Source organism: Chlorocebus sabaeus, chromosome 10, assembly GCF_047675955.1.
Source record: "Chlorocebus sabaeus isolate Y175 chromosome 10, mChlSab1.0.hap1, whole genome shotgun sequence".
NCBI classification, from domain to species: domain Eukaryota; kingdom Metazoa; phylum Chordata; class Mammalia; order Primates; family Cercopithecidae; genus Chlorocebus; species Chlorocebus sabaeus.
Genome location: NC_132913.1, coordinates 102,742,234 through 102,809,175, shown reverse-complemented (window position 1 = coordinate 102,809,175; position 66,942 = coordinate 102,742,234). Strand labels below are relative to the sequence as shown.

Here is a 66,942-nt window from a genome sequence, read left to right as displayed (position 1 = left end):
AAAACTAGTAAATATTAATCAGACTTTAAAAAAGAAATATCGTTTTAAAGTTTTACATTGCCTTGCTACACTTGATTTGTAATAAAATGTATTATGTTTTATATTGTTTTCAGCTCTAATAACCTAAGTGAATTATGCAAATAAGTCTGTATAATAATATCGCTATACACCTGTAGGGCACCCTTTCTATGGCGGTGAATAAAGAAATGATCAGGGGGAAATTACAAGTATAGGAAATGACTTTTCTATTTAATTATATTTCCATTGAAACTTCTATTCCATTTCTAGTGGTATGAAACTCATTAAAGTGATTAAGAAACATCACATCAGCACATTTAAGTGCTGAAATTGCTTCCTATTTAGTAAGTTCCCATTACTGTGGTAGGGAATGTGGCAGGTTACAATTAAAAAATCCCATTTTCAAAGGAGACAATTCAACTATTAAGAAAAGAAAAAAAAAAGACCACTGTTGGGACTTCCCATGTTTGGAAACATTTAAAGATTACCATTAAGGCTGATAAAGCAGAAGAAACACAAAGATGACCTTGCAGAAACTAAAACTTTTTTTTTTTTTTTTTTTGAGACGGAGTCTGGCTCTGTCACCCAGGCTGGAGTGCAGTGGCCGGATCTCTGCTCACCGCAAGCTCCTCCTCCCGGGTTTACGCCATTCTCCTGCCTCAGCCTCCGGAGTAGCTGGGACTACAGGCGCCCGCCACCTCGCCTGGCTAGTTTTTTGTACTTTTTAGTAGAGACGGGGTTTCACCGTGTTAGCCAGGATGGTCTCGATCTCCTGACCTCGTGATCCGCCCGTCTCGGCCTCCCAAAGTGCTGGGATTACAGGCTTGAGCCACCGCGCCCGGCCAAACTAAAACTTTTTTCAAGAATATATGGCACTTATACTTGAAATGCACATTGTTTTCATTATCACATTGTTTTACTCCATATCCTCATTAAAGATTCCATTTGAATTGCAAATAGAAACCTATATAAATTACAAATGAAGAAAATATGTAATAAAAGAGCAAGAGAAACGGGGCTTCAGCTGAAAGTCCCAAATGGGAAATACCTTTTTTAACATTCCTCAGTAGAGTCAGGTATGAGATATTAAAGCGTGTTTTACATTTCCTTGAATTCCATTTTACTTACTCTTTAGAAACATACAGGTTTTAACAATCTCAGGAGCCAAATTTATCTCTAAAATAGCTCGTGTGGGGCCCCCAAAGCACTGAAATTAGCATTGGTTGAAGCCGTACAAGGCAGCCAGCCCCGAGTGATGGACTGGGGTTGGCGTCAACTGCCCTGAAGCTACCCACCACAGCAGGCTCCCTTAGGCAAAAATTCGTCAAAGGCCAAGAAGTCTCCCACTGAGCCCTTTGCAACTTGGTACTTTGTAAATGGCCATTTCATTCTAGAATGAAGCACTGCCTTTGCCAGAATGCTGGACAGGACTTTACAATGAAACCTGTCTCTCTCTGTAATTCAGCTTCAGATGTAAGATGCTGAGCCAAGTGCTGGAAAGCTATTTTTGACTCAAAAATATACGGCAATGGTGGAGGAACTGGAACCCTCATTCATTGCTGGTGGAAATGTAAAACGGTGTGGCTGCTGTGGGAAACAGCCTGGCAGCTCTTCAAAATGTTAAACAGTCACCATACGACTTCACAGTTCCATTCCTAGACATATACTCAAGAGAACAGAAAACATATGTTCACACAAAACTTGCACACAGATGTTCATAGCAGCATCATTCATAATAGCCAAAACATGGAAACAATCCAATGTCCATCGATCAACAAAATGTGGTATATCCATATAATGAAAGAATTGACCATGAAAGGAATGTTCATGCTACAACATAAACCTTCAAAATATTATGCTAAGTTGAAGCCAGACACAAAAGAGCACATATTGTGTGATCCCATTTATGCAAAATGTCCAGAATAGGCAAATCTATAGAAACAAAAGGTAGATTTCTGGTTGCCAGGGGCTGGGGCAAAGGGGAAATGGACAGTGATGGCTAAGACTTACCTTTTGGAGTGATGAAAACTTTATGAAACAGATAATGGTGATTGTTGCACAATTTTGTGAATATACTGAAAACCGCTGAACAATACACTTTGAAATGGTTAAGATGGTGAATTTTACGTTATGTAAATCTTAAGAAATGCCACTTTAGTTGTAGAAAATCTAATTTTGCTCCTTCATGAGGAAGAGATGTGGGGTAAGAGTAGATGAAGGTTGAAGCAACTCAGAAACTTTGTGGCTACCAATTTGGAAACTGAAACAAACTTATCCATAAATAGACCTATTATTTTTCATAGTAATTTCCATAGGTTATCTTCCACTAGTTCCTATGCTTCCATATACACAAAAGCTTTATGAGAAGAATAATTAGCATCTTTTTGAAACAGTATTTATCATGACTCAGGTGGTATTTTAAGTGCCCACAATATTTTATCTCATTTGCTCTTTAGAGCAACTCTAAGAGGTCAGTATTATTCTCATCTCATTCCACAAATAGAAATTGAGGGAAAGGCAAAGTGAATTACTAAATATCACATAGCTTGTAAGTAGCAGAAGTGGGACTCGAACCTGATAGACTATGTGCTTTTAGCCAGAAGCTGCTCAGCCTTTTGGAGGAGTGAATCCATCCCCATTTTACAGAAGAATCAAACTCCAAGATGGTTAAGCTATGTGCCCAAGATTGCCCACCTACTGACTGGCAAAACAAAGCAGTGATTGTCCTAAAAGGCACAAAGACAATTTCCTTGAGGGAAAGATGGAGTCGTGATCAAGGACAGGAATGTGGGGGCCTTCTAGCAAAATCTCCTTCTTGACCTGGTTGGTGGTGACACAGGTGTTTGCTTAAAAATTATACTTTAAATGGTACAAGTTTCATGTACTTTTCTATATGCATACTTCATTACAATTTCTTTTAAAGATAAATTTGTGCCTGGCACAGTGCTTGGCAAAAATAAGGTATAAAAATGTCCAAGAATGGAAGGCACTGCGAGCTTAAAGGCCTGCAGGGTTCTGTGCTCTGAGGAAGGGACATAGGCTGGGCTTTATTTAGAAAGGTGACCTGGAGAGAAGCAGGTGTCAAAGGGCAAGGCAATGGGAGGAAGAGTAGAGGATCCCTTTCATGGACTGTTTTTTCCCTATGCCCAGGGAATCCCCCAATAGAAATACACTTGGTATTGGTCAGGGCATTGCTACATCATGGATCTTCTGTCCTTCAGTACCATGGAAACAACAGACATAAGATCATTATGCATTTCACTTAAACACCAGTGAAACTCCAGTCCTGACGTTTCAAATGATTGAATTGTACTAGACACATGTTAATGGGGTTCCAGCTCCAGACCCTCCCAAAGTGCTCAACTTCTTTGGTTACTGGTTACGTCCACCAACATTAACTTGAGTACATATAAAGGAAAACACCACTTCACAGAGCAAAATATGAGGAACCCAGGCGTGAGCTTGTGTGTGAGGGGTGGCACTTTCGCTTAAGGCAGGACACCGCTTTTTTTCGCAAAACGCAGGGAAGTGAGACAGTAAAATGAGAAAGAAGCTGTTGACAGCCCTAAACTGAGTCATTTTCTAGAGTGAAGAATGGTTGTTTTTGCTGCTTGGGTGCTCCTCCCCAGGGTTCTTTCAAACCTGTCCTTCCTGAACCCCTTGGGGCTGGCGAGGAGTGCATCAGTTGGTCTGTCTCAAGCACACGCTGCAGGGTTGCCAGTGTTAGAGAAAATGAGCTCACAGGCCAACATATCACAACACTTGAGTAAACAGATTTTAAAAGAACAGTAACATACTAGATTACAGATTCTAACAGAAGTAGAAATAGTCAAAGCTAGAAAGATGATACCAACAATTGGAAAAGAAAACCAGAAATATTTGAAGTGAAAAATATAACTCCTGAAATAAAGAGATCAATAGACAGGACACACAGCAGAATGGATACACTGTAAGAATTCATGAGTAAATTAGAAGACCAGACTAAAGAAATCTGGAGGGACGAATAAAAGAAAATGAAATATAAAATATAAAAGAAAGGCTAAGAGATATAGAATTGCTTAGAAATACTAACATTTGGATAAAACACCACAGAGAGAAGAAATGGGAGAGGATATATTAGCACAAATAACAGGAATAAGTTTCCTAGAATGAAAAACCCAGAGTGCCAACAAAGGGAAATACGAGTAACACCCACACCTAGACACATTATAGAAGCTTGAAAATACCCAGGAAAAAAAGTTTCCTGAGAAAGCATGGTGGCTCACACCTGTAATCCCAGCACTTTGGGAGGCTGAGGCAGGTAAATCACCTGAAGTCAGGAGTTCAAGACCGGTATGGGCAACACGGTGAAACCCCCATCTCCACTAAAAACACAAAAATTGGCTGGTGTGGTGGTGCACACCCGTGGTCCCAGCTATTCGAGAGGCTGAGGCATGAAAACTGCTTCAACCACGGAGGCAGAGGCTGTGGTGAGTGGAGATCACGCCACTGCACTCCAGCCTGCCGTGGTCAACAGCGAACGACTCTGTCTCAAAAAAAAAGTTTCCTGAGAAGGAACAAAAACCAGATTGACATCAGATTTTAAATACAACAATGAATGCAAGAAAAAACCGAACAGTGTTTTTAAAGTATTACAGAATTTAAAACCGAGAATTGTAAGCATAGCCAAAATGAATTCAAATATACAAGCATGATAAAAATATCCTTAGTTGGCCGGGTGCAGTGGCTCATGCCTATAATCCCAGCACTTTGGAAGGCCAAGGCAGGCAGATCACCTGAGGTCAGGAGTTCGAGACCAGCCTGGCTAACATTGTGAAACCCCATCTCTACTAAAAGTACAAAAATTAGCTGGGTGTGGTGGCGTGCACCTATAATCCCAGCTTCTCGAGAGGTTGGTGCAGGAGAATCGATTGAACCTGGGAGGTGGAGGTTGCACTGAGCCAAGAGCACACCATTGCACTCCACCCTGGGCCACATGACTGAAAATCTGTCTCAAAAAAAAACAAAAAAAAAAACAAAAAAAAAACCATAGACATATAAGGTCTCGGAAGCTTCACCACACAGACACTGCACACAGTTAACACAAGAGGAGAAACTGTAGGCACTGCAATAGATACACGAAGTGAAGGTAAATAGACACCTTAGTCTGGTTTTTAAAAAAAAGGCTAAGTGAAAATGTAACCTCAAGTCCAGGAATCAACAGGAGTTTGGAATGGGGTGGGGTAGGGGTGATGGGGGAGAAAAAAGGAATTAAAAGGGGGTCAAACTTTATAGGATAGTAAAAATAGGCCTCAAATATTATCAATAATTGAATACAAATGGGCTGAGTGCAAAGGGAAAGGCTGACAAAATGCATTAAAGAAAACTCAAAACCAAAATCAATAATAACCTTAAACATGTGTCCATGTTTTTAGCCTCAAATATGTATGAAGTGAACATTTATAAATCTGCAGGAAGAAATTGGAAAACTCATCCTCATGGAGGGAAGTTTCAAAACCTCTAAATTCTCAATAAATCAAACCAAAAAAATTTACGTTAACTACAGTTATCAATGTGTAACAAAGGAGCAGAGGCACAAAGTAAACGACATCACAGGAATGCAATGGCACAGTACAGTATGTGGGAAACTACAGGATCAAAAATCTTCAGTCAATCGACTGTAAGAAAAAAATCTAAAAAGGAGAAACCAGTTGTTGAAGACACTTGAGATATGCCAATCAAATGCAATGGATGTACCAGGCTTGGGTAGCACAATCAAAAAACTGAAGAAAAAAAAAAATTAGCCATTGGGTGAAATCTAAAGGTGATTGGGTATTTAATATTCAAAACGACTTATCCTTTTAGTACAACACTTGAATGTGGTTATATACTTTTTAAAATAGGCTTTTTATTTTGTAAGAGTTTAATGTATTGTTTAATTTTTCTTGAGACGGAGTCTTGCTCTGTCGCCCAGGCTGAAGTGCAGTGGAGCGATCTCATCTCACTGCAAGTTCCGCCTCCCGGGTTCACAATTCTGCCTCAGCCTCGCAAGTAGCTGGGACTACAGGCGTGTGCCACCACACCTGGCTAATTTTTGTATTTCCTTTTTTCTTTTTCTTTGAGACGAAGTCTCCCTCTGTCATCCAGGCTGGAGTGCAGTGGCGCCATCTCAGCTCACTATTGCAAGCTCCGCCTCCCGGGTTCACGCCATTCTCCTGCCTCAGCCTCCCGAGTAGCTGGGACTACAGGCGCCCGCCACCACGCCTGGCTAATTTTTTTGTATTTTTTAGTAGAGATAGAGTGTCACCATGTTAGCCAGGATGGTCTCGATCTCCTGACCTAGTGATCCGCCCACCTCGGCCTCCCAAAGTGCTGGGACCACAGGCGTGAGCCACCGCGCCTGGCCAATTTTTGTATCCTTAGTAGAAACGGGGTTTCACTATGTTGGCCAGGATGGTCTTGAACTCCTGACCTCAGGTGATCCGCCAACCTTGGCGTCCCAAAGTGCTGGGATTACAGGCGTGAGCCACCACGCCCAGCCTATTTTCTAAGTTTTACGTTTACAGAAAAAATTGTGAGGATACATCACACCTAATTTCCCCTTTTATTAGTATTTCACATTAGCATGGTACATTTATTACAATGAGTGAACCAATATTGATACATATTAACTAACCACTTTAGGTTTTCTTAGTTTTTACCTAATGTCCTTTTTCTGCTCCAGGATGCTATCCAGGACACCACACTGTATTTAGTCATCACGTCTCCTTAGGCCCTTCTAAGCATGACAATTTCTCATGCTTCTCTTCTTTTTGATGATCTTGACAGTAGGAAGGTATTTTGTCAAGTCCTTCAGCTAGGTTATATCTGATGTTTTTCTCATGATTAAGCTGAGAGTACAGGGTCTTGGAAAGAAGACCAAAAAGGTAAAGTGCCATTCTCCCATTTTGAGGTATTTCCTAGCAACATGACATTATCGATGTTGACCTTGATCATCTGGCTAAGAAAGTGTCAGTTTTCTCCACTGTAGTTACTATTTTATTCCCATTTCTATACTCTCCTCTTTGCAAGCAAGTCACTGTGTACAGGCCACACTTAAGGACTGGGAGTTATGCCCATCTTAAAGGTGGAGTGTTGATGTAAATTACTTAGAATTCTTCTGCATGGGAGTTGTATGTTCTCCATTTATTCATTCTTCATTTATGTGAAGAATACTACAAACACGAGCCACCACGTCCAGCTAATTAAAATTTTCTTTTTTATTTTTAGAGATGAGGATGTTGCTATGTTGCCCAAGCTGGTCTTGAATTCCTGGCCTCAAGCGATCCTCCCAAAGTGCTAGGATTATAGACAGGAGACACAGTGCCCAGCCTGTTCCCATGATCATACCCTTAATGTTAACCTTTGGTCAAGCCAAAGAACCATGAAAAAGACAATGCACACTTAATTTATAAGCCAAAATCTGTATTAGCTATTTACTGCTACATAATTACCCCAGAACTTTGTGGCTTACGACAGTATGCATCTCTCTGTATCTCTGGGTCAGGAATTCAAGAGCTCTTTTGGGCAGTGCTGGCCCAGGTCTCTGAAGAGGTTGAAGCCAGATGTTGCCTGGGACTGGAGCTGGAGTATCCACCTCTGAGGTGGCTCACTCATATGGCTGGCAGCAACTTGTAAGCAAGATGGCTTCTCTCCTTGTGGAGGACTGCTTAAATATACAACGTGGCCTTGGCTTATCCCAGAGGAACTAATCCAAAAAACCAAGGTTGAAGTTGCAATGCATTAGGACCTAGCCTCAAAAGTTGTATTTTTTCTGCAGTGTTTTACTGATCACACAAGTCAGCCTTGTTTCAATGTGGGCAGGTACTATGCAGGGGCTGGAAGACTAGCTGATGCAGAAATAAATTAGAAACATGACCATTAAGAAAAAAACTTCAGACATTTTTATTTAGCAAGGTGGGGGGTAGGTTAACGACTTGGGAAGAGGGTAGGACTCATCAGTCAAGGTGAACAATGGCAAAGGGTTTTAGTTGAACACAGGTGCAATGCACGGGAATGGTCAGAAGCACACAGGCAGGACACACAGATGCATGGGGCTGTCCTGACGAAGGAAGGCACTGCCCTCCCACTGTGCCCACTGCAGTGATAAGCCTGTAATTGGAATATTGGGTACAATTTCTGAGCACTGAACATTGACGACATTTTTATGTAGCTCCAGAGAGTGAATCTACGGCTGCTGAAATTCTGGGAAACATTTCACTTAGCACCAAGAAAAAGATGCATTAGATTATCCATACAGGGTGTCAGCAAGACTCACTAATCCCCTCTAAGGTTCCAGTTCACAGGTGCCAATCTGCTGTTTGTTTGAAAAGTAGACAACCAAGCTTCTCAGAAGTGTGATTAAAAATAAATGGCATGAGGGCCGGGCGCAGTGGCTCATGCCTGTAATCCCAGCACTTTGGGAGGCCGAGGCAGGTGGATCACAAGGTCAGGAGTTCGAGATCAGCCTAACCAACATGGTGAAACCCTGTCTCTACTAAAAATACAAAAATTAGCCAGGCAAGGCAGTGCATGCCTGTAATCCTAGTTACTTGGGAGGCTAAGGCAGAAGAATCACTTGAACCAGTGAGCTGAGATCACGTCACTGACTAGCCTGGGCAACAGAGCGAGACTCCATCTAAAAAAAATACATTAAAAAAAAAAAAAAACCGGCATGAGAAGACTCCCCTAGGAGGAAATATGGAGCTTTAAGACACTTGTGCCATGTCCTCTGGCTGCTCAGTTCGTTTGGTTCCCGTGAATGTTTATGTTTCACACAGGCAGTGCTGTGGGACGGGCTGAGCTCCGGCAGGCGGGGGTGCTCTGGAATTCCTCATTTACGTGTCATGTGTCAGTTGAAAGAGCCTGTATCTTTAACATAAAACACAACTACCAAAAACTATGGATCCAGTGATTAAGAGGTGCTGTTTTATTTTTTTAAAAAGTTATTCTCATAAAGTTTGAGGCGTGACTGTTCACCTACACATAAGCAAGCCAAAAAGCAGCGTGTGGTAAAATCAGTGGTGGAAGAGCCGAAGGTTCGTATGAGCGAGGATGATTCCCAGTTCGTCGCAGGCTTCAATCACAACTTTGTCAGCAGCAGAACCAGCGGGAGCCGCAATGTACGCCACACCACTCTGGGGGAATTGATTTTCAAAACGCAACTTTATGCAAAAACCTGCAAAACTCAAAATCCCCCTCTAAAAAGCATATGCTAACAAAGATCCACTCAAACAGGCAGAATAACCACAGGATTTGGGTTCTCCATCCACCCAATGGAGAAGTCAAATGGTTCTCTGAATATTACTGATCTGTATCACTTTACCACACCTTAAAAAAAATCAAAAGCAGGATTTCTGAAACAGTTTCTACATAATGCTCAACTCTAGGCAAATGCACCCAATTCCATACTTACCCTTTTAGCTCTGTCTACATTATCTCTGAAAGGGAAGAAGGCATCAGAGCTGATAGAAACTTCAGTCAGTTTCTCAACCCATTCCTTCTTCTCTGCCTCAGTGAGTAACTCAGGGACTTCCTCAAACAATGCCTTCCACTTGATCAAATCTTCATCCTATGTGGAGAGAGAGAAAGGAAGCAGCTTAGTCTGACATTGTCTTTAGTCCCATCTGGTGCAAAGCAGCAATGCCAGAAAGCACCTGGGCATTTTTCCTAGGATTTCTTTTTATTATTATTATTTATTTATTTATTTATGTATTTATTTTAGACGGAGTCTTGCACTGTCACCAGGCTGGAGTGCAATGGCACGATCTCAGCTCCCTGCAACCTCTACCTCCCAGGTTCAAGCAATTCTCCTGCCTCAGCCTCCCAAATACCTGGCACTACAAGAGCATACCACCACACCCAGCTAATTTTTGTATTTGTGTAGACAGAGTTTCACCACGTTGGCCAGGAGGGTCTCAATCTCTTGACCTTGTGACCCGCCCACCTTGGCCTCCCAAAGTGCTGGGATTACAGGCATGAGCCACCGCGCCCAGTCAGAACTTCTTAACTGTAAATAATGACCATTATTTACATAGAAGTTCACATATCTAGAATCTCTCTGATGCTTTTAGAAACATTTTCATTAAGGAAAAAAAGTGATTCTAAGTTTACCAAATAAAGATAATACCATTTTACTTTCTAAATCAGTTTATTCCAAGTATATATATAATTTTTCTATTTTTGGCTAAGCTACTTACATAAAAATACACTGTTTTAAAAATCTCTAATTTAAATTTACTTCGTATCTACTACTTTATGTCTATTAATTAGACTACTGTCTAATTTAGATCTACTGCTTTGATAGTACTGTAGCAAAGAAGGCAAATAAAAAATTGTATTCCAAGGGTTTTCAGTTTTCAAATAAAACCCCTCCATATCCAATCTAGGAAACAGATGAGGATGAATGTTCTATAACTATGTTTATACAAAAATTATTTTAAATCTAAAATCAGTTGTAGACAAAACACAATTCATATTTGCTATGGTTTGTGTGTGTGTATCTCCTCCAAAATTCATGTTGAAACTTAATCCTCAATGCAACAGTATTAAAAAGTAAGGCCTTTAGAAGGTTATTAGGCGATGAGAGTGGGGCCCTCATGAATGGATTATGGACTTACAAAAGGGCTTCAGAGGAAGTTTGCCCCTTCTGTGAAGTAAGGACACGGTGTCTGTCCTCTCCAGAGAGGGCTGTGCCATCTTGGAAGCAGAGGGTAGGCCTCCCCAGACTCTCAGCCCACCAGTACCTTGATCTGGGACTTCACAGCCTCCAGAACTATGAAAAATAAATATCTATGGTTTATAAGTTACCCAGCCTGCAGTATTGTGTCACAGCAGCACAAACAGACTAAGACAGTTAATCACATTTTACAAGGTGCTTCTATCTTGGGTGATGTTTTAGCTTTGATGTACTTTTACTCTTGTTCACTTCCAGGACTCTTCCAGGACTAGTAGCAGGGGTTGACTGATAATATCAAACAGAAAAATCCAAGTATCAAAGTTAAAAAAAAAAAAAGATATTTTAAGTACTTCAGTTAAATTCTGCAGCCTCATTCTTCAATGACACTTATGTTGATTCCTGCTCCTGAATAAAAAACTGAGGGTAGTCAATTGGCTCTTCAGAAGACCATCTACTATTTGATTAGCAGGCTTCTGTTTTCCATCCAGCATTTTGTTAGGCACGCAATATGTCCAGAAACTAGGCTAGATCTTTTCTTCTGGCAGGCTGCCTACCTAACGTTTGCGATTGTCATGTTCCCACATACCTTCTTCAAACAGAAGAACATGAAATGTAACAAAATATATCAAGTTATTAATGGCACATGTAGAAAATGTGGTGGGAGAAGACTCTACAGTTACCTGCCGTCAAGCAATTTGTATTTAATATTGAATATAGACCCGTCAGACAGCAAGCACCATGCCTGACACGATGGCAGACACCTCGACATAGGTGAAAAACAAACAGTCCTTGTCATCAAAAGCTTATAAACAACAGGGGAAGTACAATATACAAACCTATACCAAGGCGGTAACTTAAAAAGACAGAGGTCTGTGGCTTCAGAAAGGGGTCAAAAACAATGAAGAAAGTTACATGAGACAGAAGAAAATGAGAAATGTGTAAGAAGTTTCAATGCTCAATTTTAGACAACATAGAATTTCAAGGAAAGTATCTTTTTCTCTGTGTAGTGATGAAGCTAAAATCTGTTACACATAAAGGGGTGAACTGAATATTAATACAGCCCAGAACCCAATGACAAGTCTTTCACCTCGCCAATGGTTCCAGTCACATATTGATCGATGGCATTGGAGATTTCTGCTCTCTTCACTCCTGTTTTAAACTTCATCGAAAGCACTTGTGGATGGTGTCTAAGCCACCAATAGTTTGCCTTATCTCCTGCAAGTCGAGTGCAGTGTATACGAGACTGCTGTCCTGCTCCAATGCCAATAACCTGAGGAACACAGACAGTAAAGTGAACACCTCTTCCAACAACACTTTCTTCTCAAAAGGATCTTTTGTGCACATTCTCTAAAACCTATTTATTAGTTTTGTGGAGGAACATATCAGGCCAAGAGAAATATAAATAATTTTTAAGTCATTTAAAGGGGAGGGAATAAGAGGTTTATAACTACTATTTATAGCTCTTCAGTGATATGTGACATGACTATTAATATTCTACAATTCAATAAAATTGATGGCTTGAGGCCAAAAAAAAAAAGAGTTAAAATTAATGACTAATGCTGGGCACACTGGCTCATGCCTGTAATCCCAGCACTTTGGGAGGCCAGGACAGAAGGATCGCTTGAGCCCAGGAGACCAGCCTGGGCAAGATGGCAACATCTCATCTCTATAAAAAATAAAAATAAAAAAATAGCTGGGTGTGGTGGCGCACACCTGTAGTCCCAGCTACTCAGGAGGCTAAAGTGGGAGGATCACTTGAGCCCAGGAGTCCAAGGCTACAGTGAGCTATGATCATGTCACTGTACTCTGGCCTGGGCAATGGAGCAAGACCTTGTCTCTATAATTAACTAATAAATAAAACCAATGACCACAAAAATAACTATGGTTATTTGAAAGTCTTTGCCCCAGTGTATAAATTACAGTTAAAATATCAACTCTCAGAAATTGAGATAAGGATCTGACGCAGGTAGCTAAAAGTAGAAACAATTCCACCAGGTACAAATGTTCTTCCTTCCTTCCTCTATTTCTATGGGTTGAATTCTAAGCACCAAGGACTTAAATGCACAGGTGTGTTTTCTGGTTTTAGTTCCTACAGTGAACAGCCCCTCAGCTGTCTGCCCAACAGTCCATCTCTTTCTGAGCACAGCTGCTGGCAACCCTGCCCACAGCTACAAGAGAACAAAAGAGACCACAAACACCTGTGCAGCCGCCTCCACCTGGACATCAGGAAAGAAGGACTCACTCTACATGGACTTACAAAACTTCCTAGAACCTGACGTCAGTAGACACAATGTCTGAGGAGTTTGTTACTACAGAGATTGGCAATCTTGGGTCTTCCAGGCCATAGGCTAATTCATATCCATCTGCCTCCCCATCACGTGTGGGCCAAATAATTTAACAAATGCCAAAGAGATAAGCTCAGGACACCGTGTGAAGAAAAGGCTAGCAGAGACCTCAGAGATGAATCAGTTCAATCTTGTATTTTGAGGCTTGGGACACTAGGAAAGAAGTTCAATATCTTGCTTAACATTACACAGTGAGAACTGTTCAGTATTTTATTGCAGCGGCGGTCACATACTGTGAAATTTGTGAAAACTGGTCAAACTGTACATTTAAAAAGGTGAATTCTACTGTAGACAAATTATGCCTCAATAAACGTGATTTTTTAAAGATCAGGTTAACTCCGAGTCTAGCAGTCTTTCTACTCAGCAGATTCTTGATAAGACAATGTAAAAAATAATGTGAAAATACCCTGCAGGCTGCAAAAATATAGGCTGGCAGGTGGCAGTACCATAACTTACCTCCTCTTCCCTGGAAATACTACCAATGGGGGAAAAGAAGAGTAGATAATCCAGTTTTGTAACAGCTATTAGAGTCTCACTAATCCAAAATGTGCCAACCTACTCCAGGCAAGAAGCGGCACAACTAATTTGAGTACCTAGTTCCAAGTACCTGGTGCCAAAGATATTTTCTGATCATCATTAGTTTTAACAGCCCACCAGGGCACTGAGGAAAACACTGACAAACCCAAAAGAGAAACACTTGGCAAGTATTCCCTTTTAGGCTGTCCAATATCTAAGGCAGACGGATGCTTAAATATAATTTCGTAAAACAACAGTCCCCTGAAGGCAAGTCCAACAGCCCATTTACCTGCCCATTCTTGGCGTAGCACACGGAGTTAGACTGAGTGTACTTGACAGCAATGGTGGCTACGATGAGGTCTCGGACGGCTGACTCTGGCAACTGAAACACATACACAATGGTAAATCGCATGGGGCCTTTTAAACTCATTTAATTTTAAGCTTCTTTTTTTAAATGCTATTTTTTGTGTTTTTTTGGAATCAGAATCTCACTCTGTTTCCCAGACACAATGGGACATCTCCAACGGCACTATCTCGGCTCACTGCAACCTCCACCTCCCGGGTTCGAGAGATTCTCACACTTAAATTACAGATGCACACTACCATGACTGGCTAATTTTTGTATTTTTAGTAGAGATGGGGTTTCACCATGTTGGCCAGGCCGGTCTCGAACTCCTGAGCTCAAGTCATCCACTTGCCTCGGCCTCCCAGAGAGCCAGGATTACAACAGGCGTGAGCCACCACGCCTGGCCAACTTTAAGCTTCGTAGTCCTATTTAATATAAAAGACCTACGACATAGTTATACCTCTCAAATGACAGAGGGAAATTAACTGTTCCTGCTACACACTACCATGATTTACTTAAATATTTAACACATTTGTGGTGGAACTTAGCACAATGCATCCATAGAAACAAACTAATGTTATTTTGCAGCAATTGTGGATTCAATCTTTTTATATCACACGAGGTAAGAACTACCATACCCATTCCAAAACTGACAAACAATATTTTCTTGACCAGAGCACTTTTAACAATCTGGAGACATGGTAAAATTTATGTTCAGAACCAATGCAGAGAATTGTTTCGTAGACATCACAAATCATTATGATGCACACGGACAGCCAAGACTGTTTGGAAAAATCAAATTAGGATCATTTTCTCTTTTGTTTAGAAAACTTAAGTAGAAACTGTTCAAAAACCATTAGGAGTTACCGAACCAAACAGAACAACAAGAGTAACACCCAAAAATATCACTATCTTTAGTATAAAGCACGAATACAAATGGAAAAGAAGGATGATAGTCCACCTCTGTATGCTTAGTGGACAGAGAATATTCGCTGCAGCCAATGGATAAGTTGATAAATTTGACTTCAGTAAAATTAAGAACTTTTACTCTGTAAGATTCCTCGTTAAAGCAGATGAAAAGACAAGCTACAGACTAGGAGAAAATTATTAACAAACCTCATATCCAACAACAAACTAGCCCCTAAAACACAAAAACACTTAAAAAACTCAGTAACAGGCCAGGCGCAGTGGCTCACGCCTGTAATCCTAGCACTTCGGGAGGCCAAGGCAGGTGGACCACCTGAGGTCAGGAGTTCCAGGCCAGCCTGGCCAACATGGTAAAACCCTGTCTCTACCAAAAATATAAAAATTAGCCAGGTGGGGTGGCGCATTCCTGTAATCACAGCTACTCAGGAGGCTGAGGTAGGAGAATCACTTGAACCTGGGAGGTGGAGGCTGCAGTGAAACAAGATTGTGCCACTGTACTCCAGTCTAGGTGACTGAGCGAGACTTCATCTCAAAACAAAACAAAACAACTCAGTTAAGTCAAAAATTTAATTAGAAAATGAGCAAAAGACATAGAGACATTTCACCAAAAAGGATACACAGGTAGCAAATAAGTACACAAAAAAATGTTCAATATCACGAGCCATTACGCAAATTAAAATCAGTGAGATATTGATACACACGTATCAGAATGTCTTTAAAAAACAAAACAAAACAAAAGGTGGCAATACCAAAAGCTAGTAAGGATGCAGAGACACTGGATCACTCATCCACTGCTGGGGGGAATACAAAATGGTACAAGCCACTCTAGCAAACAATTCAGCAGTTTCTTAGTAAACATGCAACTACCATACCACAAAGCAATTAACAACCCTGGGCATTTATCAAAGAGAAATAAAAACTATGTTTAGGCTGGGCACAGTGGCTCACGCCTGTAATCCCAACACTTTGGGAGGCCAAGGCAGGTGGATCACCTGAGTTAGGAGTTCAAGACCAGCCTGAACAACATGGTGAAACCCCGTCTTTATTGAAAATACAAAGATTAGCCAGGTGTGGTGGTGCATGCCTGTAATCCCAGCTACTTGGGAGGCTGAGGCAGGAGAATCGCTTGAACCAGGGAGGCGGAGATTGCAGTGAGCCAAGATCATGCCATTGCACTCCAGCCTGGGCAACAGAGTTAGAACCTGTTTCCCCAAAAAACAAAAACAAAAACAAAACCTTATGTTCACAAACAAAAAAAACTGTGTATGAATGCACGATGAATGAAAATTATAAAAAGGAAAAACAGATTTGTGGTTGCCCAAGGGTAAGGAGGGGGTGGAAGCAGTATCAAGTGAGCCTGGCTACAGAAGAACATGAGGGATCACTGCAGTGTTGGAAATGTCCTGTATCTTTATGTTTTTTAATTTTTTTTTATGTTTTGAGACGGAGTCTCGCTCTATCGCCCAGGTTGGAGTACAGTGATGTGATCTGGGCTCACTGCAAGCTCCGCCTCCTGGGCTCACACCATTCTTCCGCCTCAGCCTTCCAAGTAGCTGGGACTATAGGTGCCCGCCACCAGGCCGGCTAATCTTTTGTATTTTTAGTAGAGACGGGGTTTCCCTATCCATGTTAGCCAGGATGGTCTCGGTCTCCCAAAGTGTGGGGATTACAGATGTGAGCCACCGCACCCAGCCAGAAAGTGTCCTGTATCTTCAACTGTTATCAATGTCAATGGCATGGTTGTGGAATTGTACTGTGGTGTGACAAATGCTAGCATTAGGAGAAATAGGGTAACGGTTACCTGGGAACTCTTACAACTGCATGTGAACCTATAACTTTCACCTCAAAATTGAAAGTTGAATTTAAAAAAGCTTTTAGGATTTCTTAAGAATTTACTCTAAGGTATTATTATGGTTGCATATCTTTTATCTTTATCTGCTATTTGAGTCACTAACTATAAATCTGATTCCTTTGGTTCCCAGAAAACTTATTAGCAAAAGCCAGCTTCATAGATGTCTAGACCTCCAAAGATAATCTTGGTGATGTAGTTTGGCTGTGTCCCCACCTAAATGTCACCCTGAATTATAATATCCCCACGTGTCCACAGGTGGGACTAGGTGGAGGTAACTGGATCATGGAGGTAGTTTCCCCCGTGCAGTTCTCGTGATAATGAGTGAGTCTCATGAGATCTGACAGTAAGCGTATGGCATTTCTCTTGCTTCCCCTCATTCCCTCTCCTGCCGCCCTGTGAAGAGGTGCCTTCTGCCATGATTGTACAATACCTGAGGCCTCCCCAACCGTGTGGAACTGTGAGTCAATTAAACCTCTTTTCTTTATAAATTACCCAGTCTCAGGAATTTCTTCACAGCAGCGTGATAAAAACTAATATACTTGACATCCTGGGTTGGGATCAAGGAATACGAGAAATGCCAGTGGACTGGGAGTAAGGGAATCCAGTCTTAGAAACATGCTACGAATAGTTAAAACAATTAAAGCACTATTCAAGAAAAATGGGAGAAGAGGAAACAATTCAAACATGTTCAGTATTAATAAACATTCTGTCCACCTGTCTGGTTCTCTCAGGACTGAAATGGTTCCAGACTAATAATTCTGAGGCTGGAATGTTAACAAAAATCCACTTAAAAAGACAGGGGTAAAATAGAAAGGAGAATAAAGCTATCATTCTCTCATCCTTAAGTTTCCAAATTTCTACTAAGAATTCATATGAAGCAAGGAGAGAGTTTAGATAAACGATTAAGATCACACCCACCACCCTTGTAAAAAAAATATCCAGAGGCACAAAACCTATCAAGATCGCTAAATTATTAATGAATCCAATATCTACAAACCTTAGGAAAAAAGACTCTCAATAGGTAGGCACAATTCTCAACATGGTACCATGGAATCTAGGTCAATATCCATTCGGTATTTTTCAAAGTACATGAACCAACCAGAGTGGATTCCAAAGGGCTGAAAGATATTTCTATGTATGCCTACATGTTTCTTTACATCAGGACACCATTAATTGTCAAAGACAGAAATAAAAGAATAGACATTAAATCAACAAAGAAAAAAAGATGTGTTAATCATTGTATGCTTATCAACAGACAGAACTCTCTGGATAAAGATTTTAAGGCTCATTTCCAGCAATTCTACTGAAAAGGCCTCAGGAGTCAGACCTGGGAGCAAGCCCCCCATCTTCTTCGGTTACAGCAAATAGCTTGCTAAGAGACCAATCCTCTTTTAGTAACAAACAAAAAAGCTGGGCAGAGAGGACAGACAGCAAGTACTAACAGGCAAAGATCACAGAGAAAATGGAAGCAGGAAGAAATGGGCCTGACAGTCTGCCTTTCTCCTCAAGGTATTTTCCAAGTGGCATGCAATAAACTGAAAGGTAAATTGGCTGAGCACAACTTTTGGCAGTCTTAGAGGACTAAGGGACAAAAGCCGAGTTCAGCGTACAGCAGTAGATATTTAGAGAGCAGGAGTGAACCATAAACAGACCAGTCCTCACAAAGACTGAAGGCTAAATTCCTATCAGCTCAACAATTCCTCACAGAATGAAGATATCTCCTACACCTTATCTGCCCAACCGAAGCACAAGTCAACACTGAAGAAAAAAATAACACCATCCAGCCCTCCAAATATCGCTACAGTTTTTTCATACCCAGTGCCTAGCACTCAATAAAAAAATTCCAGGCTATCAGCCAGACAGACCAAAGAGCAATGGAATGATTCCTTCAAAGTACTGAAAAACAAGCACAGCCTACTTTAGACCTAGGAAAAACATCCTTTGAACTTAAGGCCCAGTTAAGATACTCCAGAAAATAAATGTCAGCTTGTCCATTCTTTATTGTACAACTCTGGGCAAATTTCTTAACTGTCCTCTATGGTACAATTTTGTGATCTTCATAACAGACACAATGGTAGTCAGCCCTAAAGAGTGATCTAAGTGTTAAATGAGATAATATATCCAAAACACAAAAATCACCATTATTATCCTAGGAACATGTACCTACTACAAGATAACAAAGAGCACAAGTCCAAAAACTTGTCTATATAAAAACATTGATCATAGCACTGAAAATGTAAGCAATCTAATTATCCATCATAAGATCCACGTTGCAGTGAGCTATGATCGCACCACTGCACTCCAGCCTGGGCAACGGAGTGAGACCCAGTCTCTTAAAACAAAAATAATAAAAGTAAAAATAAGAAAAACATCCATCATAGTACATCTACACACGGACTGATTGCCATATGGACTTTCAGATAAAGATATGAATACTTATGCATTTATTTTTGAGACAGGGTATTGTTCTGTCACCCAGACTGGAGTGCAGTGGCACAAACACGGCTCACTGCAGCCTCAATCTCCCAGGCTCATTCAATCCTCCCACCTCAGCCTCTCGAGTAGCTGGGCCTATGGGTGCAGATACCACGCCAGGCTAATTTTTGTACTTTTTCTAGAGACAGGGTTTCACCACATTGGCTAGGCTGGTCTTGAACTCCTGAGTTCAAGAGATCTGCCCCTTGGCCTACCAAAGTGTTGGGATTACAGATGTCAGCTACCGCACCCAGCATCTGTATTTATTGATACAAAAACACATTTGTAGCCTAATCTAGTACATGGAAAAAAGGCAAGTTATAGGAGACAGATTATGGAACACATGATCCCATTTATGTACGATTGAAGCTACATAGCTCTCTATGTACATATGCACAGAAGCATCTAACATGGCCTTTGATTCATTTCTTAAACTCCAAAGCTTATTTGATGACTCAAAGATGAGGCAGCTGTGTGCATATAAACCAGTTCTAAATCCAGATCTTAATAAATGTAAAGCTCATAAGTATTGAAAATAGACCAACTGAAGTTACTAGCAGTCAGTTCAGATACTTCCCAACTTACATCTTTATTCTTGGTAACAACATTGCTAAATAATGACTTGTCGACGACACCATTATTTCTCTTCTGGCTTAAATGAAGACCGAAGAGAGTTCGAACTTCATTTTCATCTGGTTTGTAAGACTGATCCATCTAAAATACAAATTGTAAAAGTTAAAGGTGATCTATTCACTTCCCCGAAATTTTTCATTTACTTTATGTACAAAAGATTTCATTATAAGTAAAGTTACATGCATGTTTCTAATTTTGTTACACATTTTTCTAATTTTCTAATTTTTCTCACACACCAAATGATGTGTTAAATCGTTCTGACATGATACAGTACAACAGCCAGGCACTAATATTTTTCTCCAAAGTCTTTTTTTTTTTTTTTTTTTTTTGAGACGGAGTCTTTGCTCTGTCGCCCAGGCTGGAGTGCAGTGGCACGAACTCGGCTCACTACAAGCTCCGCCTCCCGGGTTTACGCCATTCTCCTGCCTCAGCCTCCCGAGTAGCTGGGACTACAGGCGCCCGCCACTTCGCCTGGCTAGTTTTTTGTATTTTTTAGTAGAGACGGGGTTTCACCGTGTTAGCCAGGATGGTCTCGATCTCCTGACCTCGTGATCCGCCCATCTCGGCCTCCCAAAGTGCTGGGATTACAGGCTTGAGCCACCGCGCCCGGCCTCCAAAGTCTTTTATAGGTTTTACTACCCAATAGCATTTTATAGATTTTACAACCTATATACAACATGTTAAAAACCAATGATTCCAGTGAGTGTGTTTTTGGCTAAGTTACTATGTGTATGGTTCTTTTGGAAGGTCGGCAGATAAAACAGATGTGCTAATTAAATAAGCCGTGACACAAACATTAAATTCTAATTTTCCTTTCTAAAAATCTGTTACAAAATACCCAGTTAACCCATGAATTAAAAGCTAAAAGTGAGAAAACAGGATTTGTAACCTGGGTCTTTGTTATTTGGAAGGAATCTGTATGATTTACTGTCATCTTCCTCTCCCAAATTTTGAACCAAAAAAACATTGAGGTATGTGGAACAATATGTGTAACACTACTCTCTCCCTGGATTTTTTTTTTAAACTTGACACTATTTCTTCTTTATTGTTTGGATGATCTTTGATTTAGAAAGCACTGACATCTATAATTTATAAGCAAGACCCATATTAGTTCTGCTTAATCTACATTTTCTTGAATTCTAAAATGTTCCTTTGTATTATGCATTACAAAATTTCTAAAGTTGATATGCTCTCCTATTAACTGATGCTAGGAGAAACTTATCATAAATCAGGTAGAGGGATAAGTTGTCTCATGCTTATAATCATGTGTCCAATATGCAAACTAAGCCAAATTCTCAAATAAGTAAAATAGCAATGAAGTCCTCATATTCCTTTGACACTCTCCAACATGGTACTATCAGGTGTTAAAGAGATCAAGACAATGACTCAGGTTTTGGAAAATATTTTCCATGATGCTACAAGAAAATGCTAATGCTTGTTAAGTACATAATACTCTTAGTAACAATAACAACAAAAAAACTTGATTAAGAAACTGGGGGCCAGGTGCGATGGCTCACGCCTGTAATCCCAACACTTTGGGAGACCGAGGCAGGTGGATCCCTTGAGGTCAGGAGTTCGAGACCAGCCTGACCAACATGGTGAAACCCAGTCTCTACTAAAAATACAAAAATCAGCCAGGCCTGGTAGTGCATGCCTGTAGTCCCAGGTACTCAGGAGGCTGAGGCAGGAGAATTGCTTGAACCCAGGAGGCAGAGGTTGCAGTGAGCTAAGATCGCGCCACTGCACTCTAGCCTGGGCAACAGACTGTCAAGAGGCTAAAAAAAAAATACGTATCTTGAACGTAGTATTTTCTTCTTTCCTTGAATAGCTGACATGGAATCTATGGTGAACTATAAAATTATTGGTATCTTACAATCAAAGGAATATACTTAATAACTTCCCTTATATGGAATTAGGATTCCACAGAGTTCTGATATCAAATACTACGTGAAAAGTAGCATTAGGAATTTTTACTTTAAATTGAAATAACTCTTCGCTTTATCAATGCATAATCTTAGACCAAGAGTTAGTTTTCCCAATACAGAAGAGCTCAGAAAAATCAGTTAAAAAAAAAAAACAAAAAACAACACCTCAACAGCTTGGTAGAAAAATCAAAGAATATGAAAAGACAGTTCATAAAAAGAATAAAAACATTCAAACATAAAAGGTGCTTATACCACACACAATATTAAAACTACATTGAGATGCAATTTTCTAATTGCAGAGACTTTTTAAAAGTATAAAACCACAATGCTGGCAAAAGTGTTGGGAAACAGGCATCCTTATGTATTTCAGTTAGGACAATGAATTTGCCTACAACATCTGAAAGGGGCAGTATCAATCAGGCTTATCAATACACATATAGCTTGTTTTAAAGCCTTAATTTCAGTCTTAGGACTTTTCTAGGTCATTCACTGCGGGGGTATTTGTAGTAGCTAAAGATTGGTGACTGTCTAGGTAAGTTAAAATACACAGATACAGGACAAACTTCCAAGAAGGTGAAGCAGGGTGCACTTGTGTAGAAGAAATGCACATGCAAACATTTGCTGAATATACAGACTATTTCAGGAAAGATAAGCAAGAAATTCAAAATATTAGTTATTTTTTCAAAAGGTAACAGAAGGATGGACAGACTTTCCATTAAAGATTGTTATTATTAGTAGTATTTTAGAGACATGATCTTACTACACTACCAAGGCTGGAGTGCAGTCGTTATTCACACGCATCACGGTAACACAATACAGCCTCCAATTCCTGGCCTCAAGCCATCCTCCCACACCAGCCTCTCAAGTGGCTGAAACTACAGGAATGAGCCATTTCAACCAGCAAAAAGTTAAAATTGAGGGTAAGAAAGCTACCCTCATCTCAAATCCCCAAGTTAATAGTATTTTTTTTAAATGCAGGATTAGGGGAAAAGGATAATAAGGATAAACTAGAAGGGTATGCGTATAAAGGAAAGATTAAACAAGGGGGGAAGAGACACAGAATAAAAGTGCAAATTATTGCTTCAAACATGAATTGCACTCACCTGAAGGACACAGTAATTTCCATTTTTCTTTTTGGAAAGTATTGTCACAGCTTCTTCATCATATCCTGGGGCAATTATACCATCAGATACCTGCAAAAATATTAAATTTTAATTTCTATTTTTAAAAATCAGAGAACACCTCTTAAAAAAATCTAGCAGCAATTATCAATCTTAAATAATGTGGCAGCATATTCTGGTTTCTGCCTCCAACAGACAATGCTAATGCTATACTTGAAAAAGATAAATCTATGTTAGAATACAGCTTTCTGCATCGCAGATCCTTTCTGTCCTTTCCAAGTTTTTGTTCGTTTCAGTTTAAACTAAGAAAATATGAGTGATGTGCTCTAACACATGTACCTCAGGAGGAAATATTTCTTCAGGGAGTGTTTTGAATGAACAAGAGCACATTCTAGTCCTGACTCTTTTAGTACATGGTTAAATGACCTCTTCCGGCAGGGGTTTTCCTTAACAGCAAGACCAGATTAAATCAGAGATTTAACATGACGAAAGGTACAAACGCCATAGCCCTCCTGGAACCGTAACTCAGGGATGGCAGTAGCCATGGAAAGAATCCTAGAGCAACAAAATACTGCCAAGCCACATGCTCTTTCAGCCTTCACTTCTGACTATTTTTTTCCTTTTCTGAGCTATTCAACCTTTTTTTCTCTTCTTCCTGTCTTCCTACCACCACCAGTACCCCCACCTGTCTGGAATACCTGTTTGGTATTCAACTGATGGAGTAAGTTTATTAATGTAGTTTCTATTTTTTTCCCATGGTACAATAAGATTCATTATCGCATCACCACCTAAGATTACAACTTCTGCTCTTCAGAAACAATAACTTTGGCATGAAGACAACGAAAGAATTTAAAATAAATATATAAGTTAAAAACATTATTGTAACAGCCAAATGTCCATTTGAAACAACAATTCACTACATTTCAAAATTAACAATTTAAGATTCATGTTCTATTTAAAATATGAACATTAAATGATAAACTTAACTAATTTAAAGATATTATAAATATAAATATTATAGTATGGTTTCAGTGAACAATATGAACAAATAAAGCGTTATTCAATTACACACAGATTAAGATACATGAATATCCACTAACTTCTCTGGAAATAATTTTTGCAGTTGGTACATCACAAACATCGGACAATGCAACAAAATCACCAAATGAGGACATCCTATCAGCCCCTGTAAATAAAATTAAAATGAGGTATTTATCACAAAGTATCCTGACATAGAAAAATAAAATTCTCCACTGTCATAGAAAATTCATTTCTCTAAAGCTAACTTTACTGTTTACATAAGATTTTAACAGATCAATAAGTCATTTAACTGAAGTAACCAGTAAGAAAGTATTCTTTAATTTTACCCTCTAGAGTGACACTCAGAAAACTTTTTCTGTGAAGGACCAGTTAATATATATACTATATTCACAGAAACAGGTGGCAGGTTGGATTCAGCTGAAGTTGCTGACCGCTGCTGTAGATGATAAACTATGATAACAGTTTCTCAAGAACTTTCACAAATATTAAAGTAATATTCACAGGTTATTAAATTCAACAAGTAAATGTCTCTGATAAAACATGACTCTAACCAAATTTAGTAAAGTTAGAAGAGCCATACATCATGCCTGTAACCCCAGCACTTTGGGAGGCTGAGGCAGGTAAATCACCTGAGGTCAGGGGCTCGAGACCAGCCTGGCCAACATGGTGAAATCACGTCTCTACTAAAAATACAAAAAAATTAGCCAGGCGTGGTGGCATGCACCTGTAATCCCAGCTACTCGGGATGCTGAGGCAGGAGAATTGCTTGAACCCAGGAGGCGGAGGTTGCAGCGAGCCAAGATCGTGCCACTGCACTCCAGCCTGGGAAACAGAGCAAGAATCGGTCTCAAAAAAAAAAAAATAGCTTTTTATAATTTCAATTTTGGTCACATATTAAACAATAACAAACACATTCGATAGCCTAAATTAGCAAAATTACATTCACCAAATTCCAATTGTGTTTCCATTTATTATATTAAAATACTAACATACTTCTATAAACAAATGTCTTTTGAGACACTCATATAATCACTCTTAAATATTAGTAAAACATTGGAAATCCTATAATGAAAGGGTATTTTACTTTAATCAAACTATATTACATAAAATAACTACATATTTATATAGAGATAGAAGTCCTTAATTTCATCTATATATTACATAGAATATCTATATATTTTTTCTTTATTCTATCCTTTTTATTCTATTCGGGATAAAACATTGCTTTTTCTTTCTCCTCCAAATCAAAAAGCCCTATGAGTCTGACCTCTTGCTCTTGCATATGCTGTTGAGATGGGTGTGAGGGTTTTATAGAGATCATAGACCATGCAGACTTTGGCCTCATCTTCACTCAGTGGAATTCCAACAGCAGCACCTGGTTAGAAAATAGTAAAATCATAAACCAAGAAAGCTAAAGTTACTACCTGTCAACTCCTAAATCAAGACATTTTTCTTAACATCCAGTCTATACAGCATATTTTCTAGTGCCTGTGCTAAATTAAACAGAAATTTATTTAGCCAGATAATTAAACACTAAAAATATGGTGGTGGGAGCACTGTGAGGGAAATCTCCTCTCTGCCCTCCGAAACCACAGAGCCACTGAAGCCTGACAGTACCCAGCGTGTAGGTGAAGCTGGTTTACTTCATTACTGTCTCTTTCTCTGTTCTGCTTGATCTCACTTTGATATCACACATCATTTATTTCTTCCCCACTTGCATCGCTTTAACACCCAATAAACATCTGGGAACAAATCATGTGCTGGACTGTCAGCAAGATGTGGTGTACAGACAACTCGATTGCAGAAATAATGATTTAAACACAGAAGCAAAGTATCTCATGCAATGACTATAAGAAGTTTCAGATAAACAGTCCTAAGAACTTCCTCTTTATGTTTACTCCATTACATTTTCAAAGATGTGGGAAAAGACTTAGTCTACTGCATTAGGACATTTCACTTTTATTTTCTAAACTTTTATGGTTCCACCCCGCAAATTCCTGCCTCATTTTCCTATCTGACAATATTACACAATTCTCTGTGTGTGTGTGTTTATCAGATTTTAGATTGTTACATTGATACTGTTATCAACAGATGACTTTCAGATTTCATAGAATGTCTATATTCACATTAGAACTTGTTAATATTCAAAAAAAATTAAGAAGAAATGCCTTTCAAACAATTCTGGAACGTTCCAGAGCGCAGAGCTTTACCTGCTGGACTGACGTGTTTGAAAGAGGCAGCGGCTGGAATACCTAATGCCTCCTTGAGTTCCTTCACCAGTTGCCAGGCATTCAAAGCATCGCACAAGTTTATAAATCCAGGGGCTCCATTTAGAACTGAATGTAAAAATATACATGCACATTACTAAGTAGGATCAGTGAGGTCAGATGTATGCACACTTATCAAAAAATAACATGACTAAACAAACGTTTTAAGTATAATTAAAAGCCAAAGAGATATACACAAACATAAAATCTTGATGATAGAGAACAAAGCAACTGAGCCTGAGCCCATCTTTAAAAAAAAAAAATGCATATGTACATGAACACACACACACACACACACACACACACACACACACACACACACGACTGGAGGACCAGAACCAGCCAGTCTAGAAATAAATACACAATAGAGATTTAGGGATGGGAGAAACTATGACAAGACTAGTGATCAGTCAGGAATTCATGTAAATACAGAACTAAGATTAAACAATTGAGGTAATTACAGAGACGGTACAAAATTTAAGTCATAAACCCTATAGATTTAAGAAATTATATTACAAGCTAAAGCAACAGCTGTGGGTGGAAGAAGAAGAGAATAAATAATGTGGTTTTTTTCCTTCTTTGATGGCAAACTCAGCAGACTCTGCCTAAAGCGGAACTGTAGTTAAAAGGAGACTGCAACTTCAGAGTTTTCCATTACCTAGTGTCTTACCATTGGCAGATTTTTTTAGGAGCTAGTATCTCCTGTGAATAAACATAAGAAGCTCAGCACACAGAAAGAAATGGTGGGCCAGCACTAATTAAAAACAAAAATGAACCGGGTACAATGGCTCATGCCTATAACCCCAGCACTTTGGGAGGCCGAGATGGGCGGATCACGAGGTCAGGAGTTTGAGACCAGCCTGGCCAACATGGTGAAACCCCGTCTCTACTAAAAATACAAAAATTAGCTGGGTGTGGTGGCAGGCGCCTGTAATCCCAGCAACTCGGGAGGCTGAGGCAGGAGAATCGCTTGAACCTGGGAGGCAGAGGTTGTAGTGAGCCGAGATCACGCTATTGCACTCCAGCTTGGGCAACAAGAGCAAGACTCCGTCTCAAAAAAAAAAAAAAAAAAAGTATAATTTCATGTCCTTCATGGGTTAAGATAGTTTTTAAAGACCTTGCCAAGTATTTACTAGTTTTTAAAGACCCTGCCAAACGTTTACTGAATGCCTACTACGATGTTAAGCACTGCTCCAGGTATTCAGGATACATCAGTGAAAAAAAACCGTCCCTGCAACCCTCTTAAAAAAAAAAGTCACTGTCCCTACGGAGCTTACTGGGAGGCAAATAAAAAACCGGCAATAAATAGTATACAATAAAAGAAAATATTAGGTATTTATCAAAATGAGTTGAAAACTTGCACACAAACAATTATAGCAATTTTGTTCATAAACTACCAAAACTGTCCTTTTTAGTAGTTTGGAAGTTTTCAATACATCCATGGATAAAATGTGGTGCATTCATACACAATGAAATATTACTCAGCATTAAGCTACCAAGCCACAAAAAGACACGGAAGAAACTTAATGCATGTTGTTCAGTGAAAGTGTCTAAAGGGCTCCATACTGTATGATCCCAACTATTTGACATTCTGGAAGTGGGTACAGAGTCAGTAAAAACAGCTGGGCATGGTGGCGCATGCCTGTAATCCCAGCACCTTAAGAGGCCGAGGCAGGAGGATTGCTTGAGTCCCAGGAGATCAAAACTAGCTCAGACAACATAGCAAGACTCCATTCAAAAAAAAAAAAAAAAGAAAAGAGGAAAAGATGACAGTGGTTGCAAAGGGTTGGGGAGAAGGGAAAGAGGGGATGAGGAGGAGCACAAGGGAGTTTTAGGGCATTGAAACGATAGTGCGTGATACTGTAATGGGGGATGCATACCACTATGCATTTTTCCAAATACATAGAATGTACAACACAAAGAACGAATGTTAAACTATGAATCTTACTTAATAATGATGAAATCAAAATCAGTTCATCAAATGTAACAAATGAACCACACTAATGCATGATGTCAATAGGAGAACCTATGGGGAAGAGGGGTATATGGAAATTCCCTATAATCACTGTGTATTTTTTCTGTAAACCTGTTAACTACTCTAAAAAAGAAAGCCCATTTAAAAAAAACTTGAAAAAATAATTCCCCCAACCAAAAATCAAGTCAAATAAAATCACTGTCCTCATGAAATTTATGGGAGAGGCACAGAAGAAACAAACTGGGCAATAAATAGTAAACAATAAAAGTAAAATATCCCCTAAGACATACAACACGCATAATAAAACAAAACACCGTATGAATGACTACCCCATCTCCCTCCCACTCATCATAGATGGTTTAGGATAAGGTTGGTAAGTGGGAGAAAACTTTTGGTTTCTGAAACATCTCATAGTTAAGAGTATCTGGATGGGTGTGGTGGCTCATGCCTGTAATCCCAACACTTTGGGAGGCCAAGGTGGGAGGATCACCTGAGGTTGGGAGTTTTAGACTGGCCTGGCCAACACGGTGAAACCCCGTCTCTACTAAAAATACACAAATTAGCTAGGCGTGGTGGTACATGCCTGTAATCCCAACTACTCAGGAGGCTGAGGCAGAATCGCTTGAACCTGGGAGGCAGAGTTTGTGGTGAGCCAAGATCACGCCACCGCACTCCAGCCTGGGCAACAGAACAAGACTCTGCCTCAAAATAAAAAAGAGTACCTGGTTCCCCTTCAAATATCAAATTTTCAAAGACATTAATAACTGAAATAGAAAGTGCAACAGAGAAATGATGAAAGTTGCTTAATCTAGTAAATAGCTGAAATAAATAGGAATCTTCGTGTTTCCAAACATAAGCAAACCAGTCATTAAAATCTCAGACACATACACACACTCATACAACCCCATCTTTGTTCTTGCTTCAATTTTGTTTTAGATACAAACACAACTGTACACTTTGTAATAACATCGCTGCCAAATACTCAAACCATATGAAAAGGCAAAACCGCCTTTTCTGTTGTGGAAAGAAGTCCATGTTGGGGAGAAACCCTGGGAATCTCACACAAGAAACGCTTATTTATGTGTCCAGGGCCACCTCTGCCATGTTTACCACAAATAATACTTAAAACTTCAAAAGAAACACACACACAGTCTAAGGAACAATGAAGGCTTTTATATAGTCCAGTGAAAACGCTTTGGAAAATGAAAAGTGTAAGAACTGACAGTACATAGGGATTTTTTTTTTTTGCCTTAGAATCTTAATGGAGAATATAAACTATAAGCAGGAAATAGCTCAGATATAACAGCAGACAAATCGGTTTCAAGAAGTCCTAGAAGGAAAAATTTGTGCAAAATATCAGGTTTCTAATTGTTCATTCAGTAAACATTTAGGGAATGTGCCAAGCAGTCTTCTAAACCCTGGGGATTCAGCAACAAACAAAAACAGATGCAGCTTCTGCTCTCAGAAGCTGACATCCTGGCCGGGCGCTGTGGCTCATGCCTGTAATCCCAGCACTTTGGGAGGCCGAGGCAGGCAGATCACCTGAGGTCAGGAGCTCAGGAGCAGCTGGCCAACATGGTGAAACCCTATCTCTACTAAAATACAAAAATAGCCGGTTATGGAGACAGGCGCCTGTATTCCCAGCTATTCGGGAGGCTAAGGCAGGAGAATCATTTGAACCTGGGAGGCGGAGTTTGCGGTAGGCCAAGACAGCACCACTGAGTTCCAGTCTGGGCAAAAAGAGTGAAACTTCATCTCAAAAAAAAAAAAAAAAAAAGAAGCTGCCATCCTAATGGGGAAAGACAACTAGAATGGAATAAACAGAAACACGTGCAGCAAAACAGGGTAACGGGATGAAAGCATCATGGGCGGCTACTTTGGTCTAAGTGGTCAGGGAAGGCTTCTCTGAGGAGGTGAGGACTGAATAACAAGAAACCAGGATCGTGAAGGGCAGAGGGAAGAATTCTGGGTGAAGGGGACAAGGAGCCAGAGGCACTGGAGTGGAAGGAGCTGGGCCCACTGGAGGCACAGGGCAGAGGGGCTAGGAGCCAGGGCAGGGAGAGCTGCAGAGGGGGCAGATACATGGCAGGCAGGCAGCACAGGGTTTGTGGGGCAGGGCAAGGTGCTTAAGAAAAAAGCCAAGGAATGGTTTTCAGTAGGGTCTCACATCATCCGATTTCCATTTTTAAAAGATTACTGTGCTGGGAAGCGCAGAAGGGCCAAGAGAGAAAACAAATTACTTAGATTACTTCAGTCTAGGGGACTTCACAGGTGTCTATGGGGACTTGGGAAGTGTTAGTGTCAAAATGTATCTGAGGCCAGGTGTGGTGGCTCACGCCTGTAATCCTAGCACTCTGGGAGGCTGAGGCGGGCAGATAACTTGAGGTCAGGAGTCTGAGACCAGCCTGGCCAACATGGTGAAACCCTGTCTCTACTAAAAATAGAAAAACTAGCCAGGCATGGTGGTGCGCACCTGTAATCCCAGCTACTCAGGAGGCTGAGGCAGGAGTATCGCTTGAACCAGAGATTGCGCCACTGCACTCCAGCCTGGGTGATAGAGCGAGACTCCGTCATCTTAATTTAAAAAAAAAAAAAAAAAAATCTATCTGAGGCAAAACAATAGAACGCGGCAAATATGAAGACTATTTCAGATTCTCCTCCCACCTGGCACGCTGCTCCCCTCCCCATCGCTCTCTCAGCTGCTGACAGAGAAAGGAAGCCCAGGCTGCATCCCCCCAGCAAATGCTGACCGCCCCAGGCAGGAAGGAGGCTGCCCTTGCTCTCAGCCAAGGACAGCTACCCCAGCAGTGCTTGGGATTCCAAGGCCTCCATGCCTGGGACTCTCACCTCTGTCCCTGCCCCCACTCTCCCTTGTACCAGAGCAGGACAGGCTCTCACAGCCCACCTTTGGAACAGAACAGACCACAAATTTAAAAACTCTCTCTAAACTCTACAAACCCATGGGAAGTCCTACTTTCTCTGTTCAAAGAAACCTCTTTAACGTTGTTAGTTCTTAACATCACATTTCTCTCCTTTGGCCTACTTCAATTGGGCTTCTAGCTCCAACATTCCAAGGAAACTGCTTCTTACCACATTTGGAAAACAAACAGTCCCTTTTCTGTTCTCAAATGCACAACTGCTCGGTGCCAGACCATCAACACATTTAGGTCTCCAAAACAATTCAAATTCCTGAGAACTTGATGGTTTATGTTACTTCATCAAATATTGGGTCCTTCCTGGAGGAGAGGCTGTATCCTAATGCCAGAGCAGAAGTCAGCAGCCAGTATTGCAGCTGTCCCTCTCCGCAAATGGCTCCTTGGAAGCAAACCTGCCAGTGGTCATCAGGCTCCTTACATACCCAGCACCAACCCCCAGGACTGGCTCACCACAAAGCAGACCTTGGAGAATAGTCAGACTTCTTCCAGAGGCTGCAATTTCTTCAGTAATGTCTGGTGAAACCTAAAGGGCTTAGAAAACTTGCTCCTCAAGAGTCAGCAACAGGAATTTCACAAGTTTTCTTCTGCTGGTTCCTCCACAGTATACCTACCAAGCTTTTACCCCAAAGCTCATTCTTGACCCTTTTCTCTATAAAATCCAGGCCATCCCATCCTGTCTCCTGTCTTCAAAAACATCTACCTGGCGGAGACACTCCAATCTCCATCTCCCCCATGACACCTTTTCAGAACGCCAGACTACTCCACTTCTGTGCTCTTCGGTCCAAATGGCGTCTCCAACCAGATGGTTATCAGATGGCTACAAGAGGCATTATGGAATGTATCATCTTCTGAATGTGAACCACATCAGATGCAATACAGAGAAACACACACTCTCCAGACACAGCAAACCATGCCACAGAACGCTCAGGCTTTACCTGTGATGGGAAGCTTGGGCTTCAATGTGTACAGCTGGGCAGGGGTCTGATGAGGGTTCATTCCATAGCGCAAGGGCATCTGAGATATGCCTTTGCTGTACTGTCTCCTGAAATAATCTGAAATTGCTTCATCATATTGTGCCGTATGAGTGAATGCCTACAAAAAGCGTAAGTTTTGTGAGACACTAGCAGCACTTTCCAAAGCGGGGACAAGATGGTTTTCTAGGTCCACGGCAAAGATCTCCTTACCATTCAATGCTATGTGGTGGCTGCACGATATGATGACACCATGAATGACACCAAAGCAATGAATGGCCCAACAAATTACCCCTTTCCAAATCTCTTTCAATCTTTTTTTTTGAGACAAAGTCTCACTCTGCCACCCAGGCTAGAGTGCAGTGGTGTGATCTCGGCTCACTGCAACTTCCGCCTCCTGGGTTCAAGCGATTCAACTGCCTCAGTCTCCCGAGTAGTTGGGATTACAGGCATACACCACCACACCCAGCTAATCTTTGTATTTTTAGTAGAGACGGGGTTTCACCACATTGGCCAGGCTGGTCTCGAACTCCTGATCTCAGGTGATCTGCCAGCCTCGGCCTCCCAAAGTGCTGGGATTACAGGTGTGAACCACTGCACCGGCCCTCTTTCAATCTTTGTGACAGAATACCTCTGTAATAGCTGGTCTCTCAATTTTTAACAAAAGGACAGCAACCCGACGCAGAGCTTTGGTAGGCGATGCAATCTACCAAGAATCGAATACTGACTGGTCTGGCAAACGCTGCGCTCCATGGATATAACTCACAATATCATGAAAGTGCATCCCACCTTCAAAGCTAACTGTCGTCTAGTCTCCAAGGAGGTGTCCTTACTCTCGGAGCTCTGCATCTCCGTGGACACCGCCACATAGTCCTCTGGTTCACACACTACTGTCACTCGAGCATGATTTTTGGCTGCAGCTCTCAGTAAGGTTACTCCACCTTTGAAGAACAAAAGGCATATTGATGTTTGTATGTCCCCATCAGCTTATGAACCTCTTTCAAATACAGTCATTGTGCATGTACTTCCATTTTAATTCTTGACTTAAAAATCAGAAAACTAAGCTGGGCACGGTGGCTCACGCCTGGAATCCCAGCACTTTGGGAGGCTGAGGCAGATGGATCACCTGAGGTCAGGAGTTCGAGACCAGCCTGGCCAACATGGCGAAACCCCGTCTCTACTAAAAACAACAAAAAAAAATTAGCTGGGCTTGGTGGTGTGCGCTTGTAATCCCAGCTACTCAGGAGGCTGAGGCAGGATAATCACTTGAGCCTGGGAGGCAGAGATTGCAGTGAGCCGAAATTGCGCCACTGCACTCCAGCCTGGGTGACAGAGCAAGACTCCGTCTAAAAAAAAAAAAAAGAAAAAAAAAAATCAGGAAAATAACCCAGATGAATCTCTGCACACAAAAAATAGCTTAGAAAATATAAATGAGGCCGGGCGCGGTGGCTCATGCCTGTAATCCCAGCACTTTGGGAGGCCAAGGCAGGTGGATCACGAGGTCAGGAGATCGAGACCATCCTGGCTAACACGGTGAAATCCTGTCTCTACTAAACAAACTACAAAAAATTAGCCGGGCGTGCTGGGGGGGTGCCTGTAGTCCCAGCTACTCGGAGGACTGAGGCAGGAGAATGGCGTGAACCTGGGAGGCGGAGCTTGCAGCGAGCTGAGATCGTGCCACTGCACTGCAGCCTGGGCGACAGAGCCAGACTCCGTCTCAAAAAAAATAAAAAAAGAAAATATAAATGAAAAAAGGAAATATAAATGAATTATAGTAATCCCAAAACACAATCCAGAAGCAGCTATTTTCTTTCTATTTCCTCAGTAATGAAAGTCAAAATGAGATCTCACTAAAATTTAAATAATTCTCTCCTCTCTCAGTCTTCTAAAATGGTTTTTCTGACTTACCAATGTCAATTTGCTCCACAGCCTCCTCAACAGTTACACCTGGAGAAGCCACTGTCTTCACAAAGGGATAGAGATTGCAGGCAACAACTCTAAAACAAAGACGAATCTGGCTGTCATTAAAAAGTCCACTCATGTGGTTTACAGCTATCTAGGAAAAAAACAAGTCAGTACTATTAACGTAACCAAAAGCCATACAGAACTAAAATATAAACTGTGAGCCTGACATTTTGGAGTTCTAACGAGTGTGTTAAAAAGTCAGGGTGTCCTGCTGGGGTCCAGCAGAGGGAATTTAGTCAGCAGGTGCTGTCCAGATCTGGATACACAGTACTCCCTCCACGTCACACTGCAACGCTGCTGCTTGCGTAACCTTAGCTACCCGGAACCACCAAGCCATCAAACATTTATAAAACATTTTAATAAAAGTATAAAGTACAAGATTACAGACAACATCCGCATTTTGGAATGCGATCACTATTATTCAGAACATTAGAATTTAGATTCTTTTTCCAATGGATTGGTACAATGATGAAAAATATCAGAGCATTCTAAGGGTGAAACATTTGTTTTGCCTTCAGAGAGGTCATAAAAATGATGGTAACAGGAATGCCAAAAGAATAATTTAAAATACAGAAGTAATCTAAAATTAACAATCAGTGAAGTACAGTTCCACTCCTAGGCCTGTAGTGTGAGGAGCTCTGGGGGCAGGCTCCCTAGCGAAACAAGCCTAATTTGAAAACTAATTAAAAACAAAAAAACAAAAAACAGAAGAACAGAAGAGAAGGGGAAACACTTTGCAGCTCATCTTTATTAACTCTACTGCCCTCCTACTAAAACCAGACAAATGGCACAAGAAAACTAGAGACCAGTATCTCTTAGGTACGTACCTTCACACAAAAACCCTCAACAAAACACTAACAAACTGCATCTAGAAAAATGGAGAAAACCACCTGATCATCTCAATAGATGTACAAAAAAGATTTGACAAAATTCAACAGCTATTCGTATAAAAATACTCAACTAATTAAAAATAGAAGGGAACTTACTGAACATGACAAAGTGTAAGAAAAACCCACAGCTAACATCATACTTGATGGTGAATGACTAAATACTTTTCCCCTAAACTCAGAAACAAGATAAGAGGCCAAGCCGGTGACTCACGCATGTAATCCCAGCACTTTGGGAGGCCAAGCCAGGCAGATCACCTGAGGTCAGAAGTCTGAGACCAGCCTAGTCAATTTGGTGAAACTCTGTGTCTACTAAAAATACAAAAATTAGTCGGGCAAGGTGGCACACACTTGTAATCCCAGCACTTTGGGAGGCTGAGGAGAGCAGATCACCTGAGGTTGGGAGTTCAAGACCAGCCTGACCAACATGGAGAAACCCTGTCTCTACTAACAATACAAAATCAGCTGGGCAAGGTGGCACACGCCTGTAATCCCAGTTACTTGGGAGGCTGAAGCAGGAGAATCACTTGAACCCGGGAGGCGGAGGTCAGTGAGCCAAGATCACGCAACTGCACTCCAAAGAGCAAAACTCCGTCTTAAAGAAAAGGAACAAAACAATAACATCCATTCTTACCACTTCTACTGAACACTGTACTAGAAGTTCTAGCCAGGGCAATAAGCAAAGAAAAGAAAATAAAAGGCATCAGGACTGGAAAGAAAGCAGTGAAGTTATCTCTATTTGCAGATGATATCTTCTAGTATAGCGAAAATCCCAAATTCACAAAAATAACCTCTTAGCACTAATAAATGAGTTCAGCAAAGCCACAGGATATATGAACAATATACAAAATTCAATTGTATTAAAATATACATTGGCAATGAATAAGAAAAAAATTAAGAAAACAATTCTACTTCACAAGACAATGTTAAAAGAAATTAAAGACAATCTAAATGAATAGAAAGACACCCCATGTTCACGGACTGGAAAATTTAATATTTTTAGGATGGCAACATTTCCCAAATTGATCTACCGATTCAACACAATCCCTATGAAAATTCCAACTGCGTTGTTTTGCAGAAATGGACAAGCTGATTCTAAAAATCATGTGGAAATACAAGGGACCCCGAAGAGTCAAAGCCAATCTTGAATAAGAAAAAGGAAGCTGGAGGACTCACACTTGCTGATTTCAAACTTTATTACCAACCTGTAGTAATAGTGTAGTACTGGCATAACAATAGGCACACAGACCAAGGGTGCCAAGACCATTCGATTGGGCAAAGAACAGTCTTTTCAACAAACGATGCTGAGACAACTGGACAGCCACAAACAAAGTAAGACTTCTATTTCATGTCTGTATATAAAAATTAACTTAAAATGAAACAAAGACTAACACTATAATAACTAACACTAAAATAACTCTTAAAAGAAATGTACACAGGCTGGGTGCAGTGGCTCACGCTTGTCATTCCAGCACTTTGGGAGGCCGAGGCGGGTAGATCACCTGAGGTCAGGAGTTCGAGACCAGCCTGGTCAACATGGAGAAACCCTGTCTCTACTAAAAACACAAAACAATTTGCTGGGCGTGGTAGCGGGCACCTGTAATCCCAGCTACTTGAGAGGCTGAGGCATAAGAATCGCTTGAACCTAGGAGGCAGAAGTTGCAGTGAGCCAAGATCACACCATTGTATTCCAGCCTGGGCAACAAGAGCGAAACTCCATCTCAAAAAAAAAAAAGGAAGAAAGAAAGAAAGAAAATATACACAAAAGTCTTCATCACTGAGGATTAGACAATAGTTTCTTAGATATGACACCATTAACACAAGCAACAAAAAAATAAATAAATTCAACATCATCAAAATTAAAAATTTTGTGGGCTGGGCATGGTGGCTCACACCTGTAATCCCAGCACTTTGGGAGGCCAAGATGGGCGGATCACCTGAGGTCAGGAGTTCAAGACCAGCCTGGGATGTGGCAATCAATATGGTTTGGGATGTGTGTCCTCTCCAAATCTCATTTTGAAATGTGATCCCCAATGTTGGAGGTGTGGCCTGGTGGGAGGTGACTGGGTCACAAGGGCAGATCCCTTATGAATGGCTTGGTGCCCTCCCCATAATAAGTCCTCACTCTGAGTTCATGTAGAGCTGGTTGTTTAAAAGAGCCGGGAAGGCCAGGCGTGGTGGCTCACACCTAATTCCAGCACTTTGGGAGGCCGAGGTGGGTGGATCATTCGAGGTCAGGAGTTCTGAGACCAGCCTGACCAACATGGTGAAACCCCATCTCTACTAAAAATAGTAAAACTGAAGTGGGAGTGGTGACAAATGCCTATAATCTCAGCTACTCAGGAGGCTGAGGCAGGAGAATCACTTGAATGCGAGAGACAGAGGTTGCAGTGAGCCAAGGTCGTGCAACTGAACTCCAACCTGAGCAACAGAGCGAGACCCTGTCTCAAAATAAAATTAAATTAAATTAAGAATAAAATTTAAAAAGTAAAAGAGCTGGGCAACTCCTCCTCTCCCTCTCTCTTGCTTCTTCTCATGTGATATGCCAGCTCCCCCTCTGCCTTCCACTGTGACTGTAAGCTTCCTGAAGCCCTTACCAGAAGCTGACGCTGGCAACATGCTTCTTGTACCGTCTGTAGAACCATGAGCTAAAATAAACCTATTTTTATAAATTACCCAGCTTTTAGTATTCCTTTATAGCAATGCAGAATAGACTAACACAGTAATGGTTGCACAACTTCTGTGAACCACTGATTTGTACATTTTAAATTGGTGAGTTGTATGGTATGTGGATTAGATCTCAATAAAGCTGTTATGTATATTTAAGAGAAACAGCCAGTATCTTTATGCAAATAACTCAGTTAGTTGTGCAAGTTGATAATCCCTAATAGGAAAATCTGAAATCTGAAACGCTCCAAAATCTGAAATGCTCCAAAACCTGAAACTTTTTGCATGTCAACACGACACTCGGAGGAAATGCTCACTGGGGCATTTGGGATTTCTGAGGGATGCTCAACTGATACGTTATCGCAAATATTCCAAAATCTGAAGAAATTTGAAATCCAAGACACTTCTGGGTCCCAAGCATTTCAGATAGGGGATACTCAACCTATACATACTAAGATTTAGACTCTAACTTCCTAAAAACTTTAAGTATGTATTTTAGCTATATAAATCCGGCCAAACCAAAATGCTTACACACATACAAAGTCACACAGAAGGCAGGCAGTAAAGGTTTATAGTGAGTAAGAAAAACCAGGGATACCAGGTTTGGCCCAGTCTTTGTCATTGGTCATAATGTGTTAAAAGTTCAATTTCAGGTTTTTACCTTATAAGACTGAAATCAAGTCTGGTCATGTCAGCATTATCTTCTGGGATATTACGAGCCAGGATTCCTAATTTAACAAAGTTAAACAAAGTATTAGGTTCAAAAAACAAGTAAGATTAAGGAATTTCTTTCAACATAGTGTCTTCAATCAAATTAAATCCTCTTGATTAAAAACAAAAATTTTTTTTTTTGAGATGGTCTCGCTCTATCGCCCAGGCTGGATTGCAGTGGTATAATCACAACTCACTATAGCCCTAACCTCCAGGGCTCAAGCAATCCTCCTACCTCAGCCTCCCAAGTAGCTGGGACTACAGGCATGCACCACCACACCCAGGTGGTCTTTTTAATTTTTTAAAGAGAAGGGGGGTGTTGCCGTGTTGCCCAGGGTTATCTTAAACTCCTGGGCTCAAGCAATTCTCCTGTCTCAGCTCTTAAAGTGCTGGGACTACAGGCAAGAGCCACCATGCCCAGCATAATATTCTTAAAGAGTATCAAACATATAGTTGAGTTATCAAACAAAAAAATCAGGATTAACAGATATATTTGGCTGGCCACAGTGGCTCATGCCTGTAATACCAGCACTTTGGGAGGCTAAGGTGGGGGATTGCTTGAGCCCAGGCGTTTGAGACCAGCCTGGGCAACAAGGTGAGATCCCTTCTCTATAAAAAATACAAGAATTAGTTGGTCGTGGTGGCATATGTCTCTAGTCGCAGCTACTTGGGAGGCTGAGGTGGGAGAACCGCTTGAGCCTGGGAGGCAGGCAGAGGCTATAGCGAGCCGTGACCGCACCACTGCACTCCAACCTGGGCAAGAGTGGGACCCTGTCTCAAAAAAAAAAAAAAAAAAGAAAAAAAAAAAGGATACATTTAAAAATCTTTTCTTCAGTTCTTGATCCCCTTTTCTTGAGCAATAAAACATAAAAAAGGTAAACGGAATTTTACAAAACTGTTGCTAGTTCCAGAACAGTCTATGCGTTCCTGTAAGTCAATGGATGTCTGATGATCTGTAGCCATTCAGCTTTATTCACCAAATTGTACCACAACTGACAAACTAGGATATCAGTTTCTTGTCACTTTGGTTTATATATAGTTCATTCTCAGGTGAATGAACAAATGTAAAGCACTTTGAAAAAACATTCTTTTGCAAGTCGGTTACATTGTGATGCTTCATTCTAAGTTTGAACTATTTTAAAAGTCTTTTCATACTATGAAATCTAAATATCTTCAGCCACTCGAGCAGGAAATACCAGCCTCTAAATTAGGCATCAGGTGAGGACTAAGAGCAAGCAGAGGAAAACAATCTGAATTCATCAAGTAGTAAGACAAGCCGGATTTTAAACCAGTTCTAACGTATTATGAAATTTGCCAGCAACTTCATAACATTAACTTTATATGTAAATTTCTCTTGAGCCTTTTTCTTCCTTTATTTTAGGACACTATCAACTAAAATATTCCTGGAAACCACTGACTGTTCTACACTAAAGATACCAACCACTTACCAGCATGGACTGCAGGATGCAAAGTTTTCACACGTCCCCCCAACATTTCGGGAAATCCCGTCAACTCGGAGACATCTCTGAAAAACAGATAAACAGAATAGTACTACTGGTGTGGCTGAACTGTTATTTTACACTATTCAAAGCATCTACTGTTTTCATTTCAAGAGATTTTGAGCGTGAATTCAACAAGAAAACTCTGATTTTTTAAGTCTTTCACTATACTTGATTTCTCAAGTAAAATTCAATTTACTTTAAAAAAAAAAAGGTTATTTAATATATTTCCTAACTGTTGTGTATGTTCAGGGATAATTGGTAACTATTACAGTATTGGTTTTATAATTTTCAGAGAATTTAGAAACTGACTCATTAGCCACACTCATTAAATATTACTAAGAAATACAACTGAGAAGTTGGCAGTATGTAACAAAAAGCATTAAAAATATCCTTGGCCGGGCACAGTGGCTCATGGCTGTAAACCCAGCATTTTGGAAGGCCAAGGCTGATGGATCATCTGAGTTGGGGAGTTCGAGGCCAGCCTGGCCAACATGATAAAACCCCATCTCTACTAAAAAAATTAGCCGAGCGTGGTGGCAGGCACCTATAATCCCAGCTACTCTGGAGGCTGAGGCAGGAGAATCACTTGAACCCAGGAGATGCAGCTTGCAGTGAACCGAGATCATGCCACTGCACTCCGGCCTGGGCGACAGAGCAAGACTCCAATCTCAAAAAACAACAACACATGAAGATAGCATATCAAGTGAGTGAAGACATAAAAGACTGTTTAATAAAGTGGTGTTGGTATTGGAATAACTGGTTAAAACCACACAAAAATACATTCCTTATGAATCAAAGGTTTAAGCATTTAAAAAATCATGTATGTAGCAAAATTAAATATGTATAATATTCTTTGCAATTATTAAACAAAAGATTGAGAGGTCTGATTACAGAAATATCAAATAAGAAGTTTTACATGGGGAAAAACAGTAAACTAGAAAAAATAATCACATAATGTGACAAAGGGTCAAGTGAAGGACTGTATTTAAATATTAATTTATATCACCAAGCTGACCCCTAGAAAGTTGTAACCATGAACACTCTGGCAGACTTTATAAGTTGTAATGGTGTGTAAAAATGTCCACAATATGTAAGAAAAAATAAAGCAGGGGCTGGATGGGGTGGCTCACACCTGTAATCCCAGCACTTTGGGAGGCCAAGGCAGATGATCACCTGAGGTCAGGAGTTCGAGACCAGCCTGGCCAACATGGTGAAACCCCACCTCTACTAAAAATACAAAATTAGGCAGGCATGGTGGTGCACGCCTGTAATCCCATCTACTCGGAAGGCTGAGGCAGGAAAATCGCTTGAACCCGGGAGGCGGAGGTTGCAGTGAGCCAAGATCACGCCACTGCTTTTCAACCTGGGCAACAACAGCGAAACTCCGTCTCAAAAAATAAATAAATAAACATAAATAAAGCAGTAAGCAAAACTGCATCTATCTTCTGTGTAAGCTATGAAATAAAGTGCATGCTTATAAAAATGCTAGAAGAAAAATATATTAACATGTTAAGAATTACAATCCATTTTTACTACCTTCTTTATAGTTTTCCACACTTTTGAATTTTCTACAATCAACATACATAGCTTTTTTTGAGATGGGATCTCACTATGTTGCCCAGACTGGAGTACAGTGGTTATTCACAGGTACAACTATAGTGCATGGCCGCCAAGAACTCCTGGGCTTAAGTAATCCTCCAAGTAGCTGAAACTATAATAAACACTTCAAAGCAGCAAGTTCTGCCAGTAAGATATGGAATTTCCTGGGTAGATACTCCTATTAAGGGGAGCCATTTGCAAAAGACTGGTGTTTGACCAATGACACACACAGTTCCAACATCCACAAACTGGTGACATAAATGTTTTCAAATTCAAAATTTCTTTTCCTGGGGTTCAGGAAATAAAATCCATTTCCTCCAAATGAAGACAGTCACTTAAAACTTAGAGAAAGTGGATTTATTTCTAGAATTAAACATTTGGGGTAATTAAAAAGCTTGCTACTCCTTTGAACTGAAGAATTTATACATAATGGCTGTAGTCTTGGGAAATAATTCTATGTATGCTCACTGCTGTAAACTCACTAATTAAAGTCCAATTAAAATCCATCAGTTTACCTCATGACGAGGTAATGGTTAACTTCCTGGGATAAATGATTGTAGATAACAATACCCAAAAATATGCTCAGAACCAAGGTCTTTTTTTTTTTTTTTTTTTTGAGACAGTATTTCTGTCCCCCAGGCTGGAGTGTAGTGGTGGAATCTCAGCTCACTGCAACCTCCACCTTCCAGGTTCAAGCAATTCTCCTGCCTCAGCCTCCTGAGTAGCTGTGATTACAGGTGCACACCACCACACCTGACTGATTCTTTTCTGTATTTTTAGCAGAGATGGGGTTTCACCATGTTGGCCAGGCTGGGCTCAAACTCCTGACCTCAGATGATCCGCCAGCCTCAGCCTCCCAAAGTGCTGGGATTACAGGCATGAGCCACTGCGCCCAGCCAGAACCAAGATCTTGTCCAGGCACGGTGGCTCATACCTGTAATCCCAGCACTTTGGAAGGCCAAGGCAGGCATAATTGCTATAAGCCCAGAAGTTCAAGACCAGGCAGACAACATGGTGAAACCATCTCTATTAAAAATACAAAAATTAGTCAGGCATGCTGGTGTGCACCTGTAGTCCCAGCTACTCAGGAGGCTGAAGTAGAAGGATTGCCTGAGCCTGGGAGTTCGAGGCTGCAATGAGCCATGATTGTGCCACTGCACTCCAGCCTGGGCGACAGAGCAAGACTCTCTCTCAAAAAAAAAAAAAAAAACTTAACTTTCTCCTGCCCTCTTGCCTCTCACCCTTCATTCTTCCCTGAAGTCACAGAAACCAGAATTTCTCTTCCCCAGGGCAGGTTACAGAAAGTAGAACCCCTTTTGCCAAAGCCAGTCATAAGAATTAAACTTATGGGTCTAACCCCTGGCTTTCTGTCTAGGAGCTGGCCATAAAGAAATCCTCTTATCTCCTTGCCCAATAGTAGGACAGGAGACCCTGCTGGAGAGCAGGGTGGAGAAGGAATTTTAGAGACGCCAAGAAGAATCTGGACAGACAGGCTTTCCTGGCTTTCTCCACCTCAGTCTACTAGCATACAGCATATCCTTGCTGTCCAATCATACTTCTACCTTTCTGTGCATTCGCTGTTGAACCTAAACATAAAAATGGATGTTTTTCCCTCTCTCTCTGGGTCTTCATTCTGAAGGCTCTCATGTCATGTAAAACTTTGTTAAATAAATTTGTTATGCTTTTCTCTTATTATAACCTGTCTTCTCTTATAAAAATATTGGTCGTGACACCTTTCCACCCCTACAAATCTTGGCCTCGGGTGTGGTGGCTCACACCTGTAATCCCAGCAGGACAAGGCAGGCAGATCCCTTGAGGTCAGGAGTTCGATATCAGCCTGGCCAACATGGTGAAACCCCGTCTCTATCAAAAATACAAAAAAATTAGCCGGGCATGGTGGCGGGCACCTGTAATCCCAGCTACTTGCGAGGCTGAGGCAGGAGAACTGTTTGAACCTGGGAGGCAGGGGTTGCAGTGAGCTGAGACAGTGCCATTGCACTCCAGCCTGAGCAACAAGAGCGAAACTCCATCTCAAAAAAAAAAAAAAAAACTTGGCCTCTTACTAGCTGTGCAATCTCAAGCAAAGTTACTTAACTACGTTGTGCTTAGTTTCCTTACCTATAAAATGGGGATAACACTACCTACACTAAAAAGTTGTTACAAGGACTATAAGAGTTTATATATGTAAAATACCACTGCAACTGAATAAAATACCACTGCAACTGCATAAAATACCACTGCAACTGAATAAAATACCACTGCAACTGAATAAAATACCACTGCAACTGCATAAAATACCACTGCAACTGAATAAAATACCACTGCAACTGCATAAAATACCACTGCAACTGAATGTGGCCTTTGTTGCAGAAAAACAAATGCTCCAAGTTGTTTACACTTCATTCAATGAACTTTACTGTGCTGGGTTCTAAATAAATCACTCATGGTGAACTTCTTACCCTTTCACAGAAGAGAAACACATTTACATTTCCAGTTTTGAAAGAAGATACGACCATAATGAAGATAAGTTGAGGAGTGGGTAGAAGTACAGAAATAAGACTAACCAGTTGATAGGTACCTAAAGTGGGTGACAGATACAGGACACAAGGGATCATTATACTTTTCTACTTTTGTGTCTGAAATGTTTCCATAATACGAAATAATACGAAGTTTGGTGGGAAAAAAAAGAGACTACAGATGAGGATTTTGCTTAAAGAAGGTTCCATTACCATAGGAGGACCCAGTTTGGCCCAATGGAAAGAACGCAGGTCTGGACTTCGAATTCTCATTCGGTTCCTGATGAGCAAAGAGCCAACTCGCCTGCCATGATTCTCACAGGTTTCCCACGAAAACCACAGCAACAAGACACAAAAAGACATCGGATAATAAAAAGTATGTGTTTGTTAACAAAGTAAGGCATGCTTACCATCTTGTTAAATTTAGGGAAGCTGTGTACTGCTCACATAGCTGAGAACTGCACAAAGAAAAGGTAGTAACCTACCTCTACATGGATCTAGAAACCAAGAAGCAAATTTTCCACATGACAACAAAAAGCAGACATATCTTTTACCTCTTTCATTCTAAAATATGTGTCCGGGGTGGGCATCTCGTTCCTCCGAACTCTCACTGTCGTTTATTAAGTAGCTATCCTACAGTCTTTTCCATTTTCTACCTTTCAGTAGACTTACTCCCTCTCCTACCAGAATGCCAGTCCTTGACGTCAGGAACGGCATCCTGCTTAATCATTTCTAAGTCCCTTCTTTCCACGGCCTAGTCAGCTAATGAAGGGCTTGTGAACGTGGGAATGAATGGTTTGCACCTTCATATGGTTACCGGAGATTCTCAGGGAAGGGAGGTAGATTGGAATCTTCATGATGTCAAGTTTTACTAAATCACCAAAGTAACTGAAGTTTTCCTGGAATAACAAGTGGCCCACCTAAGTTAATCTGTTTAAGGAAGTGGCTAAGACTAGGGTCCTAAAATCAGGAACAGCACGGGTTCCAATCCTAGTTCTCCCTTACTCAACTCTTTAAACTTGTGCAGAAGTTGCTAAATCTCTCAAGTGTGTTGTCCAGGGTCTTTCTCTGTCGCCCAGGATGGAGTGCAATGGTGCAATCTCGGCTCACCACAACCTCTGCCTCCCAGGTTCAAGCGATTCTCCTGCCTCAGCCTCCCCAGTAGCTGCGATTACAGGCGTGTCCCACCACACCGGCTAATTTCTGTATTTCAAGTAGAGAAGGAGTTTCACCATGTTGGCCAGGTTGATCTCGAACTCCTGACCCTAAGTGATCCGCCCACCTCGGCCTCCCAAAGTGCTGGGATTACAAGACTCAGCCAACGCGCCCGGCCGTCCAAGGTCTTAAAAGTTAGTAAATCTCTCTGAGCCTCATTTTTGTCTTCCATAAAGTGGGAAAGTATTGCACCAACCTTACAGCGCTACTGGGAGGAGTAAGTAAGGCATTTATTTAGCTCTTGGTGCCTAGAATACAATACTTCCTGGTTAATGTGATCACACTCCTTTCTGATGAACTAGCTGTGCCTTACCTGACTGCCAGACCAGCATCCCTGAGAGCTTTTGCAGTCCCTCCGGAAGCGACCAGACTCAAACCAAGAGAGGTCAGGTTTCTTGCAAATTCCACAAGGCCGGTTTTGTCAGAGACACTAAATAAGGCTGAAAGAGAAGGCATTTTTTTTCTCATGACTCGCAGCACTTTGCACTGTGGTCTGCAAGGCCTTGGGAGGGTCTGGGGGAGGAGACTCTCGAATCGCAAGGCCAGCACCTAGACCCAGCGTTGGCAGGCCTGGCCCAGGCCTCCTCAGGTCCTACACCCGCGAGCGGGCCACACGCAGGCTGGGGCCCGGCTGGGGAGCGGGGACGCTGGCTTTCGGGCCGCAGCGCCGCCCCTGCGTGCCGGGTCCCGCCGCCGCCGCCGATGGCGGGAGCTTGGGGGGCCACGAACCGCGCCGCTCCGCTAGGTCCTCACCGAGCTGGCCAGGCGCCATGGCTGCAGGAACTGGGTTCGGGGCGAGCTGGAGGCAGCAGCGGCGGCACCACGTGCGAAGGGAGGAGGGAGGACTGGAGGTGCGGCTCAGGAAGCGGGTGGGCGGAGCTGTCTCCGGGCTTGTCACGTGGCCCGCCGGCCAGGTTCCGCGCTCTGCTCTGCTCAGTTTCAAACGCAAGATCCGCGCCCCGGGGCGGAAGGGAACGGCCGGGTGGGGCGGGGCTCTGCCTGGCGCGTCTGGGCGCGGTGCTTGGGCTGGAAGGGATCCTGCCTGCGAGCCCAAAGTCCAGGCTTGGGAGCCGCGATCTACCCACGCCCCCAAAGTGAGGCCACCCCACGGCCTCTGGGGCAAACGCCTGTTATTCTAGGAAGCCTGTCCCCAGAGGCTGGAATGTACATAAAAGTGCCAAAGCACCCATGCTGAAAACAAACTAAACAAAAGGAATACTTCATATAGCGGCAAAGCTGGAAAGTATCTGGACAGTTATTTACCATCCTCCGTTTTGTTTGTTGCTGTTTGTTGGTTTTTGTTTGTTTGTTTTGTTTTGTTTTGAGATGGAGTTTCGCTCTTGTTGCCCTGGCTGGAGTGCGATGGCGCGATCTCGGCTATGTCACATGCAACCTGTAACCTCAGCCCCCCGGATTTAAGAGCTTCTCCTGCCTCAGCCTCCCGAGTAGTTGGAATTATAGGTAGGCGCCACGATGGCCGGCTAATTTTTGTATTTTTAGTAGACATGGGGTTTCGCCATGTTGGCCAAGCTGGTCTCAAACTCCTGACCTCAGGTGATCCGCCTGCCTCAGCCTCCCAAAGTGCTGGGATTACAGGAGTGAGCCACCACGCCCAGCCTGTTTTTTGTTTGTTTGCTTGCTTGTTTCTTTGTTTTGAGACAGGGTCTCGCTCTGTCTCCCAGACTGGAGTGCAGTGGCGCGATCTCGGCTCACTGCAACCTCTGCCTCCCGGGTTCAAGCGATTCTCCTGCTTCAGCCTCCCAAGTATCTGGCCCTACAGGCACTCACCACCACGCCTGGCTAATTTTTGTATTTTTAGTAGAGATGGGGTTTCGCCATTTTGGCTAGGCTGGTCTCGAACTCCTGACCTTAGGTGATCCACCCGCCTTGGCCTCTCAAAGTGCTGGAATTGCAGGTGGAAGCCACCACACCCAGCCTAGAATCAATTTTTTGACCTCCAAATATGTTAACCCTTTGCTCTGAACACATCTCACATTCCTACGAGGAATATATTAAGATTATCGCAGTGTCTTCAGTGTGTGTGCCAACTTTGAATTTAAAAAGGAAATTTCCTTGGCCAGTCACCATTAGGTTTTTACAGGAAATTGAAAGCAGGGAAAGGAGAAAACAATGCTGACATTTATTGATAAGGGGAAATAAACAGTTGCTTAGGCATCAGGCATTTGTCTGTTATGTGAGTTACAAATACTTATTCGATTCAATACATTTTTATTGAGCCTTTTCTGCCTGGATGGCAGAAATACGGTGTCAGAAAACAGAGATAAATATCACCTAAGCACTGTCCTCAAGGAGCTCATGATGGAATGAAAATGTAGACACATGATGTATAACTAAAAAATATTAATAGAGGCCGGGCACGGTGACTCAGCTTGTAATCCCAGCACTTTGGGAGGTGGAGGCGGGCGGATCATGAGGTCAGGAGATCGAAACCATCCTGGCTAACACGGTGAAACCCCGTTTCTACTAAAAATACAAAAAATTAGCCGGACGTGGTGGCAGGCGCCTGTAGTTCCAGCTACTTGGGAGGCTGAAGCAGGAGAATGGCAGGAACCCGGGAGGCGGAGTTTGCAGTGAGCCGAGATCGCCCCACTGCACTCCAGCCTGGGCGACAGAGCCAGACTCTGTCTCAAAAAAAAAAAAAAAAAAAAATTAGCCAGTCCTGATGGTGGGCGCCTGTAGTCCCAGCTACTCTGGAGGCTGAGGCAGGAGAATGGGGTGAACACAGGAGTCGGAGTTTGCAGTGAGTCGAGATCGCGCCACTGCACTCCAGTCTGGGCAACAGAACGAGACTTTGTCTCAAAAAAAAAAAAAAAAAAAAATTAATAGAGAAAACACGGCACTAAACTGATTTTGTAGAGCTTCTTTCATTACAGACTCTTTCATTTACAGATGTTTATTCTGGGGCCTGATGCGGTGTCTCATGCCTGTAATCCCAGTGCTTTGGGAGGCAGAGATAGGAGAATCACTTGAGGGCAGGAGTTTGAGGCCAGCCTGGGCAACATAGTGCATGCCTGCAGTCCTAACTGCTTGAGAGGCTGAGGTGGGAGTTTGAGGTTACAGTGAGCTACGATTGCAGGGCTGCATTTCAGCCTGGGCTACAGAGCAAGACCCTGTCTCTTAAAATTTTTTTAGAAACAACAGGCTGGGAGTGGTGGCTCATGTCTGTAATCCCAGCACTTTGGCAGGCTGAAGCAGGTGGATCACTTAAGGTTAGGAGTTCGAGACCAGCCTGGCCAACAGGTGAAACTCCGTCTCTAATAAAATACAAAAAGTAGGTCGGGCACAGTGGCTCTCACCTGTAATCCTAACACTTTGGGAGGCCAAGGCAGTTGGATTGCCTGAGCTCAGGAGTTCAAGACCATCCTAGGCAACATAGTGAAACACCGTCTCTACTAAAAACATACAAAAAATGAGCCGGGCATGGTGGCGGTGCCTGTAAACCCAGCTACTCAAGAGGCTGAGGTGGGAGAATCGCTTGAACTTGTTGCCATGAGCCGAGATAGTGCCTCTGCACTCAAGCCTGCACCTACAGAGCGAGACTGTCTCAAAAAATAAAAATAAAGATATTTACTTTGATTAATTCTCTCATAGTTTTAGAATCCCGACTTGATAGGACTTAATATGTTAATGACAAAAAGAGTAAATGAGTTTTTTACTAGCTTTGTGATCCTGGCCAAGTCCCTCCATCTTTTGGGGACCTTTGTTGCTTTACCTGTAATATGGACATAGTATTTTTTCTGCAATCTTCATCATATTTTAAGAAGCAAATTTAAGTACAGGTAGTCTATTGAAAGTACAAACTGCAAAGAGACTAATAAGAGTAAAATAGAGGTGTAATCTCCTCGGTTCCCTTGGTCTGGCTAATCAGGTATCTTTCGGGGCACCAAAGTATGTCTTCAAAGATCTAGTCACCAGCAAGCTAGTGTTTTAGAAAAGGGAGATGTTCTCACAAAGATGAGAATGCATCTTTCACCAATGGTTTATTGCAGAATTATTGTTTCAGAAAGACAGAAAGGGTGTGTATACACTATAATGATTACATTTTCATTTCTTCTTACTTCACACACCTCCCAAAGGAAACTTGAAGACCCTGAAATCATGTTAATATACCTTAAAATATTTAATGTACATGAATTGTTTCAGTTCTTTGGAGGTGTTATAATCTGGTTTTGCCCCTATGTTGTTTGTTTCTTGTGTAAACTCATCACTTTCTCTGAAAAACCTCCATCTCCCTTCCAAATCTTGGATCTCCTATTGGACTCTAAGGATTAATAAAGCTGTGCCATCTTGGGCTGACTTGCTCCAAGGGTTTGTCCACTCAAGTGGATGTAGTTTGTCATATAAAGTGATTCCCAGGAGCTTGGTACAAAATTCCTCTCTGTTGTGGTTCAGAAGATTAAACTAATTTATGACCTATTATGAAATTCAAACATTTTTCTTGAAGGTCCTGGAAGTGTTTGGAAATATAAAGCTGACAATAATACAAAGAATGAATTGGAATAGTAGGAAGCAGAGAAACTGGTTAGGAAGGTTTTGCATCCACTCACACATAAGAAGGTGGAAAAGAGGTGATCTATGTGAGACAACTCAAAATAGGTACAATTAGCAGGATGTAGGGATCAATTAGATATAAGAAATATTAGAAAAAAGTAAGGATGACTCCATCAGTTCTTGCTTCATCATACGAGTAGCTGCTGAGGCAATATCCAAAATATAAAAATATATGTAAGAGAAAGAACAGTTGTGGCATGTGTTTATTTTAATTTAAGGTCAGTGTCAGCGGTTCAGTAAATATGTTTGCGTTTCTAAATATTGATTTTAAAGTCTAGATAATTGGTGGACACAGTTAAAATCATACAGCAAATTGTTGGCAATACAAATGAAATTCAGGAATAAAAGTGAGGATAGAGATAAATAAATGTGGAAAGTTAATGAAATTCAAGTAGTAGTTGAAGCCTAGAAGAAGATAAGCTTACTTAATTAGGTCTAACAGATAACCTGAGCGAGAAAAAAAGCAAAAGAAAGAAAATTCATTCAGGAAGGCTTTTAATGTTTTTCGGTTTTTTGAGACCAAGTCTTGCTCTATCACCCACGCTGGAGTGCAGTGACGCGATCTTGGCTCACTGCAACCTCTGCCTCCTGGGTTCAAGCAATTCTCCTGCCAAGTAGCTGGGATTACAGGTGCATGCCACCACACCTGGCTAATTTTTATAGTTTTAGTAGAGACAGGGTTTCACCATGTTGGCAAGGCTGGTCTTGAACTCCTGACCTCAAGCAATCTGCCCATCTCGGCCTCCCAAAGTACGAGTATTACAGGCATGAGACACTGCAGCCGGCAGATGAGGAGACACTTTATCCTTTTGGATAAAATAGAGCAGAGAAGAGAGACAGGGCAGAGGTAGCTGCACCTTTGAGAAGGCTTGGCAGAGAATTCCTTACTGACAAGGTACATTTGAGTAAGGACTGGAGGGCTGGGTGGGGGATAACAAGCCACAGGGCATTTGAAGGAGAAAGTTCCAGGCAGTGGGAAAAACAAGTGCAAAGGCCATGCATAGCGAGTGTGGCTGTAGTGTCTAAGGAATGTCAGGAAGGGCAGTATGGTAGCAACAGAGGGAACTTCACTAGGAGAAGGAGGACACAGTGTCAGTAATCAGGTTGGATAAGGCTGTATGGGCACATCGTAAAGACTTTGGCTTTTATTCTGAATGAGAAAGGAAGCCCTTGGAGAGTTTTGAGAAGGAGTGACATCTAATTTACCTCTTTCACACACTCACTCTGGTTGTATGAGAGCAAGGGTGGAAGGAGGGGGATCCCTACGAAAGCTCTCGCAGTAATCCAGGACCTTGAAACTAGGTGAAACATGAGGGTGGCACGGCCCAGAGTGGCAGCAGTGGACATTGGAGGAAGTAAGTAAATGCAGATATATTTTGAAGGAAGACCAATAAGATTTGTTGACAAATTGGATGCCCAGTGTGAGAGGAAGAGAACGACCGCTTGTACAACCGAAAGAATAAAGTTGACATCAGCTGAAAATGGGAAGGATACAAATGTAGTAGCCCTGGGGGGAAGACAGAGTTAAGTGTAGGACACTGGATACCTATGATACTGTGTGTCAAATACTGCCAGTAGGTCAAGTCTGATGAGGACTGAGAGTGACCATTAGATGTTGGATTATCCTGACAAGGACACATTTGGGGAAGTGGTACAGACGAGGATCTGGCTGGAGTGGGTTCAAGAGAGAATGAGGGGCCTGAGCATGGTGGCTCACACCTGTAATCCCAGCACTTTGGGAGGCTGAGGTGGGCGGATCATTGACAAGTTCAGGAGTTTCAGATCATCCTGGCCAATATGGTGAAACCCGTCTCTACTAAAAATGCAAAAATTAGCTGTATGTGGTGGGGTGTGCCTGTAATCCCAGCTACTTGGGAGGCTGAGGAATGAGAATCACTTGCATCTGAGAGGCTGAGGTTGCAGTGAGCCATTGCACTCCAGTCTGGGCAACAGAGTAAGACTCCATCTCAAAAAAAAAAAGAGACAGAGGGAAGAAACTGGAGATTTGAAATAGAGATGACACTTTTAAGTTTTGCTCTTAAACAGGGTTTGTCAACCTCAGCACTATAGACATTTTGGAGCAGATAATGCTTTGTTGTGTGTGGCGGGGGATGGGGGGGTGCGTCGTGCACATTTGAGTATGTTTAGCAGCATCCAAGGCTTCTACTACTAGATACCAGTAGCACCCCACTCCAGTTGTGACAACCGGAAATGTCTTCTGACGTTACCAAATGTCTCCTGTGGGAAAAACTGCCCCCAGATGAGAACCATTACTCTAAAAGGAGAGTAGAGGAGTAGCATGGTAGCTGGTGGTGCAAGTGGGTCCAGGGAGCTTATCGATATTTTGGTTCTGTTTTTTTGACATAAGGTCTCACTCTGTTGCCCAGGCTGGAGTGCAGTGGTGCTATCACAGCTCACTGCAGCTTTGACCTGCCGGACTCAAGATCCTCCTGCCTCAGCTTAGCAAGTAGTTGGAACTATAGATGCAGGCCATCACATCTGGCTAATTTTTGTAGAGACTAGGTCTCACTGTGTCACTCTGGGCTTAAGTGAGCCTCCTGCTTCTGGCCTCCCAAAATGTCTGGATAACAGGTGTGAGCCACCACACTCAGCCTTGTTTTTTCTTAATCTGAAAGAATAAATACTCACATTTGTATGTCTATAACACTGACTGATTCAGTAGTGAAGAGGGAAATCTGATAATGCAAGAGAAAAGCAAGTCTTATTGTAGAGGAATCTACCTAGGGACTGTCAGTGGGGAGGGAAAAGCTTCTTCAAGGAAATAATTTTTTCTTTTTTTAAACAAAGTTTCACTCTGTTGCCCAGGCTGGATGCAGTGGCGCGACCTCGGCTCACTGCAAACTCTGCCTGCCGGGTTCAAGCGATTCTCCCACAGACGTACACCATCACACCCAGCTAATTTTTGTACTTTTAGTAGAGACAGGGTTTATCCATGTTGGCCAGGCTGGTCTTGAACTCCTGGCCTCAAGTGATCCACCCACCTCAGCCTCCCAAAGTGCTGGGATTACAGGCATGAGCCACAGCCCCCGGCCTCTGCCTCTTATTAGAATAAGATTACTTATGTCAACCACTTAACTCCAGTCTCTCTCGTATCTCACACTTGGCTGAATAGCCACCATCAGCATTAATAGTTGTTGTAGCTTTCTCAGCACCTGGACTCCTACTACCAATGTTTCCACAAATAAAATGTCAGAATGAATCCAAGAACAAATAGATCTTATGTTACCTCTCTCTCTAAAGGCTTTCTTGATTGCTGTATCCTCCATGTGGTGGATTGATTCTTTCCCCTTTTTTGATCCAGGAGCTTATTTAATTGTAACACCTGTATCATTGAATTTCACTCATTTGTCTGTTTCCTTTCTTCCTTTCTTTATTTTTTTAATGTTAGACAGGTAATGTGCTGATGTCCTGATGTTGTAACAAGGTTGCTTTTTGTTTGTTTGTTGTTGTTTTTCAGATAGAGACTTGCTATGTTGTCCAGGCTGGAGTGCAGTGACACAATCTCGGCCCACTGCAACCTCAGTCTCCTGGGTTCAAGAGATTCTTGTGCCTCAGCCTCCCAAATAGCTGGGATTGTGGGTACAGGCCACCATGACTAGGTAATGTTTGTATTTTTAGTAGAGATGGGTTTTGCCATGTTGGCCAGGCTGGTCTCGAACTGCTGGCCTCAAGAAATCCACCCATCTTGGCCTCCCAAAGTGCTGGGATTACAGATGTGAGCCACCATTGTAACAGGGTTTGAGGAAGGTACTTCTCACAGATGCATGTGAAAACCCAAACATCATGCTTATGAACTGCAAAAGGATCACACTCATTTCTTTACAAGCTGTCAGCCCCTTCATGCTGAACCCCTCTTTATGGGCAGGGACTACATTTTATTTCTCTGTGCCTATCTGAGTGCCTAATACAATAACTAGTAGATAACACACTAACTGTAGACACTTAAAAGATCTATCTCTACTACTCTCTACTCTTAGTCTCCGTCACCTCCAATTCATGGACACAGACATTCATTCACGGAGATCCGGGGACCTGGTTCACAGTCCTTGTGTTCTACCTCAACTCCTACGTTATTTTGGTAAGGTCAATATCCCCATCAATGGCTCATTGAATATTGTTGCATTTCAGTTTTCTGATTCCAAGAATGTGTGGGTGTTAATTCCTTAGAACTATCCTTGAGAAAGTCCTACAATTATGTTATTATAATTAGAATTTCAATATGAGTTTTTGCCTATTAATGACATTAAAACCAAATAAAAATATATTTTTTTAGGTGAACCATAATTTATTGTCCAAACCAGAACAAATTTTACAATCTCTGCCTCTTAGTTTGATTGTTTAGTCCATTTACATTTAATGTTTTTTGTTGGTGGTGGTGGTGTTCTGAGACAGGATCTTACTCTGTCACTCAGGCTAGAGTGCAGTGGCACAATCATAACTTACTGCACACTTGAATTCCTAGGCTTAAAAAATCCTCCCCCCTCAACCTAGCTAATTTTTAAATTTTTTATTCTTTGTAGAGACAAGGTCTTGGTATGTTGACCAGGCTAATTCTCAAACTCCTAAGCTCAAGCAGTCCTCCAACCTCAGCCTTCCAAAGGGCTGGAATTACAGGCATGAGCCACTGTACCTGGCCCACATTTAATGTTATTATTGTTATATTTAATTATGCCATTTTGCTATTTGTTTTCTATATGTCTAACTTTTTTTGTTCCTCTCTTTATTCTTTACTGTCTTTTTTTGTATTAGGTGGATATTTTGGGAAAACTTTTCCTATCTCTTAGAAAGAAGCTTAAGCAATGCCCTTTCCTCTATGGATATGATTATAGTAACCGTCACAGCCATCCTTTGACTATTTTTGTATTTTTAGTAGAGATGGGTTTAGTAGAGACCTCAAGAGAGAGAATCTTGAGGTTTAAGAAAGAAGAGAAGAGCCTGGGGTTTTTTATGCCATTATGAAGGCTTTAAATTAACCAAATCTTGGGCCATCCTACTTTCAAACATTATTATTTGGGTAAGCAGTGTCATTTTTGTGGAAGGCAGTTGATTTGAAATCTATAGAAGTAACTTAAAACACTCTAAAAGATTTTTTAAAGTAAATGAATATACTTGTTTCAGAAACACACTAGCAAAGGATAGCATGGACCTGCACCTAATACAATGTGTTGCTGACCATTGAACTAACTATCTAAACCTGCACTGTATTATAGTATCCATGAGCCACATGTGATTATTGAGCACTTTGAAACGTGGCTAACCTGAATTGAGAAGTTCTGTAAGTATAAAACAAATACCACATTCTGAAGACTTAGACAAGAACAGTAATAATATAAAATATTTCTAATAATTTAATTGATTACATGTTAAAATGACAATATTTAGGATATATTGGGTTAAAAGCAATATATTAATAAAAGTAATTTTTTTTTTCTCTTTAGATTTTAAATGTGGCTACTAGAACATTTAATATTACATATGTCGGCTGGGTGTGGTGGCTCATGCCTGTAATCCCAGTACTTTGGGAAGCAGAGCAAGGTGGATCACCTGAGGTCAGGAGTTCAAGACTAGCCTGGTCAACGTGGTAAAACCCCGTCTATACTGAAAATACAAAAATTAGCTGGGCATGGTGGCACATGCTTGTAATCCCAGCTACTCGGGAGGCTGAGACAGGAGAATCACTTGAACCCAGAAGGCAGAGGTTGCAGTGAGCTGAGATGGTGCCACTGCACTCCAGCCTGGGCAACAGAGTAGACTCTGTCTCAAATAAATAAATAATAAAATGAAATTACATATGTCATCCCCATTATATTTCTAGTGGACATCTAGTGAAATCTAAGAATTGTCTGTCAGTTGCTAACTGAGATAATGCGTATAATTTCTTGAAAAGGTTTACATTAACACTTTTTAAATATTATTTATACAGCACAATTCAACTATAAGTTACACATTTGGAAATTATCTGAAATTAGAAAAGTGGTAACCAATATATACTTGGTTTTGCCAGAATTCATAAAAAAATCCAGAGACTTAGAACTGATTATGTAGAATCTAGCTTGCATAAATTCAGGATTTTGGTACCAGACCCTTATAGATGTATTCTTCATGTCTTACTCCGGTGTCTAAATTACTAAGTAATGTAAAGCAATCTTTAGATCAGAAGTGTAAGTTCCTTTGATTCTAAAATCCTAGATTTGAGTTCTCTGATTGGCTATGTTTCTAATAACAAGAAAAGCTAAATTAAAACTTTATTTTAAAAGTGTAATTTGGCTGGGCACAGTGGCTCACGCCTGTAATCCCAGCACTTTGGGAGGGTGAGGTGGGCGGATTACCTAAGGTCAGGAGTTCGAGACCAGCCTGCCCAACGTGGTGAAACCCCATCCCTACTAAAAATAAAAATTAGCCAGACATGGTGACAGGCACCTGTAATCCCAGCTACTTGGGAGGCTGAGTTAGGAGAATCGCTTGAACCTGAGTGGTGGAGGTTACAGTGAGCCAAGATTGTGCCACTGCACTCCAGCCTGGGAAACAGAGGGAGATTCCGTCTCAAAAAAAAAAAAAAAAGTGTAATTTACAGAAACCCCAAAAGAATAAAAGTGTAATTAATATTAGAAAACAGTAGAACAGGGCCTGTGTTATGGGCTACATTGTATCCCTCCAAATTTACATGTTGAATACTAACCCCCAGTACTATGTGGAGAGATAATGTGACGATATTTAGAGATAGGAACTTTAAAGAGATACTTAAGTTTAAATGAGGTCATGAGGGTGGGCCCTAATTCAAAATGACTGGTGTCCTTATGAGAAAAGGGAGAGCCATTGGGGATGTGCCCCCACAGAGGAAAGGTTATGTGAGGATACAGCGGGGAAGGCAGCCATCTGCCAGCCAAGGAGAGAGAAGCCAGAGGAAACCAAATCTTCCTTCATTTTGAAATTCTAGCCTCCAGAACTGTGAGAAAATCATTTCTCTGGTTTAAGCCATTCAGTATATAGTATTATATTATGGCAGCCCTAGTAAACTATGGCGGCCCCAGTAAAGCCTTAGTAACCTCCAACCTGATACAGACAATCTTTGTATTTCCATAAAGAACTCTGAGTAGGTGGGCAAACTGTGTCCTTTCCCACATGCTTGAGGGCTGAAAAGTTATCGCCACATGAAAGTGTTGTTTTATCTTGGGGTTGCTTGCCAATATGTCGATTTTGTAATTTTCAAAGTAAAATAATTGAATATATACATAGATTTTAAAAGTATATATCATGGCTGAATACCAGGGAAAGTAAATTTTCATATTTTAAGGATTTTCAAAAAAACTCATTTGCATTAAGTTTTAAGGAAAATAATTTGTATGGATTTATTTATACAACTTTACTCAATAAAATATACTGATGTCTAGCAATGTATATATGCCTGTTACAAATGGATAGCTATGACAATGTTCATTATAAATACATAGCTAACAGTTATATATCACTACTACATGCCACCCACTGTTCTCTACACTTTACATAAATGAATTCATTTAATCAGATGTACTTTCTTAGAATTTATTTATAAAAAATAAAACCTTTAATAATGCATCATATTTTCAGAACTTGGAACCACTATCCTAAGCATTTCAAAATAAAAGTTCAGTCTACAAGGTTAAACTAAAATCTTCAAGCTAATATCTGGAAAAGCTCCATATAAAAATCAATAGCAAAAGAAAAATATTTTGGATCACTTGGAACAATAAGAGCATGATAAAATACTTGGATGTTTTCTTGGGGCAGGAAATGTGTCACCCTTCAGGAGTAAGAAGGAAGACTCCATATGCTCAATTATAAGATGAAACGCAGTTGTCATCTGTCATATGTCTTCTTTCCTTTAAACAGTCTAGTTTAGGATTAAGATTAAATATCAGACTCAAGAGACCACACATTGCATCTATTTGTTATCAAACCTGGATGTCAGAAGACCTTTCAAGCAGAAGCAAAACTTGGGAATAACATCAGTATAATTTATTATCACATTTTTTATCGTTAAATGTTAAAGGATGTCAACCATAAATAAATACAAATTTTAAGTTCAAGTATTGTGAAACCCCTAACATAATTTTATGCTTTTAGAAAATATATATATATTTCATTTCCCATCATTAAATAAAACATAATTTACTTTGGCTCTTTAATGCTAGGTTTTCTTTTCTTTTCTTTTTCTTTTTTTTTTTTTTTTGAGACAGAGTTTCGCTCTCGTTGCCCAGGCTGAAGTGCAATGGTGCAATCTTGGCTCACCAAAACCTCCGCCTCCTGGGTTCAAGTGATTCTCCTGCCTCAGCCTCCCGAGTAGCTGGGATTACAGGCATGCACCACCACACCTGGCTAGTTTTGTATTTTTAGTAGAGATGGAGTTTCTCCATGTTGGTCAGGCTGGTCGAAAACTCCCAAACTCAGTTGATCCGCCCACCTCAGCCTCCCAAAGTGCTGGGATTACAGGCGTGAGCCACTGCCCACAGCCAATGCCAGGTTTTCAATCAGCGTTTAAGAATGTGTTAATTTGCTTTTGGAGTTGATTCAGCATGGATATGAATAGCAGATGGATATGAATAGCAGGAGAGTACAGGGGCAAGGACTGGGTTCTTAAATCAACATAATAAAGAATAAACAGGAAGGGTGCCATGGCTCAGGCCTATAATCCTAGTACTTTGAGAAGCTGAGGTGGGAGGATCCCTTGAGCCCAAGAGTTCAAGACCAGCCTGGGCAACACAGTGAGACCCTGTCCCTTAGGAAAAAAAAAATTACCTGGGCTTTGTGGGTACACGCCTGTAATCCCAGTTTCTCAGGTGGCTGAGGTGGGGGCATTGCTTGAGCCCAGGTTGAGGCTGCAGTAAGCCACTGCACTTCAGCCTGGACTACAGAGCAAGACCCTATATTTAAAAAAAAAAAAAAGAGGGAGAGAGAGAGAAAGAGAATAAACATGATTCTTGCCCTCAGGAAAAACTCTTGTGTAGACTAAAGGGAAAGGAATCTACAAATAGCTACATTTAAATAAACATTTTTTATTTAAAAACTACTTCCATGTTTAAGGATGGTGCAAGCTAGAAAGGAGAGAGGATCTACAGTTAACAGAACATAAATGTGAGTTATCAAAGTGTCCATAGCACAAATTCTTTTATAGACTTGCTCCTTCTCACAAAAACTTTATGTTTGCAAAGATGTTAAAGACAAGCAATGAAATGCAGGCAAGGAGGGCATTGAGGACATTTAGGCTTAACAAGGGTGGAGAAATGGAGAAGGTTAAGAAGGTGCAAACACAGAAGAACATTTCAACCTTTCCCTGCTTAGATTATTCTCCACATATTCTTTATGCAATATGTTCATGCAGTTGTTCCACACAAAAAGAAGCATCTCCAAAAAGGGTAATGAAGGAGGTTGATTTATTTCTAGGAGCTGTGCTCCCAGAAGAACACACCACCACTAGGGAGTGGCAAAGGTTGTTCCCTGGGGCAGCAGTAGCAACTCAGAATTTCAAAGACAAGGACAACCAACTACATTTGCACAAGGACTTGCAGTTAATGAAGTGCTCTTATTAATCATTTTCATTACAACCCAAAGATGGACATTCTCTTCCTACTCCTATTTTTGAGATGCAGAAAATGAAGACCTGAAGAAGCTCTAAGTACAGTACCAGGAAATGGTAGAGTTGAAACTGCCTTTTCTCACTCTGAAGTCTGATGCTTGGGCTAATTAGGTACAGAGAACTAATGATTAAAAGACACCCTCCTGGGCTGGGCGCGGTGGCTCATGCCCATAATCTCAGCATTTTGGGAGACCAAGGCAGGAGGATCACTTCAGTTCAGGAGATCAAGACCAGCCTGGCAAATGTGGCGAAACCCCACCTCTACTAAAAATACAAAAAGTAGCTCCAAGTGGTGGCACATGCCTGTAATCTCAGCTATTTGGGAGGCTGAGGCATGAGAATCACTTGAACCCAGAAGGTGGAGGTTACAGTGAGCCCAGGTCGCACCACTGCACTCCAGCCTGGGCAACAGAGCCACAGTGTCCCTAAATAAACAAATAAATAAAAGACACCCTCCTGGAGCATACATTTCAGCCTGGAAAGGAACACCCACTGAATTTTGGAATTCTAATGTGTGCCATTGCTTTTCTATCTTTGTTGTTGCTGAGAATAGGTATTCTGTTCTTATTTTTGAGGAGATGTATAACATTCCACATTAAGGTGCATTCTAATTTTAGAAAATTGAAATATAAAAAATAAAAAATGTGCTAAAACTTCAGAATAGAGTATCTATAAACTATTCAAATATCCTTTTTTAGCGCGTTGACAATTTTTTGGAGAAAGCAGCACAGTGGGACAGTGGGTCTATGCTCTTGTCATTCTTGGCCTCATGTCTTCCTAATGCTCCCTCTTTTTGGTTCTTACTGAAATGTGTTCATTTTGATCTCATTGCCCTAAGGCCAATACTCATTTGAAATTTCAAAGTGATGCTTGTCAGATCAGTCCTGATTCATTAGCAAAGCTAGGGTAGAATTTTTTCATTTCCTTCCCTTCTCAAAAGTACTTATTCCTTTTAAAAAGGCAATGCCCATTTTTAGATCAGGTCATAGTGGTAGTTGGTATCAAAAGAGAAGATATTTTGGTGGAGGTGGACTTTGCAACACCTTTCAATAATGCTATGGGGGTGGATATGTTCTCCACCCTTATTGTGTTGCATCCTTACGCCTACCTCTTTCTTGCCTTACATATTTTTCCCTCTGCCAGTGATGACCAGGAAATTCTAGTAAGTAGGAATTATGATTGATTTGATAGGCAGGGTTTTTGAAGGGCTGAGAAACCATGGGCTAATATTGAAATGAAGAAATTAGATTAGATCATCTGAAAAGTTCATTCATTCGGCAAATATTTATACAATACCTACCATGTGTCTTGCACATAGATTGGTTCTGGGAACGTTAAGGTAAATAAGTAGTTTTCACAAAAAAAAAAAAAAGCTTTCCAATGATACCTGCCAAGATCCAGACAGTGCCAACATTGAATGCAAAATGGCTGTCAGTAGCTTAGCAGAAGTCCTTTCTCCCAGCTTCCTTATTGAAGGAAGTATTAGTGAAACAACCTTTTAGCAAATATTGCATTGTCAGTTCTCTCTCTTCTTTTTTTTTTTTTTCCAATATGGAGACTTGCTCTGTCGCCCAGGCTAAAGTGCAGTGGCGTGATCTCTGCTCACTGCAACCTCTGTCTCCCGGATTCAAGCAATTCTCCTGTCTCAGCCTCCTGAGTAGCTGGGATTACAGGTGCATGCCACCATGCCCAGCCAATTTTTAAATTTTTTTAGTAGAGATGGGGTTTCACCATGTTGGTCAGGCTGGTCTCAAGCTCCTGACCTCATGATCTACCCGCCTCGGCCTCCCAAAGTGCTGAGATTACAGGTATGAGCTACTGTGCCCCACCATATTGTCAGTTATCTTGATGGTACACTGGGAGTTATTGTGCAGTGAAACATGGAAATTGAAAAAACTAAATTTGTGGGAGCCAGCCTCCAAAATAGTCCCCAAAAATGCTCATCTTCCATCATCTCACCTTTGGGTGGTTCTATCTCATATTGTAGCAGGGTTGGTTGGTGGGCCCCGTAACATACTGTGAAAATGACAGGGCAGCTTCCATCTCAGGCTGTCATTTGCTTTCCCTCTCTCTTGGATCACTGGCTCAGGAGAAGCCAGCTGTCATTTTGTGAACAGCCCTCTGAAGAAGCCCGAGTAGCCAGGAACTGGTTTCCAGCCAATAGCCAGCAAGGACGTGAGGCTGGCCAACAGCCATGTGGATGAGCTGGGAAGGAAATTCCCCAGCCCTGGTCAATCCTGCCGAAGACTGCACCCTCAGCTAACAGTGAGACGCAACCTCATGAGAGGCCCCCAGCCAGAACCAGCCAGGTAAACCACTCCTGGACTTGGAACCCACAGAAACAGATAATCAACGTCTGTGGTTTTAAGCTTCTGAACTTGAGAGTACTTTGTTATAAAGCTAATATAGGTTTGAAATGAAATATGTTCAGAGGAGTCGGACTCTGAATACAAGGAAGTTGCAGGGCCCATAGGCATTCATACAATTATGCATGCTTTATTTACAGCCCAAACTGACTAAATGTAGTCTGTCTAGTTTTAATGGTGGATCTAAAATAGGTGTTAGACTTAAACATAATTTGGTAGCAGGAGAGGCAAAACCTATTTTCTATTTTCTCTCCTTAATTTCTGGCCTATTTTCTACTTTCCATTTTCTATTTTGTCTAATCCATGTTTCTTATAATTTATTGATGAAATTGATGAACTTAATACTAATTAGGGGCATAATGTTCTAATTCTAGTTGCATAAGTGAGGACTTTATAACTTTGAATAAAATGTAATTAATAACCTAATAAAGGAAAACATTTTAGAAATACTTTAATTTACTTTGCTTGTATTTTCCTTTTTACATATGCATAAGAGTATATGAATTTTTTAAAATCTATGTCCAAGTAAGTCACAGATAAATAAGAAAATATCAATCATATTTCAAATGGCTGCTTTTTCTTTCTTAGCAATGCAAAAAATAATGGTGCATATTACAATCAATGGCATCTTTGATTGGATGTGGAAATTCAATTTTGTGTGGTAAGTACCATGCTAGAATGATTTATAAAGGGTCATTTAGCTCTAAATATCTATTACTGCTGGAGGTCCTCAATGTTATCAGTCTAGGGAAACAAGCACATAGAAAAAAGTGGAGAAATGCTATTGCCAAGCAGCCTGAGTTCAAAGGATGGCTAAACATTGGGGTCTAGAATTTAATCCTTACCTTTGTAGCTTCACTCGTCAACAGAGGTGACGTGGGACGTGTGTGTGTGTGTGTATGTGTTGGGGGAATTTGGAAGAGATGTGTTGATTCCCAACACTTAGTTCTATTCCCTCAAGAATGCCTCCCACAGCCATTACATCTAGTTGATGGGACCTATATTCAACCACTGCTTCTGTGAAATACCTTGAAGTCACCCTAAACATCTTTCTGTCATACCTCATGTCTAATCTGTCAGCAAATCTCAACTCTACCTTTAGCAGGTGTATAGACTCTGGCCACTATGTACTGACATCAACCGGGCCAAGTAATTGCCATCAACCTGGCCAAGTAATTGGCATCTCCCTCCTGGGTTATTGCAAGGCCTCTTAAATGGCTTTCTCCCTCCCCTCCCCTCACCCCTCCCCTCCCCTCCTCTCCCCTCCCCTCCCTTCCCGTCCCTTCCCTGCCCTGCCCTTCCCTTCCTCCTTCCTTCTTTCTTTCTTTTTCTTTCTTTTCTTTTTTTTTCAAGATGGAGTTTTGCTCTTGTTGCCCAGGCTGGAGTGCAATGGTGCATTCTAGGCTCATCACAACCTCTGCCTGCTGGGTTCAAGCGATTCTCCTGCCTCAGCCTCCCTCAGCTGGGATTACAGGCATGCACCATCACGCCCAGCTAATTTTCTATTTCTAGTAGAGACGGGATCTCTCCATGTTGGTCAGGCTGGTGTCTAACTCCCCACCTTAGGTAGTCAGCCTGCCTCGGGCTCCCCAGGTGCTGGATTACAGGCGTGAGCCACTGTGCCCAGCCTGGCTTTTCTATTTCTATCCTTACTCACTATAGTCTATTTTAAGCAGAGAAGCCAGTGTGATCCTTTTAAAAACGTATTCCATCATAATACACTCTGCTCTAAAACTTTCCAGTGGCTTCCCCTGTTATTCTCAGTAAAGCCAAAGTACTTGTATTGATAATAACCTACAGAACTGATGCCCTCTGGTCTCTCGCTGCCCTCTTCTATGATTCACCATCTTGTTGGCCCCACTGCCACCATAGTAGACTCTCTGCTGCCTGCACAGCCTGGCCACACTTCCTCCTTCAGGGCTGACTCCCTTACCAACTTCACGTGTTTCCTCGCTGTCAACTTTTCAGAGAGGCTGTCCTCGACTACACTTTTCACTCATTCCGTATATATTTATTGAGTACTCTGTGTTGTGCAATATTCTAGAAACTTAGGGATAAACAGACAAATATTCCTGTCCTCATGGAGCAAGTGGAGACAGATAATAGGCATCATCATAAGGAGAAAAGAAAAAGTAGAGCACATTATGGAGGACCAGAATTAATGCTTTTATTATTATTAAGACAGATGGAGTCTCTCTTAATTTGCCCAGGCTGGAGTGCAGTGGTGTGATCTTGGCTCACTACAACTGCCGCCTCCCAGGTTCAAGCGATTCTTCCACCTCAGCCTCCCAAGTTGCTGGGATTGCAGGCACTCGCCACTACGCCTAGCTAATTTTTGTATTTTTAGGAGAGACGGGGTTTCACCATGTTGGCCAGGCTGATCTCGAACCCCTGACCTCAAATGATTCACCCACCTCGGCCTCCCAAAGTGCTGGTATTACAGGCGTGAGACACCGCACAAGTAAAGGTTTTTGATATGAATCTGGTTGGCTGGGCGCGGTGGCTCACGCCTGTAATCCCAGCACTTTGGGAGGCGGAGGCGGGTGGATCACGAAGTCAGGAGACTGAGAACATCCTGGCTAACACGGTGAAACCCCGACTCTACTAAAAATACAAACAATTAGCTGGGCGTGGTGGCGGGTGCCTGTAGTCCCAGGTACTCAGGAGGCTGAGGCAGGAGAATGGCGTGAACCCAGGAGGCGGAGCTTGCAGTGAGCTGAGATCGCGCCACCGCACGCCAGCCTGGGCAAAAGAGCGAGACTCCGTCTCAAAAAAAAAAAAAAAAAAAAAAAATTTCTGGGTATCAGGGTGACCTCATTAAGATGATATTTAAAGAAAGACTTGAAGGTGAAGAGAGTTAGTTATTAAAGTATTTGCAAAACCGCTTCACATTCTCCTGCATTTTCTTTCCCTTCCTTGCACAATTTCCTCTAGCCTTATCACCATCTAATATACTATAAATTTTATATGTGAGGTGATTTTAACTTATTATATCTTCTCCAATAAAATAACAGAGTTGAACATTCTGTTACATGTTGAATCCGCTTTGATGATATTGAAGGAAGAACTAGGAAGAGAATTACCGGGCTGGAATTTCGATCCTCTTCTAGTATCCAAGCAGCTAAATACAAAAGGATTCCCAACATGCTGTAGTGGAGAGGATGCAGAACTAGGTTCCTGGGTTCTAGATTGTATCTAGAGATGAAAAAAGGGTATAATATTAACAATCACTGGGGAAGTGGCTCAAGCCAGAAAGATTCCAGTACATAAACTGTCCGCAGCAATCCTTCAGACTTTCCACTTGAAATTAACAGCAGCAGACCTGGCAATGGCTTTTGACCAGTGGGTTCCACTGTAGGTAGTATGATGATAATTTCCATTTTACAAAGAGATGAAAAGATGGAAATGAAACCCAGAGGTGACCTTATCTGAGACAACCCAGCCAGTAACCCAGCAACCCAGCCAGATCCAGGATATGACCTGAGGCCTGTCCATTGCTAGAGTTTGTGCTCTGTCTGCTACAACACATGCTTTTCCAGGATGGGAGCAATGGAAGGTTCCCTAAGCTCCTATTAAAGCTGCTTCTGCTGAGCTGTTGTGCATTTTTCTGGCTGGGTTTGGATTTCCTGTTTCTCTGACTGAACACAAAGCGATTGGGAAGCCCAGTGTTTGGCAATAAGCACAATGCGGGAGGGTGCTGTGTGTCTACAGGAGCACAATGTGTTTTCGTAACCTCATGGAGGGAATGCCCTGCTAGGTTGCCTGTCCCGTGGAAACCAATGAGCGTGGTAACTTGGGGAAAATTACTTATTGCATGATAGTTGTAATGTACACATTTGGAATGTAGGTTTTCAAGGGACATTGTTCAGTTCACACAGTGTGTGTTTATCCTGTGGGTGTACTGTTGGTGAAGTTTGGCAACACATGTTTTAAAACGCAGTATTCCCATTATTTTCTAAAACAAATTACTGAAATTATCCCTTGACAATATCTTTTTGGGGATATGCAAATAATCTACCATGAAAGCATGTAGCAAGCATGAATTTAAAAATAGACATTCTGGAATCTGAGTCTAGTTATAGAAAGAAGAAATAAAAAAATAAAAATCATGGAAGCACTGCAAAAAAATAGAATAAAAGAATAACATTAGTATTTTGCTTTGTGTATCACACAGAAGCACATATCATGAGTGAAAAAATTGCCTGATACATGCACAAAGCCTCCGAGAGAAGCTTCTCTCATTCGAATGTGTATAAAATGTTGCTTGAAAAAATATGATGTCTTTAAGACAGAATAGACTTTGACAAAAAACAAGTACCAAGTACACTTTAGGGAAGCTCCTGCTTTTGGTGTAAAATCCTGTTGTACTTAGTGTAGGAAATTAAACAATAAAAATACTTGATAAGAGATAGGAATATTTCTGTTTCAAGAAAGAATTCAGTCTCTCCCTCATGTCTCCCTTTTGTCAGATAAAACAGAAAAGCCAATTTCTTCCTTACGTAAAGATACTAAGGAAGGTAGTCTTTACATAGTGAGAGGACAGTACATTTTTTTTAGTCACCTAAAGCCTATGGCAAAGAAATAAGGGCTATAGGGGTTTTAATACCCTTTAGACTGATTTGATGACAGGGAATCCACAATCTCTGGATAAGACAAATAAGTCAGAGTGAGTTAAAAAGAAGCCTGAGGGCAGGTCAGTGTCAGATAAAGCTACAATTTATAACAAGTGACAGAGCACAAACAATTTTTCTATACAAGAGAAGATCTAGCTTAACTGATATTAGTAATATTTTGGTGAATTGTTTTTCAAATTTTATTTACTTATTTTATACCACAAGTATATACAATGTTTATTTGTCAATTATACCTTCCTAAAGATGAGTAAAAACAAAAAGCACAATTTAAGATTTATAGGCCAGGCACGGTGGCTCATACCTGTAATCCCAGCACTTTGAGAGGCTGAGGTGGGCGGACAACCTGAGGTTAGGAGTGAGGTCAGTGAGCCGAGATCATGCCAGTGCAGTCTAGTGTGGGCAACAGAGCAAGACTCCATCAGAAAGAGAAAGAAGGAAAGAAAGAAAGAAGAAAGAAAAGAAAGAAAGAAAGAGAGAAAGAGTGAAGAAAAGAAAGAAAGAAAGAAAGAAAGAAAGAAAGAAAGAAAGAAAGAAAGAAAGAAAGAAAAAAGAAAAGAAAAGAAAAGAAAAAAGAAAAGAAAGAAAAGAAAGAGAAAGAGAAAGCGAAGTTGAAGAACAAAGGAAGGAAAG

General features: G+C 41.3%; 1 protein-coding gene and 1 non-coding gene across 4 annotated transcripts; both read right to left on the bottom strand.

The window, feature by feature from the left end:
• Positions 1 to 7,917: 7,917 nt before the first annotated feature.
• On the bottom strand, positions 7,918 to 45,987 carry ATIC (5-aminoimidazole-4-carboxamide ribonucleotide formyltransferase/IMP cyclohydrolase). Of its 3 annotated transcripts, XM_007966169.3 has the most exons (16): positions 45,860 to 45,987; positions 45,420 to 45,546; positions 39,723 to 39,799; positions 38,225 to 38,291; positions 33,953 to 34,041; positions 32,834 to 32,985; positions 32,009 to 32,165; positions 26,106 to 26,231; positions 25,163 to 25,270; positions 23,955 to 24,040; positions 22,837 to 22,926; positions 19,761 to 19,889; positions 13,865 to 13,957; positions 11,802 to 11,984; positions 9,452 to 9,607; positions 7,918 to 9,173 (listed from the first exon to the last, which is right to left on the bottom strand). In XM_007966169.3, exons 1-16 carry the CDS (start codon positions 45,876 to 45,878, stop codon positions 9,054 to 9,056), a joined length of 1,779 nt encoding a protein of 592 aa, XP_007964360.2. In that variant the 5' UTR covers positions 45,879 to 45,987; the 3' UTR covers positions 7,918 to 9,053. The 3 variants fall into 3 exon arrangements, with proteins under 3 accessions (XP_007964360.2, XP_037857500.2, XP_072876159.1); XM_038001572.2 differs by lacking the exon at positions 45,860 to 45,987 and having other exon boundaries at positions 45,420 to 45,672; XM_073020058.1 differs by lacking the exons at positions 45,420 to 45,546; positions 45,860 to 45,987 and adding an exon at positions 44,105 to 44,205.
• A 7,419-nt stretch (positions 45,988 to 53,406) lies between these two features.
• On the bottom strand, positions 53,407 to 53,505 carry LOC119625565 (small nucleolar RNA U13). Its single transcript, XR_005241755.1, has one exon. It is a non-coding gene; the product is annotated as a small nucleolar RNA U13 (small nucleolar RNA).
• Positions 53,506 to 66,942: the final 13,437 nt, after the last annotated feature.

Bases quoted from the DNA above. Each gene is read 5' to 3' on its own strand.
- ATIC (XM_038001572.2), bottom strand. From the start codon at position 45,574: ATGAGAAAAAAAATGCCTTCTCTTTCAGCCTTATTTAGTGTCTCTGAC. The intron at 26,232-32,008 runs GTAAAGCCTGAG...TTTTACATTCAG, and splicing joins GCCCAAGCTTCCCATCACAG to TTCTAAATGGAGCCCCTGGA. The intron at 9,608-11,801 runs GTGAAAGACTTG...CTCTCCACATAG, and splicing joins TGACTGGAACCATTGGCGAG to GATGAAGATTTGATCAAGTG.